At 52.4% G+C, this 70465-nt stretch overlaps 2 protein-coding genes, 2 long non-coding RNA genes and 1 other non-coding gene across 8 annotated transcripts in view; 4 read left to right on the top strand and 1 right to left on the bottom strand.

The window, feature by feature from the left end:
* The window catches only part of LOC118706328 (zinc finger protein 551), an 82669-nt gene extending 69772 nt beyond the window's left edge, over nucleotides 1-12897 (top strand). Inside the window, exons 1-3 of one of the 2 annotated variants that reach the window (XM_045573474.1) lie at nucleotides 5453-5718; nucleotides 9644-9767; nucleotides 11614-12897. In XM_045573474.1, coding sequence (XP_045429430.1) covers nucleotides 5716-5718; nucleotides 9644-9767; nucleotides 11614-12860 — 1374 coding nt within the window. In that variant the 5' untranslated portion in view covers nucleotides 5453-5715 and the 3' untranslated portion in view covers nucleotides 12861-12897. Of the gene's footprint in view, nucleotides 1-5452; nucleotides 5719-9643; nucleotides 9768-11613 lie in introns of those variants that run through there. The other variant, XM_045573475.1, reaches the window with a different exon arrangement.
* Nucleotides 12898-21297: 8400 nt separating this feature from the next.
* Nucleotides 21298-25594, top strand: LOC123651421. The gene is made up of 3 exons (XR_006740127.1): nucleotides 21298-21463; nucleotides 24168-24324; nucleotides 24886-25594. It is a non-coding gene; the product is annotated as an uncharacterized LOC123651421 (long non-coding RNA).
* On the top strand, nucleotides 24435-24562 carry LOC118706394. The gene has a single exon (XR_004984017.1). It is a non-coding gene; the product is annotated as a small nucleolar RNA SNORA54 (small nucleolar RNA).
* Nucleotides 25595-33219: 7625 nt separating the features above from the next.
* On the top strand, nucleotides 33220-42244 carry LOC123651418. Its single transcript, XR_006740123.1, has 3 exons — nucleotides 33220-33669; nucleotides 36991-36993; nucleotides 41841-42244. It is a non-coding gene; the product is annotated as an uncharacterized LOC123651418 (long non-coding RNA).
* On the bottom strand, nucleotides 34223-55415 carry LOC118706387 (zinc finger protein 260-like). 3 transcript variants are annotated; one of them, XM_045573449.1, is made up of 3 exons: nucleotides 55232-55415; nucleotides 37705-37828; nucleotides 34223-36243 (listed from the first exon to the last, which is right to left on the bottom strand). In XM_045573449.1, exons 1-3 carry the CDS (start codon nucleotides 55232-55234, stop codon nucleotides 34337-34339), a joined length of 2034 nt encoding a protein of 677 aa, XP_045429405.1. In that variant the 5' UTR covers nucleotides 55235-55415; the 3' UTR covers nucleotides 34223-34336. The 3 variants fall into 3 exon arrangements, with proteins under 3 accessions (XP_045429405.1, XP_045429404.1, XP_045429406.1); XM_045573448.1 differs by lacking the exon at nucleotides 55232-55415 and adding an exon at nucleotides 39294-39803; XM_045573450.1 differs by lacking the exons at nucleotides 37705-37828; nucleotides 55232-55415 and adding an exon at nucleotides 39294-39805.
* Nucleotides 55416-70465: the final 15050 nt, after the last annotated feature.

Genomic DNA, 70465 nt, shown 5'->3' with positions numbered 1-70465 from the left:
CAGTCCTAATACCCCATTGATGTCCCTCTGGGTATTTGTGGCTGAAACAATTTCACTTCTACTACATGAAAAATGTGCATCGTTCATAACAGCTGTGTGCTTAGGGGAAGTGAATTTTGTGTTCTCACTTGTGCTGGGGGAAATTATGATTATTCTGAGCTCTTAACAGGACATTGCTTTTCTTTTTTTAATAATATATATTTTTTTTATTGATTTTTCACAGAGAGAAGGAGAGAGGGATGGTAGAGAGCTAGAAACGTCGATGAGAGAGAAACATCGACCAGCTGCCTCTTGCACACCCCCTACCGGGGATGTGCCCGCAACCAATGTACATGCCCTTGACCAGAATCGAACCTGGAACCTTTCAGTCCGCAGACCGACGCTCTACCACTGAGCCAAACTGGTTTTGGCAGGACATTCATTCCTTTATCTTTGGCTAGGGATTGGAACTGACCCAGGGTTCATCCAGAGCACATGTCCTTCATTAAGAAGTGCTGCCTCTGTCAGGGGTACTTTGGCTCTTGCATTATGCTGTGATGAATTGTTTTTAGTTCTAATTCAACTTGCAAATTATTCAATGTCCTCTGCTCCCATTTATGTTTTTTATAAAAAAAAAATTTCTTTTGTACCTTTAGTTTGTTGGTTCTATTCACTGCCTGGGATTATTTGAAAGGAACGTTGTGATCTGTCAGCATGGAAAGGTAATGTTGGGGTCCCAAAGTTTCTGTGCTTTGGAAGGCACAGCCTGATAGTATTGTAGATATCACTACAGTGGTGCCTCACACAACGAACTTAATTCGTTCCAGGAGCAAGTTTGTTATGCGAAAAGTTCGTTATGTGAAACGCGTTTTCCCATAACAATACATGTTAAAAAAAATAATTCGTTCTGTAGCATAAAATATTGATATGCTAAGATGACATAAAAAAAGATAAATTTTTTGTTATTATTTTTATTTAGATACATCATGATATAAAAAAAATATTGAGTTTAACTTAAAAGGACGACTGCCGTGATACGTGCGTGATTTAATTCGTAATGAAGAACGATTGCCTCGATACGTGCTTAAGTTAAGCGCAGTGACTAACGACTGCCTGCAGTGCCTGCGCGGAAGGATGCAATACATCGGCAGCGATCGTGGAAGCTCGGGCGAAGCAGTCGTGGAAGCTCGGGCAAAGCGGTCGTGGAAGCTCGGGCGACTTCGTTGTGTGAAACGAAGTTCATTGTATGAATCATGAAATGAAGTTCGTTGTGTGCAGCGTTCGCTGTGCGAGGCGTTCTTTATGCGAGGCACCACTGTATTTGCCATTATTGGCTTATTTTGTATTGCTGCCTAAGGCTATAAAAGAAAATGTACAAGTAGAATCAAACCGGAGACCTTTCGGTGAATGGGATGACACCCAACCAACTGAGGACACTGGCTGAGGAAAAGTTTGTTCTTGTATTATTATTATTTTTCCTTACCAACAACTCTAAGCCTACTTTTGCCACATCCTATATTTTCCTCCAGCCCTTTCATTATCTCTCTTTCTGCCTTTCTTGGCCCTCCACAGTCATTGATTTCCCTTCCTTTAGAATAGAATAGTTCATATTGTTCATAGTTTTATAGGCACTATTTGGTATACTTTAACAAGTACTGGTTTCCTCCCTGTTATGCAATTATTTTGAGATTCAACAGTAATGCTTATGTGAATACTAGTACTTGATTTTTTTATTGCTGAATACTATTGGATAACTACTACATCTATTGATCTGTGATATGGGTTATTTCAAGTTTAGAGGTATCCTATGCAATAAAATGCTAATATACAATTGTCCCCTCGACCAGGAGTTTGACCAGCAGGCAGGCCGGCCAACTGCCCATGTCCCCTCCCCCTGGCCAGGCTGGCTGGACCCCACCCATGTACAAATTCATGCATTGGGCCTCTAACACACACACACACACACACACACTCTGAGTGGACAGATTATTATGCGTTCAGAGATCATAAGAATCTGGCCACTCAGTATATATCTCTGTGTGTGTATATATCTTTTTATTGACTTCAGAGAGGAAATAAGAGGGAATGATAGATCAATGATGAGAGAGAATCATTGATCAGCTGCCTCCTGCACGCCCCACACTGGGGATGGAGCCCGCAACCTGGGCATGTGCCCTGACCGGGAATTGAACTGCAATCCTGGGTCATAGGCCAATGCTCAACCACTGAGCCACACTGGCTGGTCTCCTCTTGTCTTCATTATTTTAGAGAGTAGCCCCATGGTCCTGTCTTTGCCCCTGACCAGAGTTTCCCCTCATCGCTGTCCTCTTCTCCACAAGTGAGCCATCACTGAAGACACAGCTGTTCCTGCTTGTAATGTTTAGAATCGGTTCAGTTCTCCAAATCCTAACTGTTCGTGTCCCAGTTCAGGTCATTACCATCTGGTCCTCAGATTGTGCAATAATCCCTCATCGCTTCCTCCCACTTCCAACCTGGACCTCCCGCCACCCAACCAACCTCTCCATCCTCCACCCCACGGCCAATCTGACCAGGCCTTGTCATGGTGACAACCCTTTCATGGTTCCCTTCCCTCTTCAGCGGCTTATCCCAGGGGTCCAAAAGCCCTCAACACTTCCTCTGTAAAGGCAGTCAGGGGTCTGCTTAATGTCTACCTTCAACCACTAACTCAACTACCAAACGATTTTCTCTTCAAAACAGCCTTCCAAGGTGACTTGAAGGTGAAAACACATCTAGCACCGATAGGGCTCAGACAGCCCTGCCCTGAGCTGTCACACATCCTGCCACTCAGAAGGGTACCCTAGGATGCTTCTGTGTTCATGGGGGGTCAGATGAACTATTTTACAATCCGTAAACTTACTTCCTTTATGTCTAAATTAAACTTCCAGTTAAAGAACAGAAGCCTAGAACGCTGTTGTTAAAATATCTATAGTAATAAAAGCATAATATGCAAATCCACTGAGCGGCTGAACCGCGGAACGACCATCTGGACTTCCTTCCGAAGAGGCTGGGGCTGCAGCTGTGGGATTGAGGCAGGCACTGCGGGCTGTGATCGAGGCACGGCTGCGAAGACCTACTCTTGCACGAATTCCGTGCATCGGGCCTCTAGTTATAAATGAACCTGCTGGGAATATTTGTGTTCTGTCCTCTACATAGACATGTGTTAACTTCTCAAATTGTTGCAGTGTCGCTGAATGTTTTACATTTAAAATACGGAGCACTGCCGAAAAAACCGGTTTGGCTCAGTGGATAGAGCGTCAGCCTGTGGACTGAAAGGTCCCGGGTTCGATTCCGGTCAAGGGCATGTACCTTGGTTGTGGGCACATCCCCAGTGGGGGTTGTGCAGGAGGCAACTGATGGATGATTCTCTCTCATCGATGTTTCTAACTCTCTATCCCTCTCCTTTCATCTCTGTAAAAAATAAAATATATATTTAAAAAATAAATAAATAAATAAAATATGCAGCACTGTGACCCAAAATGGTGATTGCTGGTGGCTTCCCACTAACCCACAGCATATAAAAATTCCAGTTTTTCTGCATCCCTGCCAGCACACACAACGATTAATCTTTTTAAACAGTAGCCCCTGAAATGAATATATTGTTAACTCTATTTCACTTTAAATCCATTTATTCTAAGTAATTTTATATATATATATATATATATATATATATATATATATATATATATTATTGATTTTTTATAGAGAGGGAGAGAGAGCCAGAAACATCGATGAATCATCGATCAGCTGCCTCTTGCACACCCCCTACTGGGGATGTGCCCGCAACCAAGGCACATGCCCTTGACCGGAATCGAACCTGGGACCAGAACATTCTTAATAAAACAGTAAAATAATGGGAAATGGTACATTTTAAACATTCTTTAAAAGTTGAAATATAATTGAGTGCAAATATAATTTTTGTTATAGTTGTTAATCCTCATACGAGGATATTTTTCCATTGATTTTTGTGAGAGTGGAAGGGAGGGAGGGATAGTGACACAGAGAATAAAAATATCAATGTGAGAGAGACATCAATTGGATGCCTCTTGTCTGCACCTTAACCAGAGCCAGGGATAAACTCTGTAACCATTACATACACTTGGAATCAAACCTGCAACCCTTTAGTATTTGGGCTGATTCTCTACTGAGCTAAACCAGCCAGGGCAAAAATATACATTTTCTTAACATGCACTTTTGATGTTTCCATCCATCCCTGCATTCCTGAAACCAACTTCCTCCTCCCCTTTCAGTGCTCCTTTGACTTATAACTGATGCAAGAACACAGTCAACCTTTGCAATAACTTATAGAAAAAAATACCTATATTATTAACCCTCCTCCTGGTTCCTTTCGTTTGTTTTTTAATCTATCTATCCCCAGGTACATTGACGGCTTATTTTACTTATAATCCCATCTGTATCTGGCCATGCCTGGATAGCTCAGTTGGTCAGAGCATCATCTCAATAACAACAAGGTTGCAGGTTCAATCCCTGGCCAGGGCATATACAAAAATCAAGCAAATAATGCATAAAAACAGTGGAACAACAAATTAATGTTTTGTTTCTCCCCATTTATTTATCTAATATATATATATATATATATATATATATATATATATATATATATATATATATATTTATATATATATGTGTGTGTGTGTGTGTGTATGACATTTAATAATATATGTAATACTTCAAACAATAAAAAAAATATACTTTTTAAAGGAACCATACCGCCAGAACCGGTTTGGCTCAGTGGATAGAGCGTCAGTCTGTGGACTGGAAGGTCCCAAGTTCAATCCTGGTCAAGGGCCTGTACCTTGGTTGCGGGCACACCCCCAGTGGGGGCTGTGCAGGAGGCAGCTGGTCCATGTTTCTCTCATTGATATTTCCAGCTCTCTATCCCTCTCCCTTCCTCTCTGTAAAAAATCAATAAAATATATATTTTTAAAAAACACAACAGTGTATGAGGATGATTATATATATATATATATATATATATATATATATATATATATAGAACCATACCTCCTGGTGTTTAGATCGAGGCTGAACCATTGAGCCACACCAGTTGGGCTACATTATTTTAAAATTTAAAAAAAAATACATTTGTTGATGGTATTACAGATGTCTCCCATTTCTCCCTTGTATATATATATATATATATATATATATATCCTTTAGTGGATCTCTTGCATTCCTCCCTCCCCTCTTCACCTTGGAGATGCGTCAGTCTGTTCCAGGTAGCCAGGCCTCTGGTCCCATCTTGTCCCTCCCCAGGCGCCACTTGCTGGGCCAAACACCTTCATTCACCTGGGATGCTAGCATCCCCCTGGGCAGCGCAGCGGAGGAAACTACATTACCCAGAAGGAAACGCGCGCACGTGGGCGGAGCTAACGTGCATTTCGCGTGTGCCTATCCGGTTAGGGCGGGACTTCCGCCTTCCTCCTCCTGGTGGTTCTTTTAACCTCTTCCGTCTTTGTTCAGCGATTCCCAGGCTTCCGGGCGCCGGTCGGGGAGCGGGAGGAGGCCCGGGGGTGCCGCTGCCTGCGAGGCGGGGCGTGTCTGGGGCCCTTGGAGCCCCCACAGCCCGAGGAGATCGGCGTCTCCGCGCCCCCCCGGCTCCTCTCCGCTCCCAGCGTCCCCGCAGCCTGACCCCTCGGACCCTCCCTCCTGGGGCGCGGCCTCCCTGGTCCCGCCGCCCCGGGCTCGGCGCTCAGGATGGTGAGTCCCTCCCGGGGGCGCGGGGGTGACGGGGAGGAGGGTGGGGGGCGGCAGAGCCACCGTGTGCGGAGGCGGTGGTGGGACCGAGCGGGGAGGATGGGGACACCCGGGCCTGTGTGGGGTCTGAAGGCAGCAAAGAGCTGAGGTGCGGGTTTTGCAGAAGCTGGGGCCGTGGGTGTTAGGGTCCCTGGAGGAGCACCCGGGGCCGAAAAGGGTGGAGAATTACGAATCCGTTAGGCCACCGTGGAGGCTCGGAAACGGTCCTGCGGGAGCTGGTGCTTGAGGCTGCACAGCGACCCTTGTCTGCTTTGGCTGCTGCTTTTCTGGGTGACGATGAGCTGAGCTTCTGACAGCAGCCGGCCTGAGCAGCGGGCGCCCCTGGTTTTGCAGGAAAGAACGCTGATCTTGGGGAAATGTGGGTTGGGGCGGATGAAGAGGCGCTGAGGTGAGAGCAGGGCTCAGAGCATGAACGGGGTGAGCATGGTAAAGCAACAAGCAGACTGTCCAATGACAGCGGGGAGGGGAGGGAGAGCTGGGGGAGATCAGAGATCAACCGAAGGACTTGTGTGCACGCATAGAAGCACAACCAGTGGACGCAAAACTCTGGGAAGGGAGGGCATGTATGGGAGTGAGGGGGGGGCAATGGTAAGGTATGTACACAGATAATAATTTAATGTAAAAAATGATTTAAAAAAATAGTCAAGGGCATGTACCTTGGTTGCGGGCACATCCCCGGTGTGGGTGTGTGTGTGTGTGTGTGGGAGGCGGCTGATCCATGCTTCTCTCTCATTGATGTTTCTGACTCTGTCCCTCTCCCTTGTAAAAAATCAATTAAAAATATTTTAATTAATTAATTAAAAATAAATTAATTAAAGATTAAAAATGATAAAATAAATAAAGGGGTGGGAATGCTGCCTTTGGGGTGTAAAGGCTCAGTGAGGGGGGTCGCCTCCCCATGTGATGTCACAGAGGGGCTTGTGGGAAGACTGGAGTTAGGAACTCAGAGCGGGGAGTACCCAGCGAGCCTGAGAAGGGAGAGAATTTCTTGTTCAGAGGAGGGGGCAGCCATGGAGGAGATGAGGCGTTTACAGCGTAAGGAATGGCCTGGCTCTGTGGGGTGAGAGGGAAACTGAGGTAGGACTGTTATTTGGGACAACTGGGTTTTGTGAGGGGGTGCGCTGTAACCCTGGTCAGGCAGGTAGAAGGAGAAAAGAGTGGATGGTGGTATTTGGTAAGATGCAGTGTGGATGCTGAAACCGGTTTGGCTCAGTGGATAGAGCGTTGGCCTGCGGACTCAAGGGTCCCGGGTTCGATTCCAGTCAAGAGCATGGACCTTGGTTGCGGGCACATCCCCAGTGGGGGGGGGGGGGTGCAAGAGGCAGCTGGTTGATGATTCTCTCTCATCGATGTTTCTAACTCTATCCCTCTCCCTTCCTCTCTGTAAAAAAATCAATAAAATATATTGTTTTAAAAATAGAAGCAACTGTTGAGGAAGGCAGTCTTAGGGCGGCCAGGGAGCAATTGTTAGGTGGAGAAAGGAGGTATTGGAGCTGGAGTTCTTGGGATGTGGGCTCTGAGGGGCTGGGGGAGGAGGCGGTTGCTGGTTAGGAGGGGCTGGGTTTTGGGAATCTCCTGCAGGTGAGGGAAGGGACATGTATAAGGGGATGGAGGGAGTGCTCTGCTGGTTCAGAAGTAGATTCAGAATCAGAAAGTGTTAGGGGTATGAAGTTTTGTGTGAAGGAGAAAGATCCTGATGGGTGGAGCAGAACTGAGAGAGGATTGGGACTGGACCTAGGGAATCTCTGGCCATTTTCCATTGCAGTGAGAGGAGTCATCTACATTGTGCAGTGCGTTATAAAATTAAAAGTTGCCATTTTCAGGCCATTCAGACGGCTCATCTGGTTTATATGGTGGCCAAACATCGTTACCGAAGAAGATGAGGGGGTTGGGCAGAGGGGAGGGTGGTGCAGCCCACGAGAGAGGAAGAGTGATATGCAGATTGATTGTTCCTGCAACACACAAGAGGGCTGCCCCCATGTGGTCAAAGATGGCTACACCCATGTGGACACAAGATGGCCAGCAGGGGAGGGCAGTTGGGAGGGACCAGGCCTACAAGGTTGGGCAGTTGGGATTGATCAGGCCAGCAGGGGAGGGCAGTTGGGAGGAACAAGGCCTGCAAGGGAGGGCAGTTGGGGGCAATCAGTCCTGCAGGGGAACACAGGTGACCAGGCCAGCAGAGGAGGGAAGTTGGGGGCAACCAGGCCTGCAGGGAAGGGCAATTGAGGAGGACCCTGGCCTGCAGGAGAGGGCTGTTAGGGGCAATCAAGCTGGCAGGGGAGCAGTTAGGCATCAATCAGGCTGACGGGAGTAGTTAGGGGGTGGTCAGGCTGGCAGGCAGAAGTAGTTAGGGGGGGCAATCAGGCAGGCAGGCAGGCAAGCAGTTGGGAGCCAGCAGTCCTGGATTGTGAGAGGGATGTCCGACTGCCCATTTAGGCCCTGCTAGTATTGGGCCTAAGCGGGCAGTCGGACATCCCTTGCAGGTTCCCAGATTGAAGAGGGTGCAGGCTGGGCTGAGGGACACCTCCCACCCCATGCACAGATACTGTGCACCAGACCTCTGTGTGTGTGTGTGTGTGTGTGTGTGTGTGTGTGTTAGATGTAGAAAGAAAGGTAGAGGGAGAGAAAGAGAGAATCAGTGATATGTAAGTAACAAGGATTGGCCGAAACCGGTTTGGCTCAGTGGTAGAGCGTCAGTCTGCGGACTGAAAGGTCCCGGGTTCAATTCCGGTCAAGGGCATGTACCTTGGTTGCGGGCACATCCCCGGTGGGGGATGTGCAAGAGGCGGCTGGTCGATGTTTCTAGCTCTCTATCCCTCTCCCTTCCTCTCTGTAAAAAATCAATAAAATATATATATTAAAAAAAAAGAAAGAAAGAAAAAAAGAAAAGAAAAGAAACAAGGATTGGTTGATGCCAACACAACTCCTACTGTGGATCCAGTCCTCAACCTAAGCACGTGACCTCACCAGTGCATGGGGTCAATGCTCAACCAACGGAGACACATCATCCGGGAGTGTAGATCACTTTAACACAGGGAATCATGATCAGGTTGGTAATGGGAGGAATATCCTTGAAGGGACAGTGTGAGCCTGAGAACTGGCTTTTCTGCTGGGGCCACTGTTTGTGGGAGGTGGGTGTCACAACACAGCAAAGGCAAAGGGATAGAGAGCTAGAAACATCGATGAGAGAGAAACATCCACCAGCTGCCTCCTGCACACCCCCCCACCGGGGATGCGCCCGCAACCAAGGTACATGTCCCTGACCAGAACCGAACCCGGGACCCTTCAGACCACAGGCTGACGCTCTATCCACTGAGCAACACCGGTTTCAGCCAGCATCTCTCTCTTTACCCTCTGATTTTGACGCGCACTGTATTGATAAGAGTCAGTTGTGGGGTACACAGGAGGTCCCAAGCTCAGGTGTCCTCGATCTGCTCAGCTGCCTTTATTTTTGTGGGAGGACAAAAATATCAGTAGGGCCGAAACCAGTTTGGCTCAGTGAATAGAGCGTCGGCCTGCGGACTGAAGGGTCCCAGGTTCGATTCCAGTCAAGGGCATGGACCTTGGTTGCGGGCACATCCCCAATAGGGGGTGTGCAGGAGGCAGCGGATCGATGTTTCTAACTCCCTATTCCTCTTTCTTCCTCTCTGTAAAAAAATTAATAAAAAATATATTTTAAAAAAAAAATATATATATATATATCAGTAGGAATATAAGAAGACAGTGGCTTTTAAGGGATGAAGGCCTGGCATTTTCTCTGCTGTGTAGAGTAGAGAGGGCTGGTGGATAATGGAGGGTGGGGATTCTAAGAGAACTTAGAATCTTAACCTTGACTCTGATCATGAGCTGTACTGTCCCATTATGACAGGATGTGAACTTTGAGGATGTGGCCATTACCTTCTCTCAGGAGGAGTGGGGGCTCCTTGATGAGGCTCAGAGACGTCTGTACTGCAACGCGATGCTGGAAGCGTTTGCACTTGTGTCCTCTGTCGGTAAGACCTTCATGTTCTCCCAGTGTCCTGAGGTGATGACCTCTCTCCCTTTATTCCTTTACTTACCCTGTTTCCCTGAAAATAAGACAGTGTCTTATATTAATTTTTGCTCCCAAAGATGCGCTAGGTCTTATTTTCAGGGAATGTCTTACTTTTCCATGAAGAAGAATACGGCACACATTTATTGTTAAATGAAAATAAAGGAAACGTATTCCCTGTCTACGGTACGGTAGTACGGTCGTTGTCAATACAAACCAGACAAACTGTGAATCCTACAGTATCAAGAATGTACTCATTTATTCAGTGACAATCATGTCATCATCTTCTGGAACATCATCCTAACAATCCAATTCCTGAGTTTCCTGGTGAATTTCTTGTGCCTCCATTTCTTTCAGAATCAGTGGACCAAATCTCTCATGTTTAGCCTGGGGGAGGGGGACCTTATTTTCGGGGGGGGATGCCTTATATTTCACTCAGAAGGAAACCTATAAGTAGGTCTTATTTTCGGAGGATGTCTTATTTTCGGGGAAACGCGGTATCTAAACTCTCCCTAGGATATTATTGTGGCCCGTGGTGTTGCTGTCAGTGTTGTGGATTAGCTTAGAGGCATGAGTGGTCATCTGTGAGACTCAACTGGGAGTGATGCAGAGGGCCACCGGGGCTGGGATTTTGAGGATTTTTAAGTGGAGTGATGGCTGTGACCGTGGAAGGGACATCAAGTGCAATTCCAGGGGAAGTGGGCTCTGGATATTTGAGAGATGATTGTGTGTATCAATGGGTGAGGTTGAAGGAATAAATAGAGAGGCCTTCGTAGCAGGACAGCCTTGAGCCCTGATGAGTGTGGACCATCAGAGTCTAGGAGTTACTTGATCCTGTTTGAATTTGGCAAGCACGCAGGATGACCTCAGAGGAGGCTTGGCCCTGTTGAGTTGCAACTGGGAGAAGCATGATGTAAGTGTGATGCTCAGATCATACCAAGAACCTGCATATTTCATACCAAGAACCTGCACATTTCCAACAGTGTTTAGGTGCAAGTGCCATGTCTACTTTTTCTTTTCCATGCTGGATACTTTGCTTGGAATCATTATTTTATCTGTGACTTCCTGGCTGTTGGCTACCTTCACCCTTACGGCCTTTTTGCATCACCCGTCCCCCTGCAGGTTTTTTTCTGCAGTGTTCTCCAGCACAGACCTGCACACATGTTATGAGGTGCACATACGTGCTTAAGTAGACCTCAAATTTATCAGCTATTCACTTACTGAATTTTTACAAATATTTTTTATTGATTTTTTTTTACAGAGAGGAAGGAAGAGGGATAGAGAGTTAGAAACATCAATGAGAGAGAAACATACATCAGCTGCCTCTTGCACACCTCCTACTGGGGATGTGCCCGCAACCAACGTCCATGCCCTTGACCGGAATCGAACCTGGGGCCCTTGAGTTTGCAGGCCGACGCTCTATCCACTGAGCCAAACCGGTTAGGGCTACTTACTGAATTTTACTTGGAATAAGATGTAACCAACTTTCTGCACAGCTTGCCCAAGTCTCAAGCATGCAGGCCCTGCTGAACGCTGTTAGCCGAAGGATGAGCAGATGATCCCTCTGCTATTCCATGCAGTTCTTGCCATGCTTGTGTCATGTTTTGAGGTCTCCCTTGTTTTTTACGATAAGTAGCCAGAACTTCATAGCAACATAGTTTGAATCCTTCCTGCAAATATTTCATTTTCAGGAAGGTACATGAAACTAGGTACACGAAGCCAAGGTAATAATGTGGAACACACTTTTGCAATGGGCCATCCTCTCGTCACCCGTCAACACTCACTTCCTCACCATTTTTCCGTTTCAGGTTGCTGGCGTAACACAGAAGGTGAGGAGGCCTGTTCTGAGCAGAGTGTATCAATACGAGGAGAGTCACGGATCAGGACTTGTAAGACAGCCCCAGCCACCCAGAGGACCCTTCTCTGCACGCGGTGTGTCTCCGTGTTAAAAGACATTCTGCGCCTGACGGAGTCGCAAGCACCGTACTTTGAGCAGAAAGCCTCCCGTGGTGACACCTGTGGGAGAGGCTTCTGTTTCGGCGCAAACCCTCACCGGCCACGGCAGGATTGCAGTGGAGAGAACCCCTGGCGAGGAGCTACGGATGGGGTCTCGTTTATGACCGGCTTCTACGTATCAGCGCTGCCTTCCACCCATAGGGAGGTTGGGATTGACTTGCATGCTTTCTCGGAGTTTCTCCAGCACCAAAACCCTCTTCATGCTGAGGAGCCCCACGGTGGAACGGAGATCTCACAGGCATTTCTCAAGAGAAAAAGTCACCGGGCACGGGGTGAAGATGAAAAGGCGGCCAGCCACAACCAGGAAGCCGTTCCGAGTCACCGCTGCGCCGTTAACCTCCATAGACCTCGGGGAGTTCACACCAGAGAGAAGTCCCACGTGCGTATCGATCGTGGGAAGAAGCCGTCCCGTCCAAAGCCGGACGGAGCCCGCACCAGAGGGACATCCGTCGAATGCCGCGAGTGCGGGAAGCGGTTCCGGTGCAACAGCCTCCTCCTGAAGCACACGCGCGTCCACACGGGGGAGAAGCCGTACCCGTGCGGGGACTGCGGGAGGTCCTTCGCTCAGACCTCGCACCTCCTGCAGCACCGCCGGGTCCACAGCGGGGAGAAGCCCTTCGAGTGCCCCGCCTGCGGGAAGGCCTTCAGCCACCGGTCCACCCTCACCGAGCACCAGACCGTCCACTCGGGCGAGAGGCCCTACGCCTGCAGCGAGTGCGGGAAGGCTTTCAGGTCCAACAGCCACTTCCGCTACCACCGGAGGGTCCACACGGGGGAGAAGCCGTTCGCCTGCGAGGACTGCGGGAAGGCCTTCCGGCAGAACTCCGCCCTCACGGAGCACCAGAGGGTCCACACCGGGGAGCGGCCGTACGCCTGCGGCGACTGCGGGAAGTCCTTCGGCAACGTCTCCAACCTCATCAAGCACCACAGAGTTCACACCGGGGAGAGGCCCCACGAGTGCACGGAGTGCGGGAAATCCTTCTGCTACAGATCGGCCCTCCTGCGACACCGGAGCGTTCACACGGGAGAGAAGCCGTAAACGGGCAGGCAGACGTTTTATCTTTCTCACTCAGAATGAAAAAAAACACCAAAGGAGGATCTGTCCGACCCATTGAACTCAGTATAAACAAACCCCTTTTCCTGTAGACTCTGCCAGATTCCTCAGACGTTTCCTGTACAAGTGAGGCTTGGAGGAGCGCTCATTGCATTTGCTAACCTGCTGAGGCCTACAACCGGATTTATTCATAGCAACGTCCATCGCTAGCTACACATTTCCCCCATCTTCCGGGTAATTTGTAGATACCGTCCCAATAGAACTTTTCTTTGTTTTGAGGAAAACCATTCAGAGACCCAATTTTCCACTTCTTTTTTTTAAATTTATTATTATTATTTTTTTAAATATATATATTTTATTGATGTGTTACAGAGAGGAAGGGAGAGGGATAGAGAGTTAGAAACATCGATGAGAGAGAATCATCGATCAGCTGCCTCTTGCACACCCCTCACCGGGGATGTGCCTGCAACCAAGGTACATGCCCCTGACCGGAATCGAACCTGGGACCTTTCAGTCCGCAGACCGACGCTCTATCCACTGAGCCAAACCGGTTTTGGCTCCACTTCTTATTATGTTTTGATGTGCTGCTTAGAAAGTGCATGTGCCATCTCTCGGAACAAGTGGCAGTCTGAGGGAGCAAGGTCTGGTGAATACGGCGGATGGGTTAATACTTCCCAGGCAAGATCTTTTATTGTGTCTTTACCTAGATTTGAAGTGTGTGATGGTGTGTTATCATAAAGCAAAATTACTTTGCCGGGTCTTCTGGCCCATTCTCGTCATTTCACGATCAAAGCGTGGTTCAAATTATTTGTTGTCGGAAACAATCAGTATTAACGGTTTCACCTGGTTTTAGAAGCTCATAATACACCACACCTTTCTGATTTCACCAAATGCAGAGCACTGTCTTCTTTCCAAAGCGATTTGGCCTTGCAGTCGATGTTTATGGTTGACCTGGATCAATCCATGATTTTATTCATTTGGGATTCTCAAAATCCACTTTTTTTTTTTTTTAATAATATATTTTATTGATTTTTTTACAGAGAGGAAGAGAGAGAGATAGAGAGCTAGAAACATCGATAAGAGAGAAACATCAATCAGCTGCCTCTTGCACACCCCTTACCAGGGATGTGCCCGCAACCAATGTACATGCCCCTTGACCGGAATCGAACCTGGGACCTTTCATTCTGCAGACTGACGCTCTACCGCTGAGCCAAATTGACCTGGATGTTCTCTGTTTTTCACATAGAAATCATCACTTTTAAAGCATTTAAATGGCATTCACAAGTACCTTGAGATGGAGCATGTCCACCACAGCTTCCCAAAGTATACGATAACTTTCAGCAGCACTTTTCTTCAAAATAAAATAATGAATTAAAACTTCCCGCAAATGCTCTTTCTTTGACACAGAATTTGACATTTTAAGTGTAAGAATATCTAGGATGTTAACACCTTCAGAAAATTGGACATGAAGTTTTGAAGTTTGTTGTCAATACAACAAAATAGCATACATATCAGATCGCATATATATCAACATATGTGTAACTCCCATCTATTGAAAAATCTGCATTATTAACCGGTACACCTGGTAAATGCAAGTATTTGTCTGGAAGCTATTTCCCATCTTACATCTGGTTCACCTGAGAGTGTGTATCAGACCCAACTCCTGCATGCTCAGGGGTTTTGCTTGCGAAAATTATGAATGAGCTCCCGGCAGATCTTCATTTCTTTCTTTTTAAAAAAAAAAAATATATTTTTTTTTATTGATTTTTTACAGAGAGGAAGGGAGAGGGATAGTTAGAAACATTGCTGAGAAACATCAATCGGCTGCCTCCTGCACACCCCCTACTGGGGATGTGCCCACAACCAAGGTACATGCCCTTGACCGTAATCGAACCCGGGACCTTTCCGTCCGCAGGCCGACGCTCTATCCACTAAGCCAATCTGGTTTTCAGCCAAACCTGTGCTATTTAAACAACTCTTGGACACGGAGAAAAAAGACAGATGGGCTGGTTCCAAGCAGCCCTGCCCAGGACAAGGGGGGCCGTACCCCAGTCCTGACCAAGCTGCCCAGTCAGGCCCCCAGCACTGGGCCAAGCCATATTGATTCACCCTCGGGATCGCTGCCTTCATCCCCAGTCTCAACTGATCCATTATCTCCCATCTCAGAGGAAGAATGCTCCTGTCCAACCCCCCTAAGGGAATGTGGGGACCCTGAGGCACACAGCGGTTCCCAGCCCAATCCTCACTTGGATGAGGTTGGGGATAAAGGAGCTGGGAGCTGATGGCAAAGGAGAGGCTGGGTGACTTCTGTCCTGGAGAAAAGGGGACGCCAGGGGTGGATGCCAGGGGTGGACGCAAGGGAAGGGGCGGGAAGCCTTGGCCATCCAAATGGATATGCTGAGGGCCAGAAAGAGGAGTTCTTTGTTTTATTGTTTTATTTATTTTTATTTTTTTTAATATATTTTATTGATTTTTTTACAGAGGAAGAGAGAGGGATAGAGAGCTAGAAACATTGATGAGAGAGAAATATTGATCAGCTGCCTCTTGCACACGCCCTACTGGGGATGTGCCCACAACCAAGGTACATGCCCTTGACTGGAATCGAACCTGGGACCTTTCAGTCTGCAGGTCGATGCTCTATCCACTGAGCAACACCGGTTTCAGCGAGTTCTTTGTTTTAGGTGGAGGCGGGAGAGGGAGTGGGTTGTGGGTCTTGGTTGCCCTCGGGGCCTTTGCAGGTCAGATGCCTCAAAGATGCTGACCTGCTGGGCTTGGCTTGGACACAGGGCTCAACCAGGTTGCTCCATGCCCTTTTGTGTCTGGCCTGAGTCATGGACTCGGAGACTTCTGGTTCCTGTGCAAAATGACCCTGTCAGCAGCACACCCAGGGAGCTGGGTCTCTGGTCTGGTGACCTATCCAGGGGACTGAGTGGGCTGTTGATGGCTCCTTGGAGATAGTTGCTCTCCTTCTCCTTCCTTTCCCTTCTCCTCTTCCTCCTCCTCCTCCTTTTTTCTTGGTTAATCCTCAACCGAGGATATTTTCCATTGATTTTTAGAGAATGGAAGGGATGGGGAGAGCCAGAAACATCACTGTGAGAGAGATGATCCATCATTGGTTGTCTCCGGCACACACCTGGACCAGGGCCCGGGGAACCTGCAACCAAGGTCCATGCCCTTGACCAGAATCGAACCTGGGTCCTTGCAGTCCCCAGGCGGACGCTCTATGCACTGAACCACACCAGCAAGGCCTGGGGATGGCTGCTCACGCAGGTAACCTTGGGCTCAGCGCTCCGTGGGCCAGTGAGAAGGTGGCCGGTCCTGGCCAATGGGCTGTGTGGGGCAGTGAGGGGGTGGCTGGCCCTGACCAATGGGCTGTGTGGGGCAGTGAGGGGGCGGCTGGCCCTGGCCAATGGGCTGTGTGGGGCGGTGAGGGGGGCGGCTGGCCCCGACCAATGGGCTGTGTGGGGCAGTGAGGGGGCGGCTGGCCCTGGCCAATGGGCTGTGTGGGGCAGTGAGAGGGGTGGCTGATTCTGTCCAATGGGCTATGTGGGGCAGCGAGGGGGCGGCTGGCCCTGGCCAATGGGCTATGTGGAGCAGTGAGGGGGCGGCTGGCCCTGGCCAATGGGCTGTGTGGGACGGTGAGGGGGCGGCTGGCCCTGGCCAATGGGCTGTGTGGGGCGGTGAGGGGGCGGCTGGTTCTGGCCAATGGGCTGTGTGGAGTGGTGAGGGGGCGGTTGGCCCTGGCCAATGGGCTGTGTGGGGCGGTGAGGGGGGCGGCTGGCCCTGGCCAATGGGCTGTGTGGGGCTGATCTTGGCTGCTGGTGGGGACGGCCTGTCAGGGAGGTGGCAGCGGCAGGAGGCCTGGGAGGAGGCACTTCAGGAGGCAGGGGAATTCGTGTCCCCGGAGGACCCTGTCCTGGGGCCGCCTGACCGTGGCTGCAGGGTCGCAGGCCAGGGGTGAGGGTTGGAGAGCAGAGTCCCTCCCGAAGGACCCGGAGCTTCCAGTGCCTGGTAAGTCCGCCTCCGATTCTCCAGCAAATGTTCTTTTTGTGTTCAAGCCACCGATGCCCTCCGGCCGGTGTGGCTCAGTGGTTGGGCTTAAAGCTATGAACCAGGAGGTCTTGCGGTTCCATTCCCGGTCAGGGCACATGCCAGGTTGCGGGCTCCATCCCCAGCAGGGGGCGTGCAGGAGGCAGCCGCTGGATGGTTCTCTCATCATTGGCATTTCTCTCTGCTCCTCTCCCTTCGCCTCTGCGATCAGTAACATCTTAAAAAATAAATAGACACAAAACCTTTCTCACAGCCCAACGAGCGAAATGGCAACTCCTAGCACACACACATATGTTGATATGTTTGTCAGTTGATAGGTCCGCTATTTTGAATGAACAAGATTCGTTCAAATTTTCTGAAGGTGTTAACATCATAGATACTTTTACGCCTAAAAAACGTCGAGTTTAATACCAAATAAAGAAGAGCATTTGCGGGATGTTTTAGTTCATTACTAATAACTGCATCTCTATGGGGGGAAAAAATCCCCAATATTAACCGATATACCCGGTAACACCACTTTTGTGCTGTTATGTCGCCGTCTTGTGGACACGTCTGGAATTGCGTCACTTGTTTAAACTTTTTTTTTTTTTTTTAAGACATCCCAAAGCAAAACTGCAGTAAAGTGACAAGTCTAGCACAGAGACCTCTCTTCACGAGCAATCTGAAATGACCCGTGTGATACCCTGTGACCCCGCAAACGTTTTAAATTTTCTTTTTTCTCCCAAATACCGGGGGCAATTTCCTGTAAACCAGGGCCTCCTCCTGCACAACCATCAGCATCGGGGGGTTCACTCTGATGCGTGTCTGCCGTCAGGTCCTCTGACGGGACTGCCATGTGGCCCGTTGTCCCAGGAATGCCCTCGGCAGGCGGCCAGAGACCCCGCCGACACCCCGTTCCCCTGAGAGGCGCCCTTTGCATGGAGTCTTCGCCTCTCCCGGTCCCCCTCCTGGAACCTGTCACAGACAGGAGCGCTTTAGCACTTTGCTGAACCAGCAGATACAAATGTCTGGAATCAGGGACCCTCCAGGCTGCAGAGACGCCCCCCTGAACGCAACCAGAACCAGGGACGGAGCCAAGGCCCCCAGGACCTCCGAACCCCAAGAGATGGGGAGCTAGGGGGACACCCCTCTGCAGGAGTGGATCACACCCATGCAAATGCAGCGGGAGCGCTAAGTTAAGGCGGTGTTCACCCTGAGTTAACAGAGTTAACAGCCCGCAGCCAAGGAGTCTTCCTCTCCCAGACACAGTGATTGCACCTGGCTGCGCCCCAGCAGTGTGGCTCAGTGGTTGAGCTTCGATCTGTGAACCAGAAAGTCTCAGATCTGATTCTTGGTTCGATGCCTGGATTGTGGCTGCCATGCCTGGTGTGGAGGTGCAGGAGGCAGCCGATTCTCACCGTGTGTCTTAAATCAATGAAAATGGGTTATTTTATTTTAGAGAGAAGCACGGTGGCAGCTGTGCCAGCTTGCAGGGCTGCGGGTGGGGACGGTCTGTCAGGGGAGGTGGCAGCAGCAGGAGGCCTGGGAGGAGGCACTTCAGGAGGCAGAGGAATTAGTGTCTTGGGAGGACCCTGTCCTGGGGCCGCCTGACCGTGGCTGCAGGGTCACAGGCTGGGGTTGAGGGTTCGAGAGCAGAGTCCCTCCCAGAGGCCCCGGAGCCTTCATGTCAAATTTTCTGAAGGTGTTCACATCATAGGTATTTTTACGCCTAAAAAGTGCCCCCCAAAAAAGAGCCTTTATTATCCGCATTATTCACCAGTGCACCTGGTAAAACCAGTTTTGAGGTCGGAGCGCGTCGCCTTGTGGACATGTCTGGAATTGCGTGGTTTTAATTTTTTTCAAACCATCCCAAAGCAAAATTACAGTAAAATGGCAAGTCTAGCACTGAGACCTCTCTTCAGGAGCAATCTGAAATGACCCGTGTGATACCCTGTGACACCCCCCCCCAAATACTTCAGGGGCAAATTCCTATAAACCAGGGCCGCCTCCCGCACAACCATCAGCATCGGGGTGTTTGCGCTGATGCGTGTCTGCCGTCCAGTCCTCTGATGCGAGTCCAATGTGGCCCTTTGTCCGAGGAACGCCCTCGGCAGGCGGCCAGACACCCCGCTGACACCCCCCTTCCTGTGAGAGGTGCCCTTTGCATTGAGTCTTCATTTCTCTCCAGTCCTCTTTCTTGAACCTTTTGGGGGGGGAGGGAGGTTATTGATTTTTTTTTTTGATTTTTTTTTTTTTACAGAGAGGAAAGGAGAGGGATAGTTAGAAGCATCTATCAGCTGCCTCCTGCACGCCCCCCACTAAGGATGTGCCCGCAATCAAGGTGCATGCCCTTGACCGGAATCGAACCCGGGACCCTTCACTCCACAGGCCGACGCTCCATCCACTGAGCCAAACAGGCTAAGGCTGCTTGAGCCTCTTAAAGACTTGAGTGCTTTAACACTTTATTTATCCAGCGAATACAAGTGCTTAGAATCAGGGACCCTCCAAGCTTCAGATATGCCCCAGGAAAGTAACCAGAACCGGAGACATAGCCAAGGTGCCCAGGACCTCCGAACCCCCAGAGATGGGGAGCCTGGCTCTTCCATTGTTTCAGCCTGAACCCCGAGCAGTGGCAGTATGTGCTGGGGTGGGATCTGGGGTGCCCCTCTACAGGGTGATTGAACCCAGGACACCGAGGAGAGTCTGTTTCTCTCCCGGGCACAGCAATTACACGTGGGTGCTGCCCAGCCGGTATGGCTCAGTGGTTGAGCTTTGACCTATGAAACAGGAGGTCAGGGATCCGATTCCTGGTTGGGGGCTCCATCCCTGGTGTGGGGGTGCAGGAGGCAGCTGACCCATGATCCTCTCTCATTATTGGTGTTTCTCTCTGCCCCATATAAAAAAAAAATTAAATTAAAAAACGAACTTAAAACCTTTTACAAAAACCCATCAAGGGGAATGGCAAGTAAAACCACTGTTGTTGTCGGAGCGCACCGCCTTGTGGACATCTCTGGAATTGCGTCTGTTTAAACTTTTTTAGGCCAGCCCAAAGCAAAACTACGGAAAATACACTAGCACATAGACCCCCCAAAAATATATTTTAATTTTTATTTCCCAAATACTAAAGTGGGAAATTTCCTATAAACCAGGGCCTCCTCCTGCCAACTATCAGAGTCAGGAAGTTCACGCAGATGCTTCTCTGCCGTCCAGTGCTCTGATGGGATGGCCATGTGGCCCGTTGTCCCAGGAACGCCCTCGGCAGGCGGCCAGAGACCCCGCCGACACCCCCCTTCCTGTGAGAGGCGCCCTTTGCATGGAGTCTTCACCTCTCCCGGTCCCCCTCCTGGAACCTGTCACAGACTCCAGCGCTTTAACACTTTGCTGAAGCGGCGGATACTAAAGTCTGGAATCGGGGACCCTCGGGGCTCCAGAGACGCCCCCCGGAAGGCACCCAGAACCGGGGGCGGAGCCAAGGCCCCCAGGACCTCCGAACCGCAAGAGATCGGGAGCCTGGCCCTTCCATTGATCTGCCGAGACACCGAACGGGGGTGCGCATGAATAGTATTTGGGACCAATCCATTAATGCTGCCTGCTGGCGAGCGCGAGGCACGCTGGGACGTGTAGTTGGGGGATGAGCGCGGTGCAAGCTGGGAAGCGCGTCAGAAAAGCGTCCCGGGGCATTTCGGGAGATGTGGCTATCGATGAGCGCAGGGCCCGTTGGGAAGCGTGGCAGAAGCGGTTGCGGTACGCCGGGAAGTGTGTCGTTTGCCGGCGCGGGGCACGCTGGGACATGTAGTTGGGGGATGAGCGCGGTGCAAGCTGGGAAGCGCGTCAGGCGGACATCGCGGGGCCTTCCCGGAAGTGTGTCGGGGCAGCGTGAAGGCATGCCGGGAGGTGTGTCGCGCACCGAGCATGCCGGGGAGCGAGTCAGCGTCGCCGCGTTGCGTGCTGGGAGGTGCGTCTAGGCCCTGCCGGAAGTGCGTCGGAAAACGTCCCGGGGTATTTCGGGAGATGTGTCTATCGGTGAGCGCAGGGCTCGTTGGGAAGTGTGTCGGAAGCTGTTCGGGCGGCACGCTGGGAAGTGTGTCGTTGCCGACGCGGGGCACGCTGGGACATGTAGTTGAGGGATGAGCGCGGTGCACGCTGGGAAGCGCGTCTAGCAGGGCTTTCCCGGAAGTGTGTCGGCGGCAGCGTGGGGGACGCCGGGAAGCGTGTCCAGCGCCAAGCGTGCCGGGAGGCGCGTCAGCGTCGCCGCGTTGCGTGCTGGGAGGTGCGTCTAGGCCCAGCCGGAAGTGTGTCGTAAAACGTCCCGGGGTATTTCGGGAGATGTGTCCAGCGGCGAACGCAGGGCTCGTCGGGAAGTGTGGCAGGAGCGGTTCCGGCTCGCCAGAAAGTACGCGGTTTGCCGCCGGCGCGGGGCACGCCGGGAGGTGTGGCGGGAGCCCGGGCGCCGCGGGCCGGAGGAGGGAGGCGGCGGCATGGCGGAGCTGACCGCGGGGCTGATGGAGCAGGCGGCGCGGCGCACCAGCGCCATGCGAGGCCGCGAGCCGGGCCTGCGGGTGAGTGCGGGCAGCGGGTGGCCGGCCTCGGGGGCCCCGCGGTGGGCGGGCTGCTCCGGGCCGTCCCGGGTCGAGTCTGGCCGGCGGGGCGGAGGCGGGGGCGGGACTGGGGTCGCTTCCTGACTCGGACCCGCGGGCCCCCGTGTTCGGTTCGGCCTCGCGGGACCGGGTCTCGGTCTGATTCTCGGGCGCCGAGCCTGGACTCGGGGGCTGGGACCCCAGCGCCGAGCGAGCGGCTGGTTCTCAGGAAACACGTTGGGGCGATGGCGGCGATGGCGGCGGAGTGGGGACAGGGCACGTGCTGGTGCTTTTCTTCTCTTTAGAGACGGGGTGGGAGGGGAAGGAGAGAGAGAAACTTCAATGAGAGACATCAGTCAGTTGTGACCACAGCACAGGATCGAACCCCTGACCCTTCCTGCCTGGGCGGGCGCTCTGACCACTGAGAGCGCCGCCTTGTGGACATCTCTGGAATTGCGTTTGTTTAAACTTTTTAATCTGAAGTATTTTTATTTATTTTTAACATATCTTTTTAATGTTTTATTGATTTTTTTTACAGAGAGGAAGAGACAGGGATAGAGAACCATCCATCAGCTGCCTCCTGCACACCCCCCACTGGGGATGTGCCCACAACCAAGGTACATGCCCCTGACCGGAATCGAACCCGGGACCCTTCAGACTGCAGTCCAACGCTCTATTCACTGAGCCAGACCGGTTTCAGCTAAACTTTTTTAAGTTTAACAGGTTAAAGGGTCACGAAGGATGGTGAGTCTCTCCGCCCACAATTCCTCCAGGTTCCCCCTGACTTGTCTCATTGGGGGGGGAGGGGGGTAATGAGATGAACACGGTGATGCACAGGTAGCCAAGGTCCGAGGGCTTTTATTTTTATGAAATTAAGTTGGTTTCTCTCACCCCCCTTTTTCTTTTTTTTTTTTTTCCTTTTTTTGTTAATCCACACCTGAGGATATTTTTCCATTAATTCTTAGGGAGAGTGGAAGGGAGAGGGAGAGACAGACGAGAGAAACCTGTGCCAAAGAGACACAGCGACTGGTTGCTTCCCACAACGGGGACCGAGCCTGCAACTAGAGGTTCATGAATCGAACCCAGGGCCATCCAGTCTGCAGGCCGATGCTCTAGCCACTGAGCCACACCAGCTAGGGCTGAAATTAAGAATCTTAGAGAAAGATTCCGTTCAAGGCTGATGTCCGCTCTCCCGGCCCAGGGAGATGGCCACCGTCTCTCGAGTCTGTAGTGTGGGCTTGGGGTGCACTTGAACCTGGGCTGGGCTCCCGTCTTACCTTTCGGCGCCCACGCCATCATCGCCCCCGAGTGAGACAAGTCAGGGGGAACCTGGAGGAATTGTTCCCAGAGAGACTCCATCCTGCATGAACCTTTTTTATTAAAAAAAAAAACAAAAAACAAAAAAACATTTTCTTTTATTTTTTTAATATACTTTATTGATTTTTTTACAGAGAGGAAGAGAGAGGGATACAGAGCTAGAAACATCGATGAGAGGGAAGCATCGATCAGCTGCCTCCTGCACACCCCCTACTGGGAATGGAGCCCATAGCCAGGCCTGTGCCCTGCCCTGGAATTGAACCCTGACCTCCTGGTTCATAGGTTGATGCTCAACCGCTGAGCCACACCGGCCACCTGGGGTTCCTCCTTTTCTTCATGTCCTTAGCGTGGGAGCAGGAAGAACCCCCGACAGCCTCCGGGAAGTGTGGGTCCCAGCACCACGGGAGGTGCCATGTCCTGCAGAAGCTGGGGAGGCCCAGGCAATGCCTCCCGCTCTCCCTCTCCTCCCCTCCCCCCCCCTCAATCCTCTCCGTCCTCCCCATCCCCCTTCTCCACCTTCCTCTGACTCTGGGTCCCATCCACCTGGCATCTGTCTCCCAAGGAGATGGCCCGTCTCTGCATTTGGGGTGGTTCCTGGGGTTTGAGGTGGGGGGGGGGGGGTCTGAGTTTGTGTCCTTTTTCCTGGAACTGACGTGTCTCACTCGCTGTATGTCTTCCCTCCTCACTGCCCCCCCTCACTCCTGTGCCTCCGGATCTCTCTGTTCATTCCGTTTTCCTGGAACAGCGTAGACGTTCATGGTTAAGCAGGTGGCTCTGTCCTTGGCATTCTAGGCAGGGAAACGGGCATCACCCACGTTGTTCCTGCTGCTGCTGACGCTGGGACAGACGCCCCAGCCCCCGCCTCTCCCACCTCCACCGCTGTCTGTCCACGTTTAAAGGTGACCAGTGTCACCTCCACCCCCTGGACAATACAGGGCCCGAGCCATTGCAGCCACACACCAGCTCTCTGTGTGTTTTTTTTATTTTTAAAAATATATATTTTATTGATTTTTTTACAGAGAGGAAGGGAGAGGGATAGAGAGCTAGAAACGTCGATGAGAGAGAGACATCCATCAGCTGCCTCCTGCACACCCCCCACTGGGGACGTGCCCGCAACCAAGGTCCATGCCCTTGACCGGAATCGAACCCGGGACCTTTCAGTCCGCAGGCCGACGCTCTATCCACTGAGCCACACCGGTTTCGACTTAATGCGCTTTTTAAGGCATTGCCGCTGAGGGTACAGAAGCTGTCACGGCCAAGGTGGGAAGGCGCAGAAGCTCAAGGGTATTGGTCGGCTTGTTGGCTGAGAGCCGATCAGGGGAGTAGCTGGGTGCACAGCGTCTCAGCGGGGTCTGCTCTCCTCCCACAGGGTGACCTGGACCCTCGGGCGTCGCTCCAGCCGCTGACCTCCCTGCGGCAGGAGACGACCCGGTGACAGCGAGTCCTGTACAGCAGCTCCTGCCCGGCCTCGACCTCACCCGCCAGTGAGGACAGAGGGACGCTGAATGGAACTGGAACTGAAAAAGGTTTACAATATTAAATATCGCTATTATTTTTTTCCCTTAAAATCTCACCAATGCTATTTGTTGGAGCCGCTCTAGAGAAGGGAGGGGCACCTGCCACACACAACACTGCACAGCGCTGTTCGTGACCTGTGGCCGTGCTGTGGCCGACGGGTTCCATTCCAGTGCGACAGCAGCCCCACGGCCAGACCCTGACTGCCTGACTGATGGTGGCCGTCAGTTTCAGGTCCTGGAGACAAGCATGGGGGTGGGGAGGTGAGGGGAGGAGAGAATAAAAAAAAATATTGCAAAAAAAACCCAAACATATATACAGTATATATATATATATATATTGCAGCCCTGGCCGGTGTGGTTCACTGGTTAGAGCGTCAGCCTATGAACCGGGAGATCCCAGTTCCTTTCCTGGTCAGGGCACATGCCCAGGTTGCAGGCTCCATCCCCACCCAGTAGGGGGCATGCAAGAGGCAGCTGATCCACGATTCTCATCATTGCTGTCTCTCTTCCTCTCCCAAATCAATAAATACGTAATGGTTCTTTTAATTGCCATTTTTTTCCCCCGGGCAGCTGCGTTCCCGACTGTGAGCTGGGCACCTACTCAGAGCTGATCCGATGCGGCCAGTGCCGCCCCACCCGCTGGACCTCCATCCCTGGTGTGGAGCAGCAGGAGGCAGCGATTCTCACCGTGGATGCGTATCCCTGTCGCTGAAACCAGTGGAAATGGATGGATTTTCTCTCTGAGACGCAGTGGCAGCCGTGCCAGCTTGCAGGGCTGCGGGCGGGGACGGCCTGCCTGGGAGGAGGCACTGCAGGAGGCAGAGGAATTCATGGGGCCCCCTGACTGGCTGCAGGGTCGCAGGCTGGGGGTGAGGGTTCGAGAGCAGAGTCCCTCCTGGAGCCTCCGATGCTCAAGAAAATGTTCCTTTTGTCTCTGTTCTTTGGAGTTTTGACTGCAGAGGAGACCACTGCAGCCACCGATGCCCTCCGGCCGGTGTGGCTCAGTGGTTGAGCATCAGCCTGTGAGCCAGGAGGTCGAGCGGTTCCGTTCCCAGACGGGACACATGCCAGGCTGTGGGCTCCATCCCCAGAGTGGGGCGTGCAGGAGGCAGCCGATGGAAGGTTTTCTCTATCCCTCGCCCTTCCCCTCTGAGACCCATAACATATTAAAAAAAAACCAAACCGTAAAGCCCGGTTAGCAAAACGGCAAGTGCACATATGTGGATATATATGCGATTTGATACGTATGCTATTTTGAATAAACAATCTTTAAAACTTCGTCATATTTTCTTAAGGCGTTAACATCATAGATATTTTAACGCCTAAAAATGTCGAGTTTAATGCCAAAAAAAAAAAAGCATTTGCGGGAAGTTTTAGTTCATTACTAATCACTGCATGTATGGGGGGAAAATCCCCGTTATTAATCGATATACGTACCCGGTAAGACCACTTTGGTGATGTTATGTCGCCGTCTTGTGGACACATCTGGAATTGCGTCGTTTAGATTTTTTTTTTTAAGCCATCCCAAAGCAAAACTGCAGTAAAGTGACAAATATAGCACAGAGCAATCTGAAATGACCCATGTGATACCCTGTGACCCCGCAAACGTTTTAATTTTTTTCCTCCCAAATACCGGGGGCAATTTCCTGTAAACCAGGGCCTCCTCCTGCACAACCATCCGCGTGGGGTGTTCCCTCTGATGCGTGTCTGCCGTCAGGTGCTCTGACGGGACTGCCATGTGGCCCGTTGTCCCAGGAACGCCCTCGGCAGGCGGCCAGAGACCCCGCTGACACCCCGTTCCCCTGAGAGGCGCCCTTTGCATGGAGTCTTCGCCTCTCCCGGTCCCCCTCCTGGAACCTGTCAGACTCCAGCGCTTTAACACTTTGCTGAACCAGCAGGTACAAATGTCTGGAATCGGGGACCCTGCAGGCTGCAGAGACGCCCCCCGGAACGCAACCAGAACCAAATGCATAGCCAAGGCCCCCAGGATCTCTGAACCTCAAGAGATGGGGAGCTAGGGCGACATCCCTCCACAGGCGGATCGAACCCAAGACACTCAGAGCGAATGCAGTGTTAACCCTCAGTTAAGAGAGTTAACAGCCCACAGCCGAGGAGTCTCCGGGCACAGCGATTACACCTGGCTGCGCCCCACCAGTGTGGCTCAGTGGTTTAGCTTCGACCTATGAATCGGGAGGTCCATCCCTGGTGGGGGGGTGCAGGAGGTAGTGGATTGATGGTTCTCGCTCATCACTGATGTTTCTCCCTCCTCCCTTCCTCTGAGATTAATAAAAATGTATTTCTCAAAAAAGATATCATTGGCCCTAACCAGTTTGGCTCAGTGGATAGAGCATCGGCCTGCGGACTGAAGGGTCCCGGGTTCGATTCCAGTCGAGAGCATGTACCTTGGTTGTGGGCACATCCCCGGTAGGGGGTGTGCAAGAGGCAGCTGGTCGATGTTTCTCTCTCATTGACGTTTCTAGCTCGCTCTCTCCCCCTTTCTCTCTGTAAAAAAATCAATAAAATATATATTTCTTTAAAGTTTAAAGAAAAATCATTGATCAGCTGCCTCCTGCACGCCCCCCAGTGGGGATGGAGACTGCAACCCAGGCAAGTGCCCTTGACTGGAATTAAACCCAGGACCTTTCAGTCCGCAGGCCAATGCTCTATCCACTGAGCCACACCGGCTAGGTTTTGTTTCTTTTTTAAAGTTTCACTCATCCCTGCCACTCCCCCCCCCCCACACACACACCCCTACATCCCACTTGATCATGACCTTTGACCCGCATTTTCTGTGGATTCGTTCAGCTAAGGGGCCTTGTTCCCATGCTGCCTATAGTGATGTTCACCTGCCTGTCCTCTGAGCGGTCATGATGGGAATATAGACCTCATGCTGGCGGGAGGGATTTTTCTTTTCTGTGGAAACCATGATAACAATACCTGAGGATTGCCCTAGGGGGTTTGGCTCGATGGATAGAGTGTCGGCCTTCGGACCGGGGTGTGTACGTGCAGAAACGTGCCTGGAGGTCCGAAAGGCCACTTGTGACCAACTGTGACCTTGCCGCAGCGCAGACAAATGTCCCCGGGGAGCCCGAGGCCGTGGACGTGCAGTTGGGGCCGCTTTTGTGGGCACCGACCGGCATCCCTGCAAAAATATCCCTCCGCCGCGACCAGGAGCCACTTCGGGGCGCCCGTGTTGGCCGCATGGGACCTGCTGGTCGACCGCGTGTGGCAGAGGGATATCCAACCCTGGAACCGGACTTCTTTTTTTCCCCAAAAAACGGGGCTCAGGAGAGCACTGGGTCTCACCGCCCCCCCCCCCCCCCCCCCCAGCGGACGCTTGCTGGACCCGTTCTGGCGGCCGAATTCCGCTGGGCCATCTGGTCGACCCCAACAAAAGGCAGCCCCCATACCCACCACCCCTTCCATGGCTAGCCGACCTCTTCCCACCTTTCTCCTCACAGCTGCTCGGAGGAAGAGAAACGGAGGAAGATGCCAGACGGAAAACCTAGAGACTATGCCCAACGAAGCTTCAAGCTGAGCCCCCAATAGGGAGAACACAAGCCTTCCCCAAGGACTTCCTACTCCAAATCCAGCCTCACACCACAAGCTCAACAGCCACAAGGCAGCAGCGGGGAAGCTCCCAGCAGAGCCATAGAACACGGAAACACTCCCTCAGTGGAGTCAACAGCCGGGGGCTGTGAAAGGTGAGGTCAACCAAGGCCCACCTGAGCGCCTAGGCCTAGGGCACATGTGTCAAACACAAGGCCCGCGGGCCAAATCCGTCCTGCCAGGCCTTGCAATGTGGCCCGCACCGCGCTGTCATCACTGCACTCCGCTGCGTTTCCATCACAATGACAGTTTATGACTGTTCAGTAAACCATTCGGCCCGTGATTTAGGCTGGATTTTAGATTTTGGCCCCTTCTCTGATTGAGTTCGACACCCCTACCCTAGGGGCATCACAGAGCCCCTGGGGTGAGAACCACACTCACCACCTTCGGGCACCGGAGCCCAGACAGCACCTCCTGCAGATGCATTTGGGCATCCCCCCCCCGCAGGCAGAGCTTAGCAACAGGCCGTAGTCAGAGACCCAAGTGGCCCACCCACAGAACCAAGCTGGCCAGCACAGGGTCCCTAATAAGCTGGTGGTTCAAAACGCCCATTTCAGACTTAAAAAATGACTGTGCCTGTTGGCCGGGCCTCGCTACGGGTCACACCGGCATCCTGGAGGGGTGGACCGGTCACCAATCCCTCCCAACAACCCTTTTCTGCCTCCAGGCAGCTCTCAGGGCCATCTGGTCGACCCCCGAGGGCGTGGAGAAAATGAACCAGGGCCCGACGGAGCCCCAGGAGAGGTCCGTTTGAGTCCGGGATGGAAACGTAACCTTTTCTCAGAAGCGGCCCCCCTCGCTCCGGGGAGCTGGCACCCCAACCACCAGGAAAATCTCTCACCACCAGCGCAGGCAGGGGTCCTCCCGTGTCTGCTTGTAAGGACTTAGAAAAAATTCTACTACCGAGGCGCCTTGCATGAGCCTGAAACGAGGACTTCCAAGTACAAAAGAGCCCCAGGGAAGTCGAGAAAACCCCTTCCCACGGCCTCTCCCAGGTTGTATGCGGACGCCAAGCCCGTCACGACTCCCAAATTGCCTTTCCACGCTCACCACCTCTGCTGAGTGGGCCTCCCTCCGGGTGTGGAGCTAGAACGTCTGTGGGCACCAGCGGGTTGACGGCCTACCAGCCCCGGGCGAGCAATCACCCCTCAGCCTGCTGGTATACCTGGCGAACCTATAGGACGTGACCCTGACGGAGCCCGCAGGCCTCCGCGGGAACCCCATCCCCTCCCCTTACCCTTACCCTTACCCTTTCCCTTTATGCAGAGCCACCACCTTTACCTCCACCCCCCCCCCCCCCCCCCCACGGAGGAAACAGCGACACAAGCCGCGCCTGCCTTAACATCCGCGTGCGAGCCGCAGCCCCACGCCTCCGCCCCACGGGGCGGCACGGAGAACTCCACGGGGTAGGGCCACCGCACACGTCCCGTGGTGGGGGCGCCCCCAGGAGCCCAGACCTCGGAGCATATCGGGGAGAAAAACGGCGTCAACTGCGCAGCAAAAGCGCCCACCCCGCTCGGGGCAGGGAGTCTTCCGGAACGCGGCAAGCGGAAGTTGGTGCGTGAGCTTCACGCGCTTTTCTCTCGCGAGACTGGGCTTTTTTTTTTTTTTTTTTTTTTTTTTTTTCTCGCGAGAGGGCGGCAGCCCGAGGAAGAGGTTGACACCTGCGGTGCGGAGCCCGGCAGGTGGGGCTTGCTAGGCTACTGCACCAGGTGACCCCCCTTCCCGCAGGGGGTGAAGACGATAACACGGGTCACAGGGCGCCCCGAGAGCCCAAGTGAATGCAGGGCCCCACGTGGGCCGTCGCCTGCAGAGGCAGAGCCTGGGCGGTGGGCCAGTTCAAGCCCGAGCCCTGCGCCCAGAAAGCCAACAAATTTTGCAATTCACGAAAAGCCCGATCCAGGGCTTTGCAGCCCGTGGCAGGGCTGCACCACACATGGCATCCCCCTGTGCCCACAAGACTCATTCCAAGCCTCACTCTTAGCGGCCGGGCAAAGTGATGAGCTACCGTATTTTTCGGACCATAAGACGCACCAGTTTTTAGAGAAGGGAAATGAAGAAAAAAAGATTCTGAAACAAATAGTGTCCTAAAATATTTTATGTGCATTAAAACCCAACATCACAGTCATAAACACATGTAATCAACCCTGTAAAGTAAACAGCAGCATTTAGAACCATTTTAGAGCCGGGCAAGCACACAGAGACCACACAGAGCCGGGCAAGTAAAAAAACTTTTTTTTTTTTAAGTATATCTGTAGGCTATATTTGGACCATAAGACGCAGGGACTTTTTCCCCCCACTTCTGGGGGGGGGGGGGAAAGTGCGTCTTATGGTCCGAAAAATACGGTAACTCCCTTTTCCCTTCCCTGGTTGTCCCCGGTGAGAGCACTTTGCAGGCGCGGTGTGAGCTGGTTGCCCCCCCTGGCCAGCCACACACGGTTGGGCCGGGAACTGGTTAAAGTAGAGGTGTCGAACTCAATCAGAGAAGGGGCCAAAATCTAAAATCCAGCCTAAATCGCGGGCCGAATGGTTTACTGAACAGTCATAAACTGTCATTGTGATGGAAACGCAGCGGAGTGCAGTGATGACAGCGCGGTGCGGGCCACATTGCAAGGCCTGGCGGGACGGATTTGGCCCGCGGGCCTTGTGTTTGACACATGTGGGTTAAAGCAAGGGGCCCATCTCCCTGGAAGGCACAAACGTCCCAGTACACATAAGCACAAAGACCCAGCAGCGACGGCCGAGTGCCACGGCCTCCTTGGCTCTCTCAGGCACTGGGCCCAGGCCCTTCCACCACCTCCAGGCCCCAGAGAAAATTCCAGAAAAAAAGACTCCGTAGGGTGGGCAGCATCCTACACGGTGCTCTGAGTATACCGTGGGCCGGCACCCACCTCTGTAACAAGCCCAAGGAAAGCCTCAGATGACCAGCACCAACAGTGTTCAAGGACAAGCCTGTCCATGCCCTCCACTTGCTTTCCTGCAAGGTCCACGCCGGCCCCACTTCCATAGCAGCACAGCACCCCAGTGCCAGCCACCCTTCCCTTGGGGCACCGCCCTAACAGTCCAGACATCGAATTGTGGAAATAACACCCCACCGCCCTGGGACTACCAATCTCAGAACCAACAAAACCACCTTCACTTCCACGAGCCAGCAGACCCCATGGGTCAGCACCCAACGCAGCCCTGGCAGACAGTGGACCCTCTGTGGCTCCTGAGGGCACTTCCACAAGCGAGCAGGCAGGCCCACAGGCCAGCAAACCTCCTACAGCTCCTGGCCGGGCGAGCCTCCTGAGAATGGGGCACCCATAGGGGCTTCCCAAGAACGAGTGAGCCGACAGGTCACAGGAATCCAAGGCCCCCGCGGCCGGGTGGACCCCATGCAGCTCCCGCAGAAGGGCCCACGGGAACTCCCACAAAGCTAGCGAGCCCTCCGTGGTGGAAGCAGCTCTGGAGGACGGCCCCCAGGGCACACACCCTGTATCCTGCTGGTACAATCTCCAAAGAACCGAATGAAACGCAGACAGTTCCCAGGGCGAATCTGATAATGCCTCTGGGCCCCTGGAAACTCTGCCTCCAGGACCGAGATTAAATCTCAGCCTTTGGCCACTGGCCCGGAGCCACAGAGTCCCTTTATCAGGGAAAGGGAAGATTGGCAAGCCAACGGTAGCTGCCACACAAGCAAGGAGGCAGATGTATGGGGCGGCGGCTCCCTCGGCCCCATGGCCAGGTGAACCTCCTCCAGCTCCTGTGGATGGACCCATGGGAGTTCTGAGAAGCGAGCAGATTAGACCCACCGGTCAGAGGCTCCCACAGCCCAGCAGCCGGGTAAACCTGCAGCTTCTATGGACGGGCTTTTTAGGCACTCACACAAGCGAGCGAGCAGACCCAGGGGCAGCGGCTTCTGTGGCCCCTGAGGTGGGGCGAACCTCCTACGGTTCCTGCAGAAGGGCCCCCCCCCCCGGAACTCCCAAGAGTAAGAGCAGATAGGGCAGAGGCACCCGGGACCCCCGCGGCCGTGTGGACCCCATGCACCTCCTGTGGAAGTGCCCAGGGGAGCCCCCACAAGCAAGCGGGCCCTCCATGGCAGCAGCCCCCAAGGATGGACGCCTGGCGGTGCCAGCCACCGGCCCCTGGGGCACTCAGCTCATCCACGGATCGCCCCAAGGAAACACTCCCTATATACCTGCTGGTACAATCTCCGAAGAACCGGATGGAATGCGGACACTCTGTTTGTTTACTGGGGCGAATCTGATATCGCCTCCGGGTTCCTGGAACTCTGCCTCGGGCACCGAGATCAAATCTGAGCCCTTAGCCATTGGCCCGGAGCTCCGGAGGAAGGCGGCAACATCAACGTGGCCACTAGGTGGCGACTGCCAATGGGGTAAAAGTTAAAAGAAAGATGCCTCTATCCAAAACTGGTGTGGCTCAATGGGATAGAGCGTCGGCCTGCGGACTGAAAGGTCCCAGGTTCGATTCTCATTGATGTTTCTGACTCCATCCTCTCTTCCTCTCTGTAAAAAAGTCAATGAAATATATTTTAAAAATTAAAAAAATGCCTCTGAAGGGTGGGGGCGTGGGCGAGAGAGCACCGTTGCCCCCCAAGACCCTGTTCTGGGGCCGCCTGACCATGGCTGCAGGGTTACAGGCTGAGGGTTCAGGGTTCGAGAGCAGAATCCCTCCCGGAGGCCCTGGAGCCTCCAGTGCCTGGTAAGTTGGCCTCCTACCGTGTTTCCCCGAAAATAAGACATCCTCCGAAAATAAGACCTAGCGCATGGAAAGATAAGACATCCCCTGAAAATAAGACCTAGCGCAACTTTGGGAGAAAAAATTAATATAAGACACTGTCTTATTTTCGGGGAAACAGTACTGTCAAACAAACGTTCCTTTGGCCTGTGTTGTTTGAAGCTTTGAGTGCAGAGGAGACCATTAAAGACACCGCATGCCCTCCAGCCGGCCGGTGTGGCTCAGTGGTTGAGGTTTGACCTATGAACCAGGAGGTCGTTTGGTTCCATTCCCAGCCTGGGCACATGCCCAGGTCGTGGGCTCCATCCCCAGAATGGGACGTGCAGGGGGCAGTGGACTGATTGATGGTTTCCTGTAATCATTGGTGTTTCTTTCTCCCTCTCCCTTCCCCTGAGATCCATAACGATTAAAAAACAAACAAACAAAAACAGGAAATGCCAAAACCGGTTTGGCTCAGTGATAGAGCGTCGGTCTGCAGACTGAAAGATCCCAGGTTCGATTCTGGTCAAGGGCATGTACCCAGTAGGGGGTGTGCAAAGAGGCAGCTGATCGATGATTCTCTAATCGATGTTTCTAACTCTCTGTCCCTCTCTCTTCCTCTCTGTTAAAATATATGTAGTAGATGCCTCCTACATAGCCCCATAGTGGCCAGGATCAAACCTGCAAATTAGAACCACCAAATCACGCGGTCTTTCAAGGTCCAGGGAAGTCATGCACTATATGCCAATATCCGTCAAAGAGTGATTGTCTGGCATTATACTGTCCCTCCTAAAGCACAGAAATGATGGTATCCACACAATATCTGTTCACTCCGAATGATGATGATCACAATTGTGCTTGAAAATCATCCCTGGATGTGACTATAACAAAAAACAAACAAACAAAAAAAGGTACAAAAGAAAAAGAAAAAACACCTTTACTAAAAGATCATAAACCAGAACAGAGGACAGAAAGCATTTGGTAGCCTGGTGAATGAGAACTTGAAACAATCCATCACATCACGTGAGAGCCATACTGTCCCGAAAGAGGTGGTAGTTGTTGTTTTTTTAAAGTATATTTTTATTGATTTCTGACAGGGAGAGGGATAGAGAGATGGAAACATCAATGATGCGAGAGAATCATTGATTGGCTGAGGCAGCACTGCTTAGCTGAGGATAGCTGCCCTGGAAGAATCCTGGTGCATTCCCTCGTCAGAGAGAAAGGAATGAAGATCCCATCAAGAGCTGGAGTAGTTTGGCTCAGTGGTAGAGCGTTGGTCTGCGGACTGAAAGGTCCCAAGTTCAATTCCGGTCAAGAGCATGTACAATACATTGTTTGCGGGCACATCCCCGCAATTAAATTAAATTAAAAAAAAAAAAAAAAAAAAAAAAGAGTTGTCTTCAGTGTTGTTAGTCTGAGTGAGAAAAATGAAACACTGCTTGCACATTTTAATATATTTTTTTTTTATTGATTTCTTTTACAGAGAGGAAGGAAGAGAGATTGAGAGCTAGAAACGTCGATGAGAGAAAGAGTCATCATCGATCAGCTGCCTCCTGCACACCCCCTACCGGGGATGCGCCCGCAACCAAGGCACATTGCCCTTGACCGGAATCGGACCCGGGGAACCCTTCGGTCCGCAGGCCGACGCTCTGCCCGCTGAGCCACACCGGCCCGGGCTGGCTTGCGCGTCTTACCGCGTCCCCCCCGCGGAGTGGACCCTCCTGAGGTGCGCGGCGAGGTGGGCGCTCTGGCGGAAGGCCGCCCCGCACCTCCCGCACGGGTACGGCTTCTCGCCGGTGTGGACCCGGCGGTGCTGCGTGAGGTGGGACTTGTAGCTGAAGGCCTTGCCGCAGTCGCCGCAGGCGTAGGGCCGCTCGCCGGTGTGGCTCCTCAGGTGGTGGGTGAGGCTGGCGTTCTGCCGGAAGGCCTTGCCGCACTGGGCGCAGGCGTAGGGCCGCTCGCCGGTGTGCACCCGCAGGTGCACCGCGAGGTGGTCGCTGCGGCGGAAGGCCGCCCCGCAGTCCGCGCACGCGTGGGGCCTCTCCCCGCTGTGCACCCGCCGGTGCTTGGCCAGCTTGGCGTTCTCGCCGAAGAGCCGCCCGCAGTCCCCGCACGCGTACGGCTTCTCGCCGCTGTGCGCCCGCCGGTGCTTGGCCAGCCTGGCGCTGGCGCCGAACAGCTTCCCGCAGTCCGGGCAGGCGTAGGGCTTCTCGCCCGTGTGCGCCCGGCGGTGCTGCTTGAGGTACGACTTGTCGCCGAAGGACTTCCCGCAGTCCGGGCAGGCGTAGGGCTTCTCGCCGGTGTGCACCCTCCGGTGCTTGAGGAGCGTGGTCCGCACGCTGAAGGCCCTGCCGCAGTCCGGGCAGGCGTACGGCTTCTCCCCCGTGTGCACCCGGAGGTGCGCCGTGAGCTGGGCGCTCTGCCGGAAGGACGCCCCGCAGTGGGCGCACGCGTGGGGCTTCTCGCCGGTGTGGACCCGGACGTGGTAGGTGAGGTGGGCCCTCAGGCGGAAGGCCGCCCCGCACTCCCGGCAGGCGTACGGCTTCTCGCCGGTGTGCACCCGGCGGTGGTTGGCCAGCGTGGCCCTCTCCCGGAAGCACTTCCCGCAGGCGGCGCACGCGTGCGGCCTCTCGCCCGTGTGCACCCGGAGGTGGGCGGTGAGCTGGGCCCGCTGGCGGAAGGGCCTCCCGCAGTGGGCGCACCCGTAGGGCTTCTCGCCCGTGTGCACCCGGAGGTGCACGGCGAGCTGGCCCCGCCGGCGGAAGCGCATGCCGCAGTCCCGGCACGCGTGCGGCTTCTCGCCGGTGTGAACTCCGCGGTGCCTCGTGAGGTAGGCCCGCCGGCGGAAGGACATCCCGCACTCCCCGCACGCGTACGGCTTGTCTGGGGCGGGCGCGTCGTCATGCTGGCGGAGGCTGGACGTGGGTCTGAGCGGCTCCCAAAAATCGCTGGGCTCGTCCGGCGTGTCTCCGGTGTGAACTCCCCGGTGTCGGAGGAGGGTGGAGATCTGCCTAAAGACGTTCCTGCATTTGTTACCCTCATACATTCGCTCTCCAGAGGAGACACGCTGACGCTGGACAACATTCAGGTGGTCGCTGCAGGCGTCTGCACAGTCGCCCCCCCGAGGATGACTTTTTCCATCCGGAAATTCCTGGGAAATCTCCCTGCTGCCGTGTAGGTCCTCGGTGTTGAGAGCGGCCTGGTGCTGGGGAGGCTCGGAGTTGTACTGCAATTCTTCTCCAACCTCCCTGCTGATCGATAAGTAGAAGCTACAGCTGCTCACGTAGGATGCCCTGTCCATCGCCTGTTTCCAGGGATCCTCTCCACATTCTTTCCTCTGCTGCTGCTGCTGGGGAGGGTTTGCGCGGAAACAGAGGTCTCCAACACGTGCGTCGCCACAGAGGGCTTTCGGCTCAGAGTGTGCTGCGTGTGACTCCGTCAGGTGCAGAACGTCCTTCAAAAGCGAGAAGCACCGCGGACACGGAAGGGTCTTCTGAGTGGCTGGAGCTGTCTCGGGATCTCTGACCCGGGACTCTCCTCGTATAGACACGCTCTGCTCAGAACGGGTCTCCTCGTCATCCATGTTATGCCGACAACCTGAAAAGCGAGAAATGGTGAGGAAATAAGTGAATGCTGAATGTGGTGACAGGGGGGGGGAAGTCCCATCGCAAAAGTGTGTTATATAAATCATTCGTCGGTCCCGTGAAAATGTCTTAAAATGAGAGATGTGCAGGCAGGATCGATGAGGCTCCTGTGGCTTCCTGGGTTAAGGAAAGTCACAAAACAGGGAGGCCTCCGCAGAAATAGGACACAAACACGACAAGTACCACGTGGATGAGAATATGCATCTCTAGCCAATCCTTCCACTGACAGCATTCAGCATGGCTTGTCTGCTGGGGACGGGGGTGAACGGTAGAGGAGGCTGGATAGGTCGTAAATCCCAGGTAAAATTCAATAAAGGGGTAGCTGGTTTCACGGACCACTTAGCATAGGGGTGTCGAACTCAAACAGAGAAGGGGCCAAAATCTAAAATCCAGCCTACATCGCGGGCCGAACGGTTTACTGAACAGTCGTAAACTGTCATTGTGATGGAAACGCAGCGGAGTGAGTGCAGTGATGACAGCGCGGTGCGGGCCACATTGCAAGGCCTGGCGGGACGGATTTGGCCCGCGGGCCTTGTGTTTGACACATGTGACTTAGCACATAGGTGCACCTCGTAACACACGTGCAAATCAATGTTGCAGAATACTGCCCAGGCACCAGTGCAGAGGAACAGGTGATAAGGAGGTGAGCAGTCGGCACTGGCCCAGAGCAACGCAGCTTGCTATAGTATTCAGGGAAGAGAATGTTACAAACAACCAAACGAGGGACTTACAAGAACAGCCCATGGTCCACGTAAGTAAAGACCATGACATGGCACAGGGCGTCACAAAGAACCTGTCTCTGGGGAAAGCGTGCTGAACGTGAGTCCAGGCACGTGGACACGTGTCAGTTTCCTACGAAGATAAACTGCAAGCCGGGGCCCATGAAGTTCACTGCAAGACTCCCGACTCCGCCGAAACTGGTGTGGCTCAGTGGATAGAGCGTCCGTCTGCGGACTGAAAGGTCCCAGGTTCGATTCCGGTCAAGGGCATGCACCTTGGTTGCGGGCACATCCCCGGTAGGGAGTGTGCAAGAGGCAGCTGGCCGATGTTTCTCTCTCATTGACGTTTCTAGCTCTCTATCCCTCTCCCTTCCTCTCTGTAAAAAATCAATAAATATATATATATTTTTTAAAAAAAAAAAAAGACTCCTGACTCCTTGCGACTTGTTGCACTTTTTGAGGTAATGGCTGTTAGGGATGTTCGTGGAGCCTTTTGCTCAGGACTCTCTACAGAGCTCATCCCTGGCAGCCACAGCACATTTGACAGGACGGGTGTGTGTGTGTGTGTGTGTGTGTGTGTGTGTGTGAATTAAAAGGAGCCATGATCTGGCTGTAGGAAGAGAAAGCTATGCCTGAGGAATAAAGGAAAAGAGAGGTCTTCACCTCAGGACAGGGTGAGAACGTGAAGGTCTTACCGACAGACGACACAAGTGCAAACGCTTCCAGCATCACATCGCAGTACAGACGTCTCTGAGCCTCACCCAGGAGCCCCCACTCCTCCTGAGAGAAGCCAATGGCCACATCCTCAAAGTTCACATCCTGTATGAATGGGGACAGTACAGCTCATGATCAGAGTCACTCCTAACATCCTATGTTTGTCATACCCCCCACCCTCCACATCCATCTGCCCTCTCCACTCTGCGCATCAGAGAAAATTCCAGACCTTCATGCCATGAAAGCCAATGTTGTCTTTTTTAGAAAAATATATTTTTATTGATTTTTTTACAGAGAGGAAGAGAGAGGGACAGAGAGTTAGAAACATTGATGAGAATCATCGATCAGCTGCCTCTTGCACACCCCCCACTGGGGATGTGCCTGCAACCAAGGTACATGCCCTTGACCGGAATTGAACCCGGGACCTTTCAGTCCGCAGGCCGACGCTCTATCCACTGAGCCACACCGGTTTCGGCCCAATCATCAGTCTTTACCTGTCCCCGTAAGCCACCACATCCTACACAAAAGGGCAGTTCCCATAATCCCTCTCCTCATGACCCTCTGGGCATCACAGCAGAGGCCGGACCTGGCACAGAGGTGGGGGGGCCTAACCACTGCTCCATCCCCTTTGGGAATCCTGTCTCAGGCCCCACAAGAAAGCTCTGGGTGCCAGCAAGGGGCAAACCTGGGGAACAAGAACCTGTCCCCCAGGGGAACCCCTCCTCCACTGGCCAGTAACCAGGCCGGCAGCGGAGGCCCCCATCCTCTCCTCCCGCAGGTCACTCCGGGCCTCAGCTGCATGTCCGCTCCAGGCCCAGAGGAGCAGCCACAGCGGACAAGGGGCGCTGTGCGGCCTCAGCACCAGCCTCCGCCTCCCAGGTCCCTCCCAGGGCCGTCTCCGGGCCATTAATTCCTAATTCTCCACCCTTTTGGGCCCCGTGTGCTCCCCTGGACCCTAACACCCACGGCCCCAGCTTCTGCAAAACCCACACCGCATGTCTGTGTTGCCTTTAGATTAAGGTGACCAGACATCCCGATTTCTAACAATTTGTCCCGCGTCCCCCGGCGTTTTTAAAAAAAGTCCCAATTTTTGGAAAGAATCTTTGAAATCTTTTGGACTTTTTTTTTTTTTTTTTACATTTTTATTGATTTCAGAGAGGAAGAGAGAGGGAGAGGGAGATAGAAACATCGGTGCTGAGAGAGAATCATGGATCGGCTGCTCCCAGCACGCCCCACACTGGGGATGGAGCCCACACAACCCAGGCCTGTGCCCTTGACTGGAATCGAACCCAAGACCCTTGAGTCTGCAGGCTGATGCTCCATCCACTGAGCCAAACCGGCTAGGGCTCTTTTGGAATTTTTTTAAAACGCCGCGCGGGACGCGGGACAAATTGTTGAAAATCGGGACCGTCCTGCCAAAAGCGGGGCGTCTGGGCACCTCACTTTACACCCCACACAGGCCCGGGGTCCCCATCCTCCCCGCTCGGTCCCACCACCGCCTCCTCACACGGTGGCTCTGCCGCCCCCCACCCTCCTCCCCGTCACCCCCGCGCCCCCGGGAGGGACTCACCATCCTGAGCGCGGGGCCCGGGGCGGCGGAACCGGGGGGTCAGGCTGCGGGGACGCTGGGAGCGGGGAGGAGCCGGGGGGCGCGGAGACGCCGATCTCCTCGTGCTGTGGGGGCTCCGGGCGCCTCAGACACGCCCCGCCCCGCAGGCAGCGGCTCCCCGGGCGTCCTCCTGCTCCCCGACCGGCGCCCTGAAGCCTGGGAATCGCTGAACAAAGGACCTGAGAAGTTAAAATGACCACCAGGAGGAGGAAGGCGGAAGTCCCGCCCTAACCGGATGCGCAGACGCGGAAGTATCCTTTAGCTCCGCCCACGCGGGCGCATTGCCCTCTGGGTAATGTAGTTTTCTCACCTCCCGTTGGCCTATGAGCGCCCCCAGTGGACGGTGAATAAACTTGTGTGGCACAGCAAGGGACCCCTGGGGAAGGAGAAGGTGGGACCAGAGGCCTGGCTAACGGGAGTGATTAGGGGGTGATCAGGCTCGCAGGCAGAAGCGGTTAGAGGCAATCAGGAAGGCAGGCAGGCAGGCAGGCAGGCAGGCAGGCAGGCGAGCAGTTGGGAGCCAGCAGTCCTGGATTGTGAGAGGGATGTCCGACTGCCCGTTTAGTCTAAACGGGGGTGGTGGTGGTGGTGAGGGGTCCCAGATTGAAGAGGGGGTGCAGGCTGGGCTGAGGAACACCACCACCTGCTCCTCCCCATGCACAAATTTTGTGCACCGGGCCTCTAGTAATTGATAATAACACAAATATAAACTCCCCTTGGCCATTTGTGCCTCATTTTGTTGGGTGCAATCATGCTCACTGAAAGCCACTGGTTTGGTTACCGGGCAGGGCACACGCCTTCCTGAATTCCCAGGAATTGGTGGTGCATGAGGCAGATGATTGACGTTTCTCTCTCTCTGCCATTCCTTTAAAAATGTAATAAAAATACATCTTAAAAAATATATACAAGAGTAACTTGAAAAAGAGAATTAACTGTGTGTTTGGCATGCTCACAACTGTAAGCCTACGTTTTCCCCAACATGGATGTGGCCGAAACCAGTTTGGCTCAGTGGATAGAGCATCGGTCTGCGGACTGAAGGGTCCCGGGTTCGATTCCGGTCAAGGGCATGTACCTTGGCTGCGTGTACACCCCCGGTGGGGGGTGTGCAGGAGGCAGCTGGTTGATGTTTCTCTCTCATCGATGTTTCTAGCTCTCTATCCCTCTCCCTTCCTCTCTGTGAAAAATCAATAAAATATATATATTATAAAAAAATGGATATGGGTAATAGAAGCCTAGTTCATCTGTGATGGATTCTTAGCTTTCTCCGTAAGTTCAACCTCACCAACAGTGCACGTTGCAAATGACCATCCCCTTGCTCGTCATTGGTACATATATGTAAGCCTTGCAATGTGGTTCCATATAAGTCCTAAATATCCTTCTGTTGTTTGAAAATTAAGATGGCGATGGTATATAGATACAACCATCTCTCTCTTCATTTCTTGGGAGGACCAGCCCAGCCTTAATGGCAACAAATATTGACAAGCGGTAAAGACTATTGCCATCAGCCCAGCTGGCGTGGCTCAGTGGTTGAGCATCAACCTATGAATAAGGTCACGGTTCAATTCCCGGTCAGGGCACATGCCCGGGTTGTGGGCTCCATCCCCAGAGCAGGGCATGCAGGAGACAGCTGACCAATGATTCTCAACTCATCACTGGTATTTCTCTCTCTCGGACATCAATAAAAAATAGATATATTCCTTTTATTTTATTTTTACCCCTTGCTTTTTATTAACACAAATTGTCTGCAGACTGAGGCTAACGAGCCACATGCGGCTCTTTGGCCCCTTGAGTGTGGCTCTTCCACAAAATACCACGGCCTGGGGGAGTCTATTCTGAAGAAGTGGCGTTAGAAGAAGTTTAAGTTGAAAAAATGTGGCTCTCAAAAGAAATTTCAATCGTTGTGCTGTTGATATTTGGCTCTGTTGACTAATGAGTTTTCCTACCGCTGTTCTAAGGCAATGTGGAGATATACACACTTCCAAGGGTAGGGTTTAGTTTACAGAGTCCATTGTCAGAATAGGGAATAGCCTATCAAAACTATATATATGTATTTTTTTAAAAAAAGTATTGCCGTCAAAATCAACAGGAATGCTGGCTGCTTACAAAGGACACATCCTGGGACAGATTATAGGGTTATCCTAACTCTAGCTCTTTTGACTTCTTGCCTGTTGAGCAACCAAAATGCACAAAGTCATGGGAGTCTTTCTTTCAAGCCCGTGGGCCGCAGGAAATAATAAGCCGATACTGGACAGAAAGGGGTTGCCTGCCATTACGCTGTGCCTCCCAAAGCACATAGAATTTGAGACACAGTATTCATCTCCACATGCTGGAAGAACACATTTTTGTGGTCGCAAATCATCCGTCGCAGTGAACAAAACCAAAATTAAAGTACAAATGTAAAAAAAACAACAACACCTTAACAAAAGGTCATAAACCAGAGCAGAGGAGAGAGCAAGTGGTTTGCAGGTTGGTGAATAAGAATGCACCCAAATTTATTAAAGCATAAAGGTGAGTACCACGATGTCCCTGAAAGAGGTACCGTGTTTCCCCGTAAATAAGACATCCTCCGAGAATAAGGCCTAGCGCATGGAAAGATAAGACATCTCCTGAAAATCAGACCTAGCGCAACTTTGGGAGAAAAAAATTAATATAAGACACTGTCTTATTTTCGGGGAAACAGGGCAGTGCTTCTTGGCTGAGAAGGGGTTGCTCTGGATGAGTCCTGGGTCAGGTCCATTTTCTTCTCACAGAGAAATGAATGAATGAAGATACCGCCAAGAGCTTGGAGGAACCATAATTACTTCCAGCAGAAGTGAGGACACGGGCCGAAACCGGTGTGGCTCAGTGGATAGAGCGTTGGTCTGCGGACGGAAGGGTCCAGGGTTCAATTCCAGTCAGGGGCATGTACCTGGGTTGCGGGCACATCCCCAGTAGGGGGTGTGCAAGAGGCAGCTGGTTGATGTTTCTCTCTCATTGACGTTTCTGGCTCTCTCTATCTCTCTCCCTTCCTCTCTGTGAAAAATCGATAAAATATATATATATATATTTTTTTAAAAAATGTATAAGGGACCTGGCGGGGTGCATGTTCTCATCAGCGAGGTTTTACATCCATGTAAATAAGTCCCCTAGCGTCTCCTTACGTGCTCTTTATTCTTTTCTTTTTTTTTTAATATATTTTATTGATTTTTTTACAGAGAGGAAGGGAGAGAGATAGCTAGAAACATCGATGAGAGAAAAACATCGACCAGCTGCCTCTTGCACACCCCCTACCGGGGATGTGCCCGCAACCAACGTACGTGCCCTTGACCGGAATCGAACCTGGGACCTTTCAGTCCGCACACCGATGCTCTAACCCTGAGCCAAACCGGTTTCGGCTCTTATTCTTAGAGTGAGAGGAAAAAAAAAAAAAAAAAAGGAAGCCGTCCCTCTTACGGCCCTTCTCTGCGGTGAGCTCTGTTGCGGTGGGTGCAGAGGTTAGACCTGTGACGGGAGGCCTGCCCGCATTCACTGCACCCGTGGGGCCTTCCCCCCGGTGTGAACTCGCGCGTGGCATCGAGGCGCGTGGGGGCCGGGGGAGTTCCCACCCTCCCTGCGCTTGCTGCACCGGGCCCTCCTCTGGTGCCGGCCGAGGCTGTAGCTTTTGCTGAAGGCCTTGCCGCAGGGGCCGCACCGGTAGGGCTTCTCCCCGGTGTGGACGCGGCGGTGCTTGGTGAGGTCCGTCTTCTGGCTGAAGGGCCTGCCGCAGTCGCCGCAGGCGTAGGGCCGCTCCCCGGTGTGAACTCGCCGGTGCGCCGCCAGGTCGGTCCTCTGGCTGAAGTGCCTCCCGCACTCGCCGCAGCCGTAGGGCTTCTCCCCGGTGTGGACGCGCCGGTGCCTGGTGAAGTCCGACTTGTAGTGGAAGGACTTCTCGCAGTCGCCGCACTGGTACCGCTTCTTTTTAGCGTGGGCTTCGCTGTCTTCTGTGCTCTCACCCGACACCTTCCTGCCGCCTGCAGGGGAGTCCGTGCTTCCATTATGCGCTTTCCCACGCGCATCAGACTCATCGGTCCCGTCTCCGGAGGCGCAGAGACCTCTCCGACGATGATGATGACGACGACGACGAGCAGCAGCTTTCTGTTTCTGACCGGCGGCCCTTCTACACCCAGTCCCCGGGGGATGTGTTTCTCCAAGGGCGACCTGGTGCAGGAGAAGCCGCGAGATGGCCGGGGGGTGCTCCCCAGCCTCTGCACCAGCTGCGGGCACCCCGGATAAGAAGCAGCGGCAGCGGGTCCCAGGCGGGGCCCCCTGCGTGTCTTTCTTCCAGGGCGTCTCTCCGCTGGCATCCTTCCGCCGCCGCCGCTGCTGGTGAGGGTTTGCACGGAAACACGAGGCACCGGCGAAGAACACGTGCTTCTTGAAGGATGCCACCTGGGGCGCGGTCAGGTGCAACGTATCTTTTAACACCGAGAAGCACGGCCTGCACAGATGGGTCCTCTGGGTGGCTGGTGCTGTCTTGGAAGGCCTGACCTGAGAATGTCCTATAGGGACACTGTGCTCAGAATAACCCTCCTTTCTCTCTATAAAAAAAATTAAAAAAAAATAAAAATAAAAAAAATCAATAATATATATAAAACAAACAAACAAACAAACCCAAGATATTCCCTGTACCTCCTTCTCTAGAGATACGTGCAAACTAAATTTTCTAAGTATTGCCGAAACCGGTTTGGCTCAGTGGATGGAGCGTCGGCCTGCGGACTAAAAGGTCCCGGGTTCGATTCCCGCCAAGGGCATGTACCTTGGTTGCGGGCACATCCCCAGTAGGGGGGTGTGCAAGAGGCAGCTGATCGATGTTCCGCTCTCATCGATGTTTCTAATTATCTCTCTCCCTTCCTCTCTGTAAAAAGTCAATAAAATATATTTAATAATAAAAAAAAAAATATTCTGAGTATCAGTGAAAGACAACAGGGGAGCAGCCATCGCTTGCCAATAGCATTCGGCTTGCAATAGTATTCCGGGAAGGTAATATTACAAACAACAATTAGAGGACTGTCTTTTTTTTTTTTTTTTTTTTAATATATTTTATTGATTTTTTACAGAGAGGGATAGAGAGTTAGAAACATCGATGAGAGTGGAACATCGATCAGCTGCCTCCTGCACACCCCCTACTGGGGATGTGCCCGCAACCAAGGTACCAGAATCGAACCTGGGACCCTTCAGTCTGCAGGCCGACGCTCTATCCACTGAGCCAAACTGGTTTCTGCTAGAGGTCGGTCTTACAAGAACAGCCCCTGGTTCATGTATGTAAAGAAGATAACCAACACGGGGTCTTTATCGACAGGAAAGCTGCAGAAGTGGAAGCCCTGGATCTGGATATAGTCACCCTCCCTGGGAGTGGAAGAGCAGGAGGGACCTGTTAAGCCGTCTGTAAGCCCGCTGATACCCAGACACTTCCTGCCGTTTCTATGGCAATCGGTGTCAGGGAGGTTTATGGAGTCTATTGCTCAGGACTCTCCGCGGAGATCAGCGCTGGCAGCCACAGCCCGTTTGACAAGATAGTGGGGGAAATGAGCTGAGCCCATGGTCTGTCTTTTTTTAATTTATTTTTATTTTATTTTATTGATTTCTTACAGAGAGGAAGGAAGAGGAATAGAGAGCTAGAAACATCGATGAGAGAGAATCATCCATCAGCTGCCTCCTGCACACCCCCTACTGGAGATGTGCCTCCACAACCAAGGTCCATGCCCTTGACCGGAATCGAACCCGGGACCTTTCAGTCTGCAGGCCGACGCTCTATCCACTGAGCCACACCGGTTTCGGCTGGTCTGTCTTTGAGAGAGAGAGAGAGAGAGAGAGAGAGAGAGAGCTCTGTCTGGAGAATGAATAAAGAGCAGGCATCCCTTCAGGACAGGAGGAGCGATGAGAAGGTCTTACCTCTGAACGATACCAGTGAGAACACTTCCAGCATCACATCGCAGTACAGACGTCTCTGAGCCTCATCGAGGAGCCCCCACTCCTCCTGAGAGAAGCCAATGGCCACGTCCTCTAAGGGCACGCCCTGTCATGACGGGGACAGACCATCCCGTGGTTACATTCCCTCTCGAGATCCCAAGCTTGTCCTACGCCCCGCTGCCTGGCTCCCTCCACTCCCCACGTGAGAGAGAACAGCGGGCCATGGGCCCACCAAAATCCATCTCTCCTTATAGTCCTACGGATGCTGTGTCTTCCCACCACATCAAGGCGGAGGAACACAGACGAGATACTCTGTACTCTGGTTCTCAACCGTGAGCCAGTTGTCTCCTCAAAAACAGTGGGTGTCAGGAACACAGGGTAGGAAGAGTTGTTTCACATGAAAGGAATTGGGATGGATTTGCCACTTGTCTTTGTCAGGCAAGACCCCCCATGTTGTCCTCCAAATAGGCAGAGCAGCCGGCCCTGCTCCACCATCTTGTGATGGCGTGACGGTCAATTTGCATATCATCTCTTTATTAACCTGTTAACCAGGGAGTTCCCTTTTTAATTACGCAACCTGTAACTGGTGCGTACTCTTTCATTGGGACATGTCAGCACGTCACGCCCGGAGGACGTAATTTCATATTATTATTATTTTTTTTATTTACACTTAATTAAAATAAATGATATATATGTTTTTTCTTTTATTTATATATAAAGCACAAAGGAAAATACAAAATTACAAAAAAAAAAAAACAGAAAAGGATACCAACAAAAAAAATGGAAACATCGAATTAAAAAATTATAAATTTTACAAACAATTATAAAGATTACAAAAACTATATACCGTCTCTCTCAGGGCGCAACATATATTTCCAGGATGTATTCATACATCCTACCTGTTCCCGATATTGTTTACGTTTGATGTATTTATACGACCTGCTCAGTTAACAGGTTAAATAGGAGATATATATATATATATATATATATATATATATATATGTAATTTGATTTTTTTTCAATAGAGAGGAAGGGACAGGGAAAGAGAAACCTGGATCAGCTCTGGATCAGTTGCCTCCCACATGCCCTTTATCCACCCACTGGCTACCCACTGAGAAAATGAGGCTTGTGCTTCAACAGGAATTGAATGGACAACAGACTGAAGGGTCCCGGGTTCGATTCCGGTCAAGGGCACGTACCTTGGTTGTGGGCACATTCCCGGTGGGGGGTGTGCAGGAGGCAGCTGGTCGATGTCTCTTTTTCATCGATGTTTGTAGCTCTTTATTTCTCTCCCTTCCTCTCTGTAAAAAAAACAAAACAAAAAACAATAATATATATATTTTAAATAAATAAATAAATAAATAAATAAATAAATAAAACAGAAAGAAGAAATAATTGAAAGTGTAAGTGATTTGATTTTAGTCTTGTTAGGCAATACCCTTGTTGTCCCTCACATTGTTTCTCAAAGACACCAAATACTTGACATCTGGACCCCAATCCCAAGGTGCTGAGGCCTATTGCTTTGCACTACCTGCTGCACAGAGTTCCTTTTTAAAAAAATATATATTTCATTGATTTTTCACAGAAAGGAAGGGAGAGAGATGGAGAGCCAGAAACGTCGATGAGAGAGAAACATCGACCAGCTGCCTCTTGCACACCCCCTGCCGGGGATGTGCCCGCAACCAAGGTACATGCCCTTGACCGGAATCGAACCCGGGACCTTTCAGTCCGCAGACCGAAGCTCTATCCATTGAGCCACACTGGTTTTGGTGCACAGAGCTCTTTCAACAAACGCTTCTCTCCCCCAGCTTCCTTCCCAGAGGCACAACTCCAAAGGGAATGCAAATCTGCCTTGGCGAGGACAAATGGTACTCTAATCCTCTTCTTTTCCAAAATGATAGTTCACCACCTCCATACTCTCTTGCCCCGGACCCTTCTCCCTTACCCATGCCAGTGGGCATTTTAAGGCCTGGGTAAGCACGATGGATGCTATCTCAGCGGTCCGCAAACTCATTCATCCACAGAGCCAACTATCAACAGCACAACGATGGGAATTTCTTTGGAGAGCCCCAGGTTTTTTAAACTTAAACTACACAGGTAGGTACATGTTTATGAACTTAATGAGAGTCCTCCTCAGCTGGCCTTCGCTAAAAACTCAAGGGGGCCGAAACCGGTGTGGCTCAGTGGGTAGAGTGCCGGCCTGCGGACTGAAGGGTCCTGGGTTCGGTTCCGGTCAAGGGCATGGACCTTGGTTGCGTGCACATCCCCAGTAAGGGGGTTGCAGGAGGCAGCTGATCGATGTTTCTCTCTCATCGATGTTTCTAACTCTTCATCCCTCACCCTTCCTCTCTGTAACACATCAATAAAATATATTTTTTTTTAAAAAAAGGAAGAAAAAAAGAAGGAAAAAAAAATGCTTTTCATTGACTCAATGGCTCGGGGTTCCAGGAACTGGAACTAGATAGATAACCTTTATTTTTTTTTTTTATTTTTTTAAATCCTCACCCTAGGATATCTCCCCATTATTTTTATTTTATTTATTTATTTTTAAATATGTTTTATTGAGTTTTTACAGAGAGGGAGAGAGAGGGATAGAGAGTTTAGAAACGTCGATGAGAGAGAAACATCCATCAGCCGCCTCCTGCACTCTCCCAATTGGGGATGTGCCCGCAACCAAGGTCCATGCCCTTGACCGGAATCGAACCTGGGACCTTCCAGTCCGCAGGCCGACGCTCTATCCAGGTTTCGGCTATAGATAACCTTTAGAGATAGCTCCATCTGGCTTCTGTAACAAACTCCTTTCCCAAGGAAGTTCCTCATTCCAGTGTCTAGCAGGATGTGGTTTTGCCTTCTTTATAAGTGTGTTGCTGCGTTCCCTGGAGGCTGCAAGGCTTGGAGAGCTTGAGATTAGAGATTTCTTGATTGGATGACTCGAGGGAAACATTACACCACCACCGTATCCGACACAGAAGGGCAGTGCCCTTAACCCCTCTCCTCATGACCCTGGGCACCACACAGAGGCTGGACCTGGCACCGGGAGGGGGCGGGGGGGATGGTGGCAGGCGGGCGGCGCTAACCACTGCTCCATCCCCATTGGAAATCCAGTCTCAGGAACTACAAGAAAGATCCGGGTGCCAGCGAGGGGCAAACCTGGGGAACCTCCCCTCCCTTGGCCAGCAACCAGGCCGGCAGCGGAGGCCCCCATCCTCTCCTCCCGCAGGTCACACCGGGGCCTCAGCTGCATGTCCGCTCCAGGCCCAGAGGAGCAGCCACAGCGGACAAGGGGCGCTGTGCGGCCTCAGCACCAGCCTTCGCCTCCCAGGTCCCTCCCAGGGCCGTCTCCGAGCCTCCCGGGCAGCCTAACGGATCCATAATTCTTCACTAAGGTGACCAGATGTCCCGATTTTTAACAATGTGTTCCGCGTCCTCGGCGTTTTTAAGAGTCCCGACTTTTTAAAAAATATATATTTCATTGATTTTTTTTTTTTTTTTTTTTTTTTTTGCAGAGAGGAAGGGAGAGGGACAGAAAATTAGAAACATCGATCAGCTGCCTCCTGCACACACACCCCCCCACCGGGGATGTGCCGCTACCAAGGCACAGGCCCTTGACCGGAATCGAACCCGGGACCTTTCAGTCCACAGACTGATGCCCTATCCACCGAGCCAAACCGGTTTCGGCTAGATCTCTTATTCTTTTTAAAATATATATATATTTTATTGATTTTTTTTTTACAGAGAGGAAGGGAGAGAGAGAGAGAGCTAGAAATGTCGATGAGAGAGAAACATCGGCCAGCTGCCTCTTGCACACCCCCTACCGCGGATATGCCCACAACCAAGGTACATGCCCTTGACCGGAATCGAACCCGGGACCTTTCAGTCCGAAGACCGATGCTCTATCCACTGAGCCATGTGACAGTCGGCCTAGCCATGTGACAGTCGGCCTAGCTGGCCATAGCCAGCCCAAGAGATAAGGTCTCTGGAGACAGACCAGACCAGAGTGGAAAATTTAAAACTTGGTGCCTGGAATTCCTCTACAGTGAAGCATGCAAACCTCCCTCTAGATCTAGCTAGGAGATTGGCATCAGCAAAGCTGCAACATCCTGCATTCCTGCTTGAGAAAGAACAGACAAGTCTGTACAAATCGCCTGGGAACAGCTAAGTATGGCCAGGTCTTTGTCTTTTTTTTTTTTTTTTTTTTAATATATATATATATTTATTGATTTTGTACAGAGAGGAAGGGAGAGAGATAGAGAGTTAGAAACATCGATGAGAGAGAGAGAGTCATCCATCAGCTGCCTCTTGCACACCCCCTACTGGGGAGGTGCCCGCAACCAAGGTACAAGCCCTTGACCGGAATTGAACCTGGGACCTTTCAGTCCACAGGCCAACGCTCTATCCTCTGAGCCAAATCGATTTCGGCCAGTTCTTTGTCCTGAGGGGCCAATCAGGGAGTGACAAACCAGCAGTGGGATGGGATGGGAAAGAAGGTGTAAGAGGAGGGACTGCCCCTCCATCGGGGCTCCTGCCTGGGTGTTTGCCGGCTGCTGCGTCAGCCACGGTTTGAGCCCGGATTCGAATCCGTAATAAATTTTTGTTTGCTGGCTTAATCAGATTGGTTTCGGTGGTCCATCTCTTGGGGACTCACTCCATAGCAAGCCACACCGGTTTCGGCTCAGTGGATAGAGCGTCGGCCTGCGGACTGAAAGGTCCCAGGTTCGATTCCGGTCAAGGGCATGTACGTTGGTTGCGGGCACATCCCCGGTAGGGGGTGTGCAAGAGGCAGCTGATAGATGTTTCTCTCTCATCGACGTTTCTAACTCTCTATCCCTCTCAATTCCTCTCTATGCAAAATCAATAAAATATATTAAAAACAGCAGGTTTCTCCTGGCTGTGCTGGCCAGGGTCAGCATTGCCCCCGGGGCGCCCCAGCCCCTCGCCAGAAGATGTGGGGTGACACACCTGTGTCCAGAAGAACCCACTGCCCCCCCCCATGAGAGCATCCTCTTTGCAGAAGCCGCTTTTTGCTGAAACTGCAAGGCTGTCAGAAACCGCTTGAAGCAAAGCTTGGATCCACGGCCAGGTGTTATGGCTTCAGAAATGTTTAAAAACTTTCCTCGGCTTGTATAACTGATACTTCCTTTCTTCTTTTGTTATAAGTTAGAACCCATCAGAGAACACCAGAGCCCCTAGGTTAGAGATAAAAAGTGCTTGTTGTCAGTGAAATAAGAAATTAAGTATATACAACTCACGCCGAAACCGGTGTGGCTCAGTGGTAGAGCGTCGGTCTGCGGACTAAAAGGTCCCGGGTTCGATTCCGGTCAAGGGCATGAACCTTGGTTGCAGGCACATCCCCAGTAGGGGGTGTGCAAGAGGCAGCTGGTCGATGTTTCTCTCTCATCGACGTTTCTAGCTCTCCATCTCTCTCCCTTCCTCTCTGTGAAAAATCAATAAACTATATTATAAAAAAAAAAAAAAAAAGAATATACAACTCAGGTAAAAACTGCTGTTTGAATTTTTTTTTTTTAATCAATCTTTATTATTCATATTATTACAAAGGTTCCTCATTTCTTCCCCACTCCACCAGGTTCCCACCCTACTCTCCGCCCCCTCCCCATCCCCCATTGTCCTCATCCATAGGTGCAGTTTATGTTCAGTCTCTTCCTCCCTCCCTTTCCCCGATAGTAAATCCCTTTTCAGATAGTAAATCAGTTACTTAGCATTTTCTCATATCAATAATACCACCACATGCCCAATGATTCATTTCACACAAAAGACATTTCCAAATAGGTCAACCAGCCTCATCCAGGCCCCACCCAAGGCACTCACAGATCAACACCCCAGCCCTATACTAACTCAACACATCCAGATCTGAGCCTTCATCACTTGATTCAGCAGACCCTCAAGTTCCCGCAAAAGTTTCCAGCCATGTCTGAGAGGCCGCCGTGGGGCAGGGGCAGGCGAGGAGCGAGCTGTTCCAGGCCTGGCTGTTCCGGGCCTGGCCTCTGTTGCTCTGGTTTGTTCCACAACCAGCTGTTCCGGGTCTGGTCACTGCCGCTCCCGACCTAGTTGCTCTGGACCTGGCTGCTGCTGCTCCGGGCCTGGCCGCACCCGACCCGGCTGCTCCGGGCCTGGCCGTTCCCAGCATGGCAGCCGCTGCTCCGGGCCTGGCCGCACCCGACCCGGCTGCTCCCAGCCTGGCAGCCGCTGCTCCGGGCCTGGCCGCTCCCAGCCTGGCAACTGCTGCTTTGGACCTGGCCGCACCAGACCCGGCTGCTCCGGGCCTGGCCGCTCCCAGCCTGGCAACTGCTGCTTTGGACCTGGCCGCACCAGACCCGGCTGCTCCGGGCCTGGACGCTCCCAGCCTGGCAGCTGCTGCTCCGGGCCTGGCTGCGCCAGACCCGGCTGCCCCGGGCCTGGCTGCGCCAGACCCGGCTGCCCCGGGCCCGGCCGCCCCGAGTCTGGCCACTCCCAGCCTGGATGCTCCGGGCTTGGCTACTGCTGTTCTGGACCTGGCTGCTCCCAACCCGGCTGCTCTGGGCCCGGCCACTCCGGGTCTGGGTGTTCCTGGACTGGCCTCCCTGGGCTTGGCTGCCTCCGCCTCAGGCCTGGCTGCCACTGCCCCAGGTCTGGCTGCTCCAGTGCTGGCTGTTGTTGCTCTGGTTCTGGCTGCTGCTGCTCTGGGGCCTGGCCGTTGCTGCTCCGGGCCCGGTTGCCATTGCTTTGTGCCTGGGCACTCTAGGCCTGGCCGCCGCTGTTCCAACATTCTGTCCTTTTTTTTTTTTTTTAAAACGCATTTATGTTGCAATGTTGGCTGGTGAGTTGAGTTCTGACTTAGTCTTTGAATTTTCAAGATCTTCTTTGTATTCTTTCTTAAGTAATTTTACTATCTTTTGCTCTCACTTGATGTCTTCACATTGAGAACTTTGGTTTCTTCCTCCTTGTCCTGGGGGCTCAGCAGATTGGCCTGTGGCACCCCTTTGTTCTCCGCGGGCTCCCGCGCTGCTCCAGCCTGTTGCCGGGGTCGGCGCCGCCCAGGAAGCAGCCCCCGGCCTTGGCTCCGTTGCCCGCGCTCAGACGTCGATGGCTCAGGGGCACCCCCCTCCCCCGGGGGCCCCGTCACCCGGCTCCCTGCCGGTGCCCAGCTGGCTGGTGTCTGGCAGGGGCTCCTGCTCCCTGTCGCATTCCTCCAGTCTGGAGCTTTTTTTTTTCTCTCCTTCCCGCTAGGGGAGTCCAGGATCAGAGTCAACAGACTGTCCTCTGCGCGCAGTGCGCATGACTCTGGGGGCTCCGCTTTTCGCCACTCCCCTGGGATTTCGCCACTCCCCTGGGATTCCGCCTCACAGCCCCGTCTCCCCCCGCCCGAGCCTGGGTCCCCAGGGTCTGGTCCAGGACTGGGGTTCAGAGCAGTCAAGACTGAGGCTCAGCGCCGCCAGAGGCTTTGTTTCTTCATGCTAGGGTAATCCAGCATCAGAGTCAACATTCAGTCCTCTGCGCGCAATCTCCGGGGGCCCTGCTTTTTGCTGCTCGCTTGGGATTCCGCCTCACAGCCCCATCTCCCCCTGCCGGAGCCTGGGTCCCCAGGGTCTGGCTCATAACTGGGGCTCAGCGCTGCCGGTTCAGGGGTTCAGCCCAGGCTGGGGGTTTTATTTCCTTCCTGCTAGGGAACACCAGGCAGTACCCAGCCCTCTCCTCCTCTCCGGCTGCGACGCGCGTGGATGCGCAGCATGTCTCCGTACCTTAGGCTTTTTTTCAGCTCCTCTGATTTCCCTTCTGGTTTTCTCTTTCCTTCTTGTTGTAGAATTTTCAGTCAGTCGACTACCTGTAGCTCTGGGCCATGTCCACTCTACATTTTAGTTGTATTCCATTGAAATTGTTGTGTGCTGCTGCGGTTAGGTGTCTACCCGAGCAGCCATCTTGGATCCCCTGCTGTTTGAATTTTAAACCTGCTAAGGCAATTTTCCTGTGCCTGGGACCGTAACCTTTGGAGATTAGTTCTGCTTCTGCAAGATAGGGCCACATTCCAATGTCCAGCAGGATGTAACTGGAAACGACCCTGTGGGCTGACCCCAGTTTTTAAGAATATAGTCTTTAGGATTTAGAATTTAGAACAAAGGAAAATTCCTGTGGCTTGAACTGTTGCAGAATTCCCAAGCGGTCAGACGGTGCAGGGGGAGAGTTTGGAGAGACTTGCTTTGTTCATCGTGCGATGGGCTTCGGGAGGATGAGTTCAAGTTCTGGGCATGGCGACAGGCAGAACTCCCTTTTTTTAATTAAAGAGCCAGCCCTATGCGCACTTAGTGGTTATCTCCATGCTGGCCTCGAAAACAATACAGTTCTATCCATACTTTGGTAAAAACTGCTGTTTGAATGTTAACCCTGCTAAGTCTGGCTCGTGCATTTGTTTAAAACACTGGATACTTACCTCAGCTTCCAGGTGGAGACCTGGAGGCTGAGGCAGTTTTCCCAGTGCCTGGGACCAGAACTACAGGAGACTGATTTCCACTGACTCAGTAACCTTCAGAGATAGACACTGTAGATAATCTCTGAGCCCTGCTTCTGTGTTATCAGCGATCGCAAGATCGGGCCACATTCCAACGTCCAGCGGGACACGACTGGGAACCCAGTCTTTAGAATTTAGTCTTTAGGATTTAGGAACAAAGGAAAATTCCTGTGGTTTGAACCTTTAAAAGGGACTGCCTACCCCCTGAAACGGGCGGTCATGTGGAGACCGCCTGCGTGTGGTGCTCTCTCTCGCCAGATATTTCAATAAATCCTTGTCTGCTTTTTTTTTTAATTAATCATCAGCCTCCGGTGGTCTTATTTTGAACCCAGGGTTCGACCCCACAACAATGTTCCCAAAAATCCTAGTTTAGCACTTTTTTTTTTTTTTAAATATATTTTATTGATTTTGTACAGAGAGGAAGGGAGAGAGATAGAGAGCCAGAAACAAGGATGAGAGAGAGTCATTGATCAGCTGCCTCCTGCACACCCCCTGAGGAGTGGAAAATTACTGACCTTGCCTGGAGGGTAGAAAGTTACTACTCCCTCCCCCTCCTGGACCTGAAGGCCAAATCAACAGTCTGGGTTAGTCAAGGCTGAAGGCCAAATCAACGGTCTGGATTAGTCAAGGCTAAAATAACAGAATGAATCAAGAGATTAGGCCATCTGGCCCATGCATGCAACCAATATAAGCAATATAGAAACTAATCAGCTTCAGCCCCTTGGACCTCCACCCCCTTGTTTGAAATGTGCATAAAAAGCTGGATTTGTAACTGCTTGCTGCTGCTGTTGCCTGCTCCTTCCTGGCGGCAGCAGCCCAGATTCGAATCTGAAATAAAATTCTTTTGCTTCCTCAAATTGGACCGCTGAGGAGTTTGTTCCGGAATTACTCGAGTTGGGTGGGCGTCCGCGTGCGGGTGGTCTCCACTTCACAACACCCCCCACAGGGGATATGCCCACAACCAAGGCACATGGCCCTGACCGGAATCGAACCCGGGTCCCTTCAGTCCCCAAGCCGACGCTCTATCCATTGAGCCAAACAACTTCCACAAGGTGATTCTCATCATGAGAGAGGTTTGGGAAACACTGCCTTGGACTATACATAATTTTTATTTACTTATTATATTTGTAAATTGTACTTAGGTTGAAAAAAAAATTTTTTTAAAAAAAAACAACATATATATATATTACAAGCCTATGTGTGCGTTCCATGGAAATGTTTGTGGCTCCACAGAGACCCAATCTTTCATCAAGGACCCCCCCCCCCCCCCCCCCTGCACCCCCCTCCCCCCGGTCAATGGTGTCCGGCTTTACCCACGTTAACATCTGGTCCCCTTACCTTGACACCCCAGACGGTGCCTCTCCCTGGCCACCCCGACCCCCGCCTACATGCTCAGTGTCACCACCGCCTCCTCACTCTGCCGCCCTCCACCCTCCTCCCGGTCACCCCCGCGCCCCCAGGAGGGACTCACCATCCTGAGCGCGGGGCCCGGGGCGGCGGGACCCGAGAGGCGGGAGGGTCCGGGGGGTCAGGCTGCGGGGACGCTGGGAGCGGAGAGGAGCCGGGAGGCGCGGAGACGCCGATCTCCTCGGGCTGGGGTGGCTCCCGGTGTCTCAGACACGCCCCGCCCCGCAGGCAGCGGCCCCCAAAGACCGCCTCCTGCTCCCCGACCAGGAAGAGGAAACAGGAAGTCCCGCCCTAATCGCGTGCGCTGGCATCAACGTGCCCTTTGGCTCCGCCCACTGGGGGAGGCGCACGGCCTTCTGGGTAATGTAGTTTCTCCCCAACCGCCCATGGAGTCCCAGCATCCCTGCCAAAGGGACTTGGGGAATGAAGGTGTTGTGGCTCAGCAGGTGACGCAGCCTGGGGAGGGGAGGACAAGATGGGACCAGAGGCCTGGCTACCTGGAGCAGAACGGACGCATCTCCAAGGGGGAAGAGGGTGGGGAGGAATGCAAGAGAGCCACCAAAGAATGCATATACAGGGGGAAATGGGAGACAGACGTCTGTAATACCAGCAACAATAAAAACATACGTGTATTTTTTAATTAAAAAATATATATGTATTTTATTGATTTTATACAGAGAGGAATTGAGAGGGATAGAGAGTTAGAAACATCGATGAGAGAGAAACATTGATCAGCTGCCTCCTGCACACCCACCACTGGGGATGTGCCCGCAACCAATGCACATGCCCTTGATCGGAATCGAACCTGGGACCCTTCATTCTGCAGACTGAAGCTCTATCCATGAGCCAAACCTGTTAGGGCTATTCTTTTTTTAAATATAAATTCTGGAGCTGGCAACCAGAGCATGTGCCAGCCAAATGCCTCCTGCTGTCCCTCCCACAAGCCATGCCCCCCATTGGGCCCCCACCATCCTGATCTGCCCCAGCTCCTCCCCCCAGCCAGCCCCACTCCTGATCACCCCCCTCCCCAACCCCAATAGGGGGCGGGACTGGCCAGCCAATCTCCTGCAGCCCCTCTCCTCACCTTCCCCCCCCAGGTCACTCCCCCCATTCACCCAGATCAGGGGCAGGGCTGGCTGGCCAACCACCCATGGCCCCTCTCCAGGGCTGGTGTTGCCCCCCCAATCGGCTCCCACCCATCCCCCCTGATTTGGGGCTCTGATCAGGCCCCAATCCAGGTGCCCGCTGGGACAGAGGCCCTAACCACGCCCATTGTCCTCACTCCCTTTGTGAGGTCACTGCTGCAGAATGATAGACCCCTGAATCGTTCTAACAACCCCCTCCCCTTCCCAGCTTAAACCGGTGTGGCTCAGTGGATAGAGCGTCGACCCTGCAGACTGAAGGGTCCCGGGTTCGATTCTGGTCAAGGGCATGTACCTTGGTTGCGGGCACATCCCCAGTAGGGGGTGTGCAGGAGGCGGCTGATGGATGTTTCTCTCTCATGGATGTTTCTAGTTCTCTGTCCCTCTCCCTTCCTCTCTGTAAAAAAAAAAAAAATCAATTAAAAAAATATATCTATATATAAACCCAAAGTAGCCAGGGAAAGAACGAGCAACCAAGAATGTAGCATAACTGTTAGTCATAAAATAGTTCTGTTGCAAGGCTCAACCCCCAGGCAGGCACGTCCCCTGTTTCCAGTAGCCGCAAGGCAGAACAGACAGACCAAACCAGGTCAAACAGAGACTGCGTAAGCTGAAAATAAACACCCCCCCACCCCAGGCGCTGTATAAACTTCGCATGTTACCGTACCAGTGGAATTTTTCTGTAGCTTCTAGCTGACGTTTCTTTGTTAAAACGTTTAGCCGGTCCCAACCTGCCGGGCATCCCTAAGACGGGGGTAACGTGCTTAGAGTGAGGTTGGGGCTCTCGCGGCTCATTGTTGTGTCAGTTGAGATGGGAGAGTTGGTCATAAAGGCTTTTCCTAAATTCCAATGTGGCCGACTGGTCGCCAGGTCTCTTGTTGCTGCCCTGGGTGGTTGGTTGATTGCCTGGGAGTGTGGCGTAGGGTCGTGTCTGCAGGTGTGAGCAGCAATGCACTTTAATCTGGTTTTCCCTGCAACCTCCTGCTTTTTTTTTTTTAATATATTTTATTGATTTTATACAGAGAGAAAGGGAGAGAGATAGAGAGTTAGAAACATTGATGAGAGAGTCATCGATCAGCTGCCTCTTGCACACCCCCCCCACCTCTGGGGATGTGCCCGCAACCAAGGTACATGCCCTTGCCCGGAATCGAACCTGGGACTTCTCAGTTCGCAAACCGATGCTCTATCCATTCAGCCAAACCGGTTTCGGCCTCCTGTGTTTTTGTGTGTGTGTGTGTGTGTGTGTGTGTGTGTGTGTGTGTGTTTTTAAAAATATATACATTTTATTGATTTTTTTTTACAGAGAGGAAAGGAGAGAGAGAGAGAGTTAGCAACATCGATCAGCTGCCTCTTGCACAACCCCCACTGGGGATGTGCCCGCAACCAAGGTGCATGCCCTTGACCGGAATCGAACCAGGGACCTTTCAGTCCTCAGACGGACGCTCTATCTACTGAGCCACACCGGTTTCAGCGGCAATCTCCTGTTTGTCCTGTAGGTGCCTCTAATCTTAGACAGAAAGTTACACTGCGTCTCTCCCCGGATTGAAGTTCATTGCTATTGTGATTATGGCCACTAGATGGCAGGAAAGACCGCAAAAATGAAACACTTTAAATTTATTTTATTTATTATTTTATTTCATTTTTCATTTCATTTTATTATTATTGCTTTCACAGGAGAGAGAGAGAGATAGAAACAGCAATGATCAGAGAGAATCATTGGTCGGCCGCCTCCTGTTCCTAAAAGGGGTGGGGCCCAGAATCCAGGCATGTGCCCCGGCCACGGAATGGAACCGCGACCTCCTGGTTCCTGGGTCCTCAGGCCGACGCTCTGCCCACTGAGCCACACCGGCCTCGGCGGCACTCTGTTTCCAAAGCTTTAAAAAATAAATAAAGGATTGGGGGGTGGCAAAATGCTAATTAATATACCCTTTGCTTAAGTTGAAGACACACACACACACACACGCACACACACATAATAATAATAATTATTATTATTTTGTGTGGTTTCTCTCGCCTCCATTCTCTTCCCAGATTCCGTGCCTGCCAAAGCTGAGATCCCTAAAAAAGAGTGCTCCCAGCCGAGACCGGTGTGGCTCAGTGGATGGAGCGTCGACCTGCGGACTGAAGGGTCCCGGGTTCGATTCCGGTCAAGGGCATGGACCTTGGTTGTGGGCACATCCCCAGTAGGAGGTGTGCAGGAGGCAGCTGATTGATGTTTCTAACTCTCTATCTCTCCCCTTCCTCTGTGTAAAAAAAATCAATAAAAATAAATTATTAAAAAAATAAAATAAAGCTTTAAAAAATAAATAAAGGATTGGGGGTGGCAAAATGCTAATTAATATACCCTTTGCTTAAGTTGGAGAAATATTTATATTTGTATTTGTATTTGTATTTGTATTTGTATTTATATTTGTATTTGTATTTGTATTTGTATTTGTATTTATATTTATATTTATATTTATCTTTGTATTTGTATTTATATTTATATTTATCTTTGTATTTGTATTTATATTTATATTTGTATTTGTATTTGTATTTGTATTTATATTTATATTTGTATTTGTATTTATATTTATATTTATATTTATATTTATATTTATATTTATATTTATATTTATATTTATATTTATATTTATAGTGGTTTCTCTCGCCTCCATTCTCTTCCTAGAGCCCTTATCTGCCAAAGCTGAGATCCTAAAGAAGAGTGCTCCCAGCCGAGACCGGTGTGGCTCAGTGGATAGAGCGTTGGCCTGCGGACTGACAGGTCCCGGGTTCGATTCCGGTCAAGGGCATGGACCTTGGTGGCAGGCACATCCCCGGTGTGGGGCTGTGCAGGAGGCAGCTGATGGATGTGTCTCTCTCATCGATGTTTCTAGCTCTCTATCCCTCTCCCTTCCTCTCTGTGAAAAATCAATAAAATATATATTTAAAAAAAAAAAAAAAAAAGAAAGAAAGAAAGAAAAAAAAGAGTGCTCCCCGTATAACCCGAGTCTGCGCAGAAGGCAGCCAGCCTTCAGATGACAGGATGCGGGAGACAAGCCAACAGCCCGAGAGACGCGATCTATGAGCAGTGAACCACCTGGCGACCAGATGATGGCCGAGGCCTCCTCCCGCCGCCCCCCCTGCAGGCTCCGAGGCCCCCCATCCCGACTCCGCCACTGGGTCTGGGAAACACAGAGAATCCCACTCCCCCGGCCCAGCCCACAGGCTGGGGGAGGGAGAGGGTGCACGCCCCAAGGTCACGGCCAAGGGCAGCCATATGTCAGAGGCGAGAGGATGGAGACAAGGACCCGGCTGAGAGGGTGGGCTGGGCGGCAGGAAAGGGTCCCAGGAAAGGGACTCTTTCTGCTTGTGCGCCCAGCAGGGTGGGTTATTGCAGACTGAGGACAAGCGTGGGAGAGACACGGAGAACACAGATCAAGAGCATTATCCAGCCGAAACCGGTGTGGCTCAGTGGATAGAGCGCCGGCCTGCGGACTGAAGGGTCCTGGGTTCGATTCCGGTCAGGGGCATGGACCTTGGTGGCAGGCACATCCTCGGTGGGGGGTATGCGAGAGGCAGCTGGTCGATGTTTCTCTCTCACCGATGTTTCTAACTCTCTGTCCCTCTTTCTTCCTCTCTGTAAAAAAAAAAAAAAAAAAAAAAAAAAAAAATCAATAAAATATATTTTAAAAAGTAGGATTATCCAGAAAGCTGGCCGGCGTGGCTCAGGGAGTGAGCATCAGCCTGTGAACCAGGAGGTCACGGTTCCTTTCCTAAGTCAGGGCACAGGCCCAAGTTGCAGGATGACCAGCGTGGGGTGTGCTGGAGGCAGCCGATCAATGATTCTCATCTTCGATGTTCCTCTCTCTCTCTCTCTCTCTCTCTCTCTCTCTCTCTCTCTCTCTCCCTCCCTCCCTCCCCCCTTCCTCTCTGAAATCAATAAAAAAAATATTTTAGAAAATAATAAATACCTGAAACCGGTTTGGCTCCGTGGATGGAGCACCATCGGCCTGCGGACGGAAAGGTCCCGGGTTCGATTCTGGTCAAGGGCATGTGCCTTGGTTGCGGGCACATCCCCAGGAGGGGGTGTGCAGGAGGCAGCTGGTCGACGTTTCTCTCTCATCGATGTTTCTGGCTCTCTATCCCTCTCCCTTTTTTCTCTGTAAAAAAGAGATAAAATATATATATTTATATATATATATATATTTTTTTAAAATAAATAAGTTTCCTAAAATGGCAGGTACAGGGCAGCTTGCGATGCCAGGAAAGCGCCAGGCCGGGCCCCAGCAGGTGAGCCAGGCTGCCATTACTCAGCCCGCCCCCCTCCCTCCCGGGATCTCCCTCATCTCATTTCCTGGCCGATGGATGGATGGATGGCTGCTGGCTGGCCAGGATGGTCCATCTCCCCGGGGCTAATTAAGACAGGATCTGACGGAGCAGCCCCCCCCCCCCCCCCCGGCTTCGGCCTCGATGGATGGGGAAGAGAAGATGCCAGGGAAGTACATTAGACGCAGGGAGGGCCTCCCTCGCGGTGAGGGGGCCTCAGGGGCTTTGAGACGGAGAGAGATGGAAAGCCAGTCTCTGCGGATCAGAGCTGAGCAAGGAGTGACCCCCGGCTGGCTAACCACCGGTCCTGGTCATTCAGGTCCCTGACTTCTGCATCCGTACAGTCTAGCCCAGTGGTCGGCGACCTCCTTCGTCCACAGAGCCGAATGCCAACAGGACAACCAAGGACATTTCTTTTGAGAGCCAGATGTTTTAAACTTCATCTTTTTTAAAAAAAAATATGTCTTATTGATTTTATTACAGAGAGGGAGGGAGAGAGACAGAGTTAGAAACATCGATGAGAGAGAATCATCCATCAGCTGCCTCTTGCACACACACCCTCCCCCCCACTGGGGATGTGCCCGCAACCAAGGTCCATGCCCTTGACCGGAATCGAACCCGGGACCCTTCAGTCTGCAGGCCGACGCTCTTATCCACTGAGCCACACCGGTTTCGGCAATAAATAAAAAATTTAAAAGATATTTTTCTTTATTACTTTACTGTGTATTATTTTGACAAGATTCTCAAAAGATTCTAGAGTGTGGCTCCGATGGGCCTCGCCTTGTGCACTGAAAGGTTGCCAGTTCAACTCCCCAGCTGGGGACATGCCCAGCTTTTGGGTTTCTGGGTTCAGTCCCTGGTGGGGAGCATGCAAGAGGCAGCCAATCAAAGTTTCCTTCTTACATCTGCGTTTCTCTTTCTCTCTCCTCCCCCCTCACTTCCTCTCTCTCTAAAAAAAAAAAAATCAATAAAAAAAAATCTTTTAAACATATTTTTATTGTCCTCAGAGAGGAAGGAAAGGGAAGGAATGAGAGAGAGAAAAAGAGAGAGAGAGGGGAGAGAGAGAGAGAGAGAGAGAGAGAGAGAGAGAGAGAGAGAGAGAGAGAAACATCAATGATGAGAGAGAATCATTGACCGGCTGCCTCCTGCAAGCCCCTACTGGGGATTGAGCCCACAACCTAGGCACAACCTTGACTGGGAATGGAACCCAGGACCCTTCAGTCCACAGGCCAACACCTCTATCCACTGAGCCACACTGGCTAGGGCCCTGGGTGTTTTTAAAAAATCTTTCATGAGATTTATTTTTCCTTTTATACCCCTACCCCTACCCCCAGTTGTGACAACGGAAACTGTCTCTAGATTTTCCCGGGTGTCTGTCCTCTCAGGGGCAGAAACACACACACACACACACACACACACAGGTGAGCCGCGCTCCCAGCACTGACCCCCCTCCCCCCCACCTCCCCAAGCACCTGCCCATCATCTCTCCGCATCTGCAAATGGCCAGCCTCATTGATCCTCCCTTCGCAGGCTCCATTATCCATGCGCGTTTCGACGCTGAGATTGCTCGCCCGGGGGACCCGTCTGCTGCGTCTAATGGTCCCGGGCAACACGTAAAAGCTTCCTGCCAGAGGCACTTCCCAGCATCGACCTCGCTCTCCCAGGCCCACGCCCAGACGCCGCACACACACGGCGGGGTCTCCCCCTCTCTCTGTCCCTTTGGAGCTCCGGGGACACACACACACACACACACACACACACACACTCTCGTCTTGTCTACGGTGGGAACCACGGCCAGGGCCCCCGAGAGCCAAGGCCCAGGGCAGCCCAGTGGCCTTGCGGTCGATACGCTGGGATGGCCAAGGCCACTCTGAGTGTGAGCCGTGCCCAGGTGCGCGAGGCCAAGTGCCATGAGCCAGTGGCAAGGACAAAACGGTCCACTGTGCCCTTCTGTAACCCGGACGACGGATGTCCCTGTTAGCCACCAGCCTTCTCTCTCTCTCTCTCTTTTTTTTAAATCAATTTTTAAAAATATATATTTTATTGATTTTTCACAGAGAGGAAGAGAGAGGGAGAGAGAGCTAGGATCATCGATCAGCCGCCTCCTGCACCCCGCCCCCCACCCCCCACCCCGGGGATGTGCCTGCAACCAAGATACATGCCCTTGACTGGAATCGAACCCGGGACCCTTCGGTCCGCTGGCAGACGCTGTAGACACTGAGCCAAACAGGCTTTGGTAATTTATTTATCATTTATTTATTATTTATTTATTTTTAAACTATATTTCATTGATTTTTTACAGAGAGGAAGAGAGAGGGATAGAGAGCCAGAAACATCCATGAGAGAGAAACATGGATCAGCTGCCTCTTACACACCCCCCACCGGGGATGTGCCCGCAACCAAGGTCCATGCCCTTGACCGGAATCGAACCCGGGACCCTTCAATCGTCAGGCCGGCGCTCTATCCACTGAGCCACACCGGTTTCGGCTATCAATTTATTATTTTTTAAAATATATTTTATTGATTTTTTTTTTTTTTTTACAGAGAGGAAGAGAGAGGGATAGAGAATCAGAAACATCGATGAGAGAGAATCATCGATCAGCTGCCTCTTACACACCCTCTACCGGGGATGTGCCCGCAACCAAGGTCCATGCCCTTGACCGGAATCGAACCCGGGACCTTTCAGTCCGCAGGCCTGCGCTCTATCCATTGAGCCACACCGGTTTCAGCTGATGTCAGGACTTCTTACTCTCGCCCTCCCGTTCCAGTCTGCCGGCTACCACGTCTTCTGCCCTCGGGGAGGAAATGTGGTTTATTTTTTTAAAACATCGGATCCCGGGGTTAATTGAAAGACGATGTCAGACGCACACATTCCAAACCCATTCGGTGCCTCTGACCAGAAACACATCTGCTCGGGGCTCACCCCTCCCCGTCCTCCCCCCCTTACGCCCTCCAACTCCTCGGTGGCACAAGGCTGATCCGTGATTAAAGGATGTCAGGTGCAGGATATCAAAGGGGAGCAGGCGCCCTCCTCTCTCCAAGTCCAAGGACTTGGGGGTGGGGTGGAGGTGGGGGGCGATCAGGCCGGGCCCAGGCTGAGCAGACACTGCGGGGAGTCAGGTGGGGAGGGAGGGAGGGAGGGAGTCAGGGTTTGTTAGCAGCAGTTTGGGGGCGATGATCGTGAGGGTCTACGGCGAGCAGCCATGCGAGACCATCTCCTCGCTGTCCATCCGTCTGTCCGTCCCGAGCACAGGATTCCAACCACAGAACCGGCAAGGCACTGTGTGGGGGGCGGTGTCCCGCCACATTTGGCAATCATTTTCGAGGCCGGGGCGTGTCAGGGATTTTCAAAACCGGGATAGGTCCAGGCTGAGAAGGCGCCTCACCTTTAATCAGAGCGTGATGACAGCCCTTCGTTTCCACAGAGCGAGGCGGCCAAAAATATCATGTCCTCCTCCTTTAAAAGAAAAAAATGTATTTTATTAATTTTTTTTAAAAAAATAGATTTTATTGATTTTGTACAGAGAGGAAGGGAGAGAGATAGAGAGCTAGAAACATCGATGAGAGAGAGTCATCGACCAGCTGCCTCTTGCACACCCCCTACTGGGGATGTGCCCGCAACCAAGGCACATGCCCTTGACCGGAATCGAACCCTGGTCCCCTCAGTCCCCAAGCCGACGCTCTATCCACTGAGCCAAACCGGTCTCGGCAGTATTTTATTAATTTTTTTTTTAACAGAGAGGAAGGGAGAGGGATAAAGAGAAACATCGATCAGCTGCCTCCTTCACGCCCCCTACTGGGGATGTGCCCGCAACCAAGGTCCATGCCCTTGACCGGAATCGAACCCAGGACCTTTCAGTTCGCAGACCGACGCTCCATCCACTGAGCCACACCGGTTTTGGCCCTTTATTTATTTATTTATTTATTTATTTATCATGTTTTTATTGATTTCAGAGAGGAAGGGAGACGGAGAGGGAGAGATAGACACATCCATGATGAGAGAGATTCGTGGACCGGCTGCCTCCTGCACGCCCCCTCCTGGGGATGGAGCCTGCAACCCCAGGCATGTGCCTGTGACCGGAATCGAACCTGGGACCCCTCAGTCTGCAGGCCGACGCTCTATCCACTGAGCCAAACCGGTTTCGGCTCAGTGTCTATATATATATATATATATTTAAAATATATATATTTTATTGATTTTTTTTTTTTACAGAAAGGAAGGGAGAGAGATAGAGAGTTAGAAACGTCGATGAGAGAGAAACATCGATCAGCTGCCTCCTGCACCCTTCCTCCCCCTCCCCAACCCACTGGGGATGTGCCTGCAACCAACGCACATGCCCTTGACTGGAATCGAACCCAGGACCCTTCAGTCCACAGACCGACGCTCTATCCACTGAGCCACACAGGTTTCGGCTCCGTGCCTATATTTTTAATAATTATCCTGTTATATTTGCTTCCGCACTTCTCAAAACTCACCCCCGATGCCTTGGCTGGTCCAGGCGAATTGATTTTGCAAGCCTATTGCTGCCCGCGGGCCGGCCGCTCCCTCCCCAGCCCTGCTCCTCACCTTGGATGCCCTTGACCACCAGCCCTGCCGTGTGGCTCAGTGGATAGAGCGTCAGCCTATGGACTGAAAGGTCCCGGGTTCGAGTCCGGTCAAGGGCATGAGCCTTGGTTGCGGGCACATCCTCGGTGGGGGGGGGTGCGCAGGAGGCAGCGGATGGATGATTCTCTCTCATCGACGTTTCTAACTCTCTGTCCCTCTCCCTTCCTCTCTGTAAAGAAATCAATAAAATATTTTTTTTTTTAAAGAAGAAAAAAAAAAAAAAAGATGCCTCCACCTGCTTTTGGTTAGAGAGAGGAGCTGATTGAGGACCGCAAAGCCTGCAGGGGAGAAAATATTCTCAAGATGTGTCTGCAGGTGCGGGGAGGAGGGAAGGATGGGGAGATGGTGGAGGAGGACAGGGAGGGAGGGGGAACAGCAGCCGATAAATAATGCTTTTTTTTTAAAAAATTCTTTTCTCCCAAACATGGAACCCATTGGTGCACAGAAAACGGGAAGCAGATGGGGAGGGGACCTGCTCGCACTGGCTCCCAGGCCTGGGGCCCCCGCCTCTGGGCCATGCGTCTTTCCCCCACCCCCGATATGTTTTATTGATATTTTACCGAGAGGAAGGGAGAAGGATAGAGAATCAGAAACATCGATGAGCCGAAGCCGGTTTGGCTCAGTGGTAGAGCGTCGGTCTGCGGACTGAAAGGTCCCGGGTTCGATTCCGGTCAAGGGCATGTACATTGGTTGCGGGCACATCCCCGGTAGGGGGTGTGCAAGAGGCAGCTGGTCGATGTTTCTCTGTCATCGATGTTTCTAGCTCTCTATCTCTCTCCCTTCCTCCTCTCTGTGAAATATCAATAAAATATATTTAAAAAAAAAAAAAAAAGAAACATCGATGAGAGAGAGAAACATCGGTCAGCTGCCTCCTGCACATCCCCCCACGGGGAACGTGCCCTCAACCAAGGTCCATGCCCTTGACCAGATTCGAACCCGGGACCCTTCAGTCCGCAGGCCGGCGCTCTATCCGCGGAGCCAGGCCGGTTTCGGCTGGGCCATGCCTTCGGAGGCGGCGGGGTGTCTGTGGGTGGGATGCCTGGGTGCCGTGTCTGTTGGCCCCGGGGGACCATCAGCGGCAGCAGGTGGGGGCCCTTGTCTGCTTTGGCCGCGGGCTCTCTCCCCGGCTCAGTGGCGGGCACATGCAGGGAGCTGGACGAGTTGTATAATGGTGGATTGAATGCCGGATAAAGGAAAGTGAAACCTGGTGGGAGGAGGGGACTTATAATCTAGCTAGAAGCCTGGTGCACAAAATTTGTGCATTGCAGAGGTGGGGGGGGGGGAGGGATGTCCCTCAGCCCAGCCTGCACCCTCTCCACTCTGGGACATCCCTCTCACAGTCCAGGACTGCTGGCTCCCAACCGCTCGCCTGCCTGCCTGCCTGATTGCCCCTAACCGCTTCTGCCTGCCAGCCTGATCGCCCCCTAACCACCCCCCTGCCAGCCTGATCGACACCTAACTGCCCTCCCCTGCAGGCCTGATGCCCCACAACTGCCCTCCCCTGCAGGCCTGGTCACCCCCAACTGCCCTCCTCTGCCCATACACACACAAATATACACATACACACACACACACACACACACACAAAACCACACATACACATATATACACACACACACCAACACACACACCCATACACACCCCTTTACACACCCATATACACACACACACATATATACCCACACACATATACACCCCCTATATACCCATACACACATACCTATACACACCTATACACACCTATACACACCCACACACATACACACACACACCCATACACATATACATATATATACACACACATACACTCACCCCCATACACACCCCTTTACACACCCATATACACACACCCCCATATACACCCACACACATATACACCCCCCATATACCCATACACACACACCTATACACACCTATGCACACCCACACACATACACACACACCCATACACATATACATATATATACACACACATACACACCCCCATACACACCCCCATACACACCCATATACACCCCCCATATACACCCACACACATATACACATCCCCATATACCCATACACACACACACACGTACACACACACACACCCATATACACACACATACACACACACAAATACACACATATATATATACACACATACACACACGTACACACACACCCATACACCCCACACACAAACACACACATCCATACACACACCCATACACACATACACACACATACACACCCCCACACAAACACACACACATCCAAACACACACACATACACACCCCCATGCACACACCCATATACACACACACATACACACACACATCAATACACACATATACACACACCCCCATACATACACGTACGCTTTACCCCCTCCCCCTCCGCTCCCAGCAGACGGGCTGTGTCACCAGCGCCTGACCAGGGCGAGCCGAAGCCCCGCATTCCTAGCCTGGGAGTCACTTTCTAATTGCCCTGCGACGCCGCCCTGCACACCTCCGGGTGTCCCCCGGCCGCTTTTCTCCCCCCCTCCCACCCTCCACCGGCCTCAGCTTCCCCAGAGACCCCGGTTCCTGCCCACCCCGCCACGCACTGGGCCAGATGAACCAGACGGGAGCGCACAGTAGGGCCACGGCTCAGGAACGCAGGGAAGGCCTGCTCCCCAGCGGGCCACCCCGCCCTGCCCCCATGAGCTCTTCCTGCCACGGATGGTTTGCAACCTGTCCCAGCGCCTGCCTGCCCGCCCGAGAGCCCCGAGGGCAGGGCCTGGTGCAGCCTGGCTGGCAGGGAGGCCACAGGGATCCGGGGAGAGCGGAGACCTGCTCCCGTCTGCCGCTCGGGGACAAGCAGTTCCCACCGCCCTGATCTCACGCTGACGGGGCTGGGAGGGGCACATGGTCCTGTCCCAGGTCCCTCTGAGGAGCCAGCAGAGAGCCTGGATCCTGCCACCCCCATCCCTGTGGGTTGCATTTTGGGGCCCCACGTGGCTGCACACCAGCTCCTTCCCCTGCAGGCCAGGTCCACACACCCGCCCCTGGACGGCTCCCACACAGGCAGGCGCTGGAGGGAAGTGAGCATCCTGTGGGGGGGGAGAGGGGGATTGAACCTGGGACCCTCTGGTCTGCAGGCGGACGCTCTATCCACTGAGCCACACCGGCCACGCCTGTGGTCGGCACCCTCATGAGTCCACAGAGCCAACGATCCCCAGGACGACGATGGAAATTTCTTTGGAGAGCCACATTTTTTAAACTTAAACTTTTTTTTTTTATAATATATTTTATTGATTTTTCACAGAGAAGAAGGGAGAGGGATAGAGAGCCAGAAACGTCGATGAGAGAGAATCATCGACCAGCTGCCTCCCGCACACTCCCCACTGGGGATGTGCCCGCAACCAAGGTCCATGCCCTTGACCAGAATCGAACCCGGGACCTTTCAGTCCGCAGGCTGACGCTCTATCCACTGAGCCACACCGGCTTCGGCCACTTGCCTATCTTCCGGGAAGGAGAGACAAGCGCATCGCCACAGAACCAGCCACCTGTGTCCCTGGTTTTACCACCTGTATTCCAGGGCCCCGTGCTTTGAGAGCTACGGAATTATTTCGGTGTGCCGCCACATTCCTCTCCGGCCTTAAATCAGCCCTGCGTGGGCCTCCGCCATGACCAGAGCCAAACGTTATTTTCTGAAAGAAGGGCTGAGGGATCGGGGAAGCGCCAGGCAATTCATCAGGGAGAGGAGGACAGGGTGCCAGACAAGCCCTGGCTTCCTCGCGGCACCTGGGGACTTAACCCTTTCCCTAAAATAAAACGAGGTGTTTTGTTTTGTTTTTTTTCTGTATGAAAAAAACCAAAAAACCACAACCCTCCGCCCCCACAGAATAGCCAAAACCAGTGTGGCTCAGTGGATAGAGCGTCGGCCTGCTTACGGAAAGGTCCCGGGTTCGATTCCGATCAAGGGCATGGACCTTGGTGGCAGGCACATCCCCGGTGGGCGGTGTGCAGGGGACAGCTGGTCGATGTTTCTCTCTCGTCGATGTTTCTTTTTATTTTATTTTATTTTATTATTTTATTTTATTGATTTTTACAGAGAGGAAGGGAGAGAGATAGAGAGCCAGAAACGTCGATGAGAGAGAAACATCTACCAGCTGCCTCCTGCACAACCCCAATGGGTATGTGCCCGCAACCAAGGTCCATGCCCTTGACAGGAATCGAACCCGGGACCCTTCAGTCCGCAGACCGACGCTCTATCCACTGAGCCACACCAGTTTTCGGCTCTCTCTAGTTCCTTTCTTTGCCAAGTGTGGCCTGGCCCCAGCAGCTCCTGCATGAACTAGAAGGTTGTATTTTTTTTTTTTTAATAAATATATTTTCTTGATTTTGTACAGAGAGGAAGGGAGAGAGATAGAGAGAGTTAGAAACATCGACGAGAGAGAAACATCCATCAGCTGCCTCTTGCACACCCACCACTGGGGATGTGCCCGCAACCAAGGTCCATGCCCTTGACCGGAATCGAAACCGGGACCCTTCAGTCCGCAGACCGACGCTCTCTCCACTGAGCCACATCGGTTTCGGCTGGGAGGCTGCCCTCTCAGAATCGGTAGGCGAACGGGACCCTTAGGTGATTCCCACACGTATTAGGTTTGGTCCCGAGGCTCTGAGTCCTGACCCTGAATGAGAATCCCATCGGGAGCTTTGCAAACTTCCTTACCTTCAGAGACCTTTATCTCAATGATTCCGGATCCAGCCTGGGCGTGGGTGTCATTTCAAAGCTCTCCCCAGGGGAGCCCTAGCCAGTGTGGCTCAGTGGATAGAGCGCCTGCCTGCAGAGTGAAGGGTCCCAGGTTCTATCCTGGTCTAAGGGCATATGCCCAGGTTGTGGGCTCCATCCCCAGTAGGGGATATGCAGGAGGCAGCCAATCCATGATTCCCTGTTATCATCGATGTTTCTCTCTCTCCCACTCTCTCTGCCTTCCTCTCTGAAATCAATAAAAGCACTTTTTTTTTTTTTTTTTTTTAGCCAAAACCGGTTTGGCTCAGTGGATAGAGCGTCGGTCTGCAAACTGAAGGGTCCCGGGTTCGATTTCCGGTCAAGGTCATGGACCTTGGTTGTGGGCACATCCCCCGTAGGGGGTGTGCAAGAGGCAGCTGATGGATGTTTCTCTCTCATCGATGTTTCTAACTCTCTATCCCTCTCTCTTCCTCTCTGTAAAAAAAAATCCATAAAATATATATTTTTTTAAAAGCACATTTT

This window comes from Pipistrellus kuhlii, unplaced genomic scaffold (assembly GCF_014108245.1).
Source record: "Pipistrellus kuhlii isolate mPipKuh1 unplaced genomic scaffold, mPipKuh1.p scaffold_m20_p_50, whole genome shotgun sequence".
In the NCBI taxonomy this organism is placed as follows: Eukaryota; Metazoa; Chordata; class Mammalia; order Chiroptera; family Vespertilionidae; genus Pipistrellus; species Pipistrellus kuhlii.
This window is presented reverse-complemented; position numbering and strand designations above follow the sequence as displayed.

Excerpts from the sequence above, each read along its gene's own strand:
- LOC118706387 (XM_045573449.1), bottom strand. Across the intron at positions 36,244-37,704 it reads TGCACTTGTGTCGTCTGTCG|GTTGTCGGCATAACATGGAT; the intron begins GTAAGACCTTCA and ends CTCGCTTTTCAG.